Source organism: Aulonocara stuartgranti, assembly GCF_965226115.1.
Source record: "Aulonocara stuartgranti genome assembly, chromosome: 11".
NCBI classification, from domain to species: domain Eukaryota; kingdom Metazoa; phylum Chordata; class Actinopteri; order Cichliformes; family Cichlidae; genus Aulonocara; species Aulonocara stuartgranti.
Window position 1 is genome coordinate 30,474,272 of NC_138947.1, and position 72,089 is coordinate 30,546,360.

The following is a 72,089-nucleotide window of genomic DNA, read 5'->3' on the forward strand; positions in this document are numbered from 1 at the left end:
AAGTAGTGCTTCTTTTTCTTTTTGCTTAGAACCACAACGTTGTTCTGACTGTCACTTCAAATTTCCTAAAAGGTAGCGTAACGCCTACTGTGTGTATTTATAGCTCAGCCTCACAATCACTTCTTGTTCTATTTGCAGTTGTATTTACAAAAGAAGATTTGCAGTGCGCGTGATCTATTCTTCTGTAGCTTTATCTGGCAACATATTTTCTGCCACACTACTCACCACTCCTCCTTTTTTTTTTTTAGCTACAATTTCACACTCACTTAAACTCACACTTCCACCATTGGCAGCTTCCCTAGACTCGCTATCTTTTCCTGATTGGCAGGGTCGCAATTGGAGGGCAGCAAACTTATGGAGATGAGCCAGTTTGTCTCGTTTTGACGCCTCTCCTGCTTCGCGGTTGCTGGATAGTTTATAAAAGTAACTTACTCTCCGACATACACTTATAACAGTCTAATCTTTATCTTATCTGCCACTGCTTTTAATGCACCTCTGTATATTTTTGTCTATAGAGCGGATACATACAGCGTTTATTTGAAATGCATTGGAACAGTATTTAAAGCACTCAAATAAGATCACATAGTGCTTGATATAGTGCAAAAGCTGCATAAATCCAAGACTGTGCCTTGTAACTTGTGTCAAAAGCAGAAGAGAATTACCATTAATAAATCATGTGTTTTTCAAGTTCGTTGATAACGTCTGGCTGGCCACTGAATGACAGCGGAGGTCTGCTGCAGACGTCAGAGACGACCTTTGTGGCTGCTTCTCTTATTGTAAAAAATGTGAAGAGCAGGAAGAGGAGGCGGAGGCCAGCTGAATAACTGAGATTTCAAGGCTGAAGAGCATCATGCCTGTTTTATGTCTGTGTGAGGCACAAAATGATCCATTTTTTTTTATCTTCAGTTCCTCCTCTACTAAGGCAAACAAAGGAGAGAGGAAGGAGAGTAAAGACTGCAAGGCCTATAACTGGATTAGGACTGCTGAAGCCTAGAAATTACTCATCTGCACAAACTTGCAAAATATTAGAGAGAAATTACATAAGGTCTGTGAACGGCCGGTTTTTGCACCCTGTAGTAATGAGCTGAAGCTTTGTGTATAGTACCTCTGTGTTATTACCTTCATCAGGCTTTGCAGGGATTTTCTGACCAAATAGTGCTAAATTTGATTACACAGAAGAAGAAGAAAAAAATTAATCCCATACCTGCAAAAGGCATGAAAACATTTAGTGATGGTTGGATCACCCCGTAGCAGTGCACAATTAAATGTTTAGAAGGGGACATGTTTTCAGTTTAACACAGCTGCATGTGTATGTAGAAAGCTCATACGGAGGTTTTTAGAACTAACCTATAATGTTTCACTTCATTTGAATCTCTTGAGGAGCTTCTCAGCACATTAGGCTTACTGAAAGTAAAAGACAACTTTTTGCCAACCTTTTTTTAAATGGGATATGAAAAGTGTGTGTGTGTGTGTGTGTATATATGGTAGAGCAGACATACTATACTTTTGAGGAGTTGTGTGTTTGTAAGCCGCAGGCGTGTCCACATTGTGCCACACGCACGCGGTCAGGTGGCGATGCGCAGCGGGAGGCTTAATGGAGAGAATCAGCTTTCTTCTTGGATCAGTCAGGATGGTGGGTTTGGGTTGGAGGGGTGGGGATGCATAGACAGTGGATGTTTGTAGGTGAATTTGCTCCCAGAAGTCCCCCATAGGCAGTCAGTGGCGCAGACTGGAGGAAGGCTGCACATAGTGTTCCTAATATCGATCTTTTTAAAGAGACGGCAGTGCTCTGGTATAGAATTTGAATTCACTGAGGTGCGCTTTGTTTTCAGAATCAGAATCAGAATACTTTATTAATCCCGAAGGAAATTCGTTTTCTCCTGAGGAAAGATTTATGTACGAGCCGATTAAAGCGTTCGTACACCAGTGATAATCCGCGCAAATGGTTCTCGCCGTGCGACTCGCATCCCCCCAGTTCAGTGTTGTGGACTGACAATTCTTCTCTCTCCTTCTCTGTCATTTGTGTCGTGCGTGTAACTCTGTGTTCAGAAGCGGGAGGTAAAAAGTTGCGCAGCACTATCCAGAGGAGCACAGAGACAGGCCTGGCGGTGGAGATGAGAAGCAGGATGACTCGGCAGGCCAGCAGGGAGTCCACAGACGGAAGCATGAACAGCTACAGCTCCGAGGGAAAGTAAGGAGACATGCACTTGTGCTCTGCGGACGATCAGAAAACTAATTCAGCAGCTTTTATATACACGAAAAATTCAGAATTTCATTTGGTAACTTATATCAGGTTCTAGTCTAACTATAAACACCTGGTGTTTTTATTTTTTTTTCTTTGTTAATGTTTCAGTCTCATCTTCCCTGGTGTGAGGCTGTCCTCAGATGCCCAGTTCAGTGACTTCCTGGATGGTCTTGGCCCTGCTCAGCTGGTTGGGCGACAGACATTGGCTACTCCCCCTATGGGTGAGGACAGTTATCCTTTTTTTTCCTTTTTTTTTTTTTTACAGAGATTTGTAGCTTGAAATGATGAAAGCTTCACTTCAGACAAGTTAAAATCTTCAGTTTTGTTGGTTGTTTAGGAGACATCCAGATTGGCATGGTGGAGAAGAAAGGTGCACTGGAGGTGGAGGTCATCAGAGCCCGTGGCCTTGTGGGAAAACCAGGTTCCAAGGCACTGCCAGGTAATCAAAGCTACTAAATGTGCTAGTCTATGTCAGGTATTCACAGAGTGAATAAAGGTAAGCATGACTTGGTTGCGGAAAGAGAAAAGGAAACCTTTCAAAAGCTCATCTCTCCTTTACGCTTTCTTGATTTCCAGCACCGTATGTAAAGGTCTACCTTTTGGAAAACGGAGTCTGCATAGCCAAAAAGAAAACTAAAGTAGCAAGAAAAACCTTGGATCCTCTTTATCAGCAGCAACTGCCGTTTGAGGAGAGTCCAGGAGGGAAGGTTTTACAGGTAAGAATGTTATTCCTTTAGACTGCAACAAAGTGTCACAATTAGCATTTCTCCTTGCAGTCTGCTGGCCTCAATGCAAGGTCACACAGCTGATACGGTTCTGCACATCAGATTGGCTTTTTCATATAAAAAGCTATATAAGTTGTATTGGGGTTCATCTGATTGTTGGGGTTTTCTCTGTATTATTGTATGGTCTTTACCTTACAATATAAAGCACCTTGAGGCAATTGTTGTTGTGATTTGGCACTAAATAAATAAAACTGAATTGAATTTTGACCAAGACTGTTGACTTCATTTATCTTTCTAAACTTGCTCCATCCTTTAAAGTTTTTTTCGTTCTTGTTTGCAGGTCATCGTATGGGGTGACTATGGACGTATGGACCATAAATCATTCATGGGAGCAGTTCAGATACTGTTAGATGAGCTGGACCTGTCCAACATGGTGATTGGCTGGTACAAGCTCTTTCCTCCTTCCTCACTGGTGGACCCTACTCTGGCCCCACTGACAAGAAGAGCTTCCCAATCCTCACTGGACAGTTTCTCTCGATCATAGCAGCGTGTGGACTGATAGCGTTGTTGTAGCAGCCAGTGTTGCGATTACAGGTCACGCCCCCCCCGGTTACACTGCATGCTTGATGTTGTGTCTTCTGAGCCTGTTTCTAGGGGTGCAAACGTGATCCTGTGTTTTGAGCAAAAACGTCACGCACACTGTGCATGTGGCGAAGCGTATCGCGAGCGCCTGGTAGCAGGGATTGCCAGGTGTTGTTGTTGTTGTTTGGAGGAAGCCGGAATGAACTCCTTAGCACGAGGAATCCGTCAATTCCAGGTTTTCATCCAATTCGAAGCCATGGGGGTCAACACTGGGAACCTCTGAATGAGTTCTACAGAAGCCCTTTTCGAATGAAAAATCTGTGTGTTGCTTGATTTTATTTTTTTTCCTGTGTCGTTTTCATTTCTTTTATTTACTTTTTTCTTTAAATGTCAGTGTACTTGTCTCTGAAGGGGGTGACAGTGTTTCTAACCAGATGCTTGGTCACGCCACGCCAACAGACCTAGCCGTGTAGATGGAATTTTCGAGACCATCACTTTGGGTGAGGTGTGTCCCAGCTTGTAACCACACTCCCACAGACCCCAAAAAGAAAAAACCCTGCATACTCTACATATATCCCGTTCAACCCATACTGGTAAAGCACTGTAAAAGATTAATCAAATGCCACTTTAAAGTGGCTGCCCTCAACACCCCCTTCCCCCAAAAAATAAATAAATACAGTAACAATCCAAACTCCATGAAAAGATGTACAATCTTACCATATTTCTTTCTCTGTTGATATATTGTATGAAAATTAAATGAGATTTTTCTTTTCCCTTTTTTTAGTTTCTTTGCATGGACACAAATTTAGCTGAATAAAAAAAGAAAGAAGAAAATTATTTTCTTGAGGCTGTAACTTGCAAAAAAAAAAGATGAAAATAAACAGAATCAGCCATTTTCAACAATTTATATTATTTTTAAAGAAAATTTTCACTAGTGCATGGTTTTCAAGGGGAGTGAATGCAACATCGTGACTGAAAAAAAAAGGACATTGTTTATCATTCTTTACACCATTCATGAATCTGCATTTTGCAGACATGCAGAAAAGGGGAACTTAAGAATTATTTAACAGAAAATGTTTATGTGACAAAAAGTGATAATGAAAATAAATGTAAATGATCTATTTCATTGTAAAAGGCTAATGCCTTATAAAGATAAACATAATGTGCAAATTGTACATGTTTCTCTTTTTCTTCCTTTCCCAGGGTACTTCTCATCGTACTATTCATTGCTACCATTGTTCAGTCCCCTGACATCGTCCAGATTTTAGGACTGTTGGTTACTTTACAGTACTGTATCGTTTCACTATGTTTGTTTTCTTCCTTCTTTTGGATTTGGATTTGTTTAACAAGCATGTTGAAAAGGGTCTTTTGCAACATGGCTTGGGCACACCTTACAGTAACTCAGCATGTTTTGATAAAGATGATATTTGGAATTTTTGCAATTTCTTGTACAGTGCATGTCAACTTCATTACTTTTCTCCCTCACCTTAAATTGAGCTCTATGGCAAATTAGTTCTTGGTCTTCCTGGGCCATTTATTGAAGTTTTAACAGAACATTCCACCCCACCCGAAAGTCACATTTTCTTTCAGGTTTTTGAGGAAAAAAAAGAAGAAGAAAAAATATGACAAGGAAAATATTTTATATTTAATGGATGCTGGCGAAACAGTTGTGATTGCAAGTGTATTTTATTTCAGTATTGTTGACGAACATGCAAAAATAATCTGTACTGGTACAGCAAAGAGGTCTATACCGAATCAAGAGACGGCAAACATGCGCGACATGCGTGTTGCCATGGTTCAATTTTACATCACTGTTTGTGAAGATGAGCTAATCACAAGTTGAAATAATAAGGGATATTGCCACAGAATTTTTTTTTCTTGTTTTAATGAAAATGAAATTACTTTACTATATTTTTGTTAGTTTTATTTAAAAGCCAAGACCAGTTTATTTTTTATTTTCTATTTTTAGTAATTAACAATACTTCTCGTGTCTGGGAAGTACATGAATCTTATAGTTGCAGTATGTCTGAATGAAACTGAATTGAGGCATTGTTCCTTTTCCACGTGAAGATAATGCATTTTAATGTCAGAGAAAAACCTTGTCGCTTTAACAAGCTACAGTATATATTTTCATTTTCATTGTACATACCTTTAGATGTCAGAATTTGAGTAAACAAGCTACCACAAGTAGACTGATAGATTCTTTTGGAAGAGGAAAAATGCCTCATGATGACAAAGACATGTTATTTATCCTTTTGAATGCCTTTTCATTTTCTCTTTTTGGTGCAATGTGTTAATGCCAAGGCTATGTCTTGGTTAAGTATGGTTGAGTACAGAGATTTATGTAAGTTATTTTTCAAATTAAAAATAAAAAAAATGATATTACACTGATGTCAAGAGTTGAGTGATGATCAAATTAACGCACACTCACACACACTACATCATCTTTTACATCAATGTGAATAAGTTGCTCTTTTTAGTTGTTTATAGACAGATTCTGATTTCATTTATTGACCTAACTGCACAATGTTGCCAGTTAGGTCACTTTTCTTCATGCAATAATGGTAAAGGAATGGTTCTAAATTTCGGTCCTTAGGATGGCTTGTTTTAGGTTTGTAGGTGTTTCCCCATTCCAAAACACCTGAATGAAGAGCTTGGAGAAGACATGTAAGGTACAAATGACAAATGTGATATCCACCTTTCATTTCTAAAGTTCCACACAGTGTAATGAGAAACATTTAGACACATAGAAACCCATGCAATCACACATGCATGCTATTGCACATAAACCATGCATGAGCACAGACAAAGAAACACAAAAACACAGTTCTTTGTGATTTGTTGCCTGACGGTGGTTGTGGCTCACCTCCTCTACAACAACCCGGAGTAATTCATACAAATCAGTGACTGATTGGAAGGCTGGGGGTTCAATCCCTGGCTGCTCCAGTCTGAAGATCCTCGGGCAAGATACTAAACCCAAATTGCTCCCAGTGTGTTCATCAATGTGTGTGTGAATGTTAGACAGAGGGCACTTAGATGTAGAAGAGGAGTTTGCCCAAATATGTTTGTTAAATGGTGAATGTATTGTATAAAGTGATTTGAGTGCTTAAGTAGAGTAGAAAAACATTAGCCATCCAGCCATCAAGTGGGACTGATTGGAGTCTTTGCCAGGCCGATTTTGGCCCCTGGGCCCTATGTTTGACACCCTAGATTTAAAGGTGTTTTTTGTTTTTTTTAGTTTTGCTTTAAATCCTGTCCTCTCTGGCAGCTTTTGCAGTCAGAATAGCCAAACACACTTTGCTTTTCCAAAAACAGTTATAAAAAAATCTCTGTAGCCTCCTCTTATTCATGTGAATCTTTTATCTGTTCATTTATTCATTTCTATCTGTGTTATTTCAGTTATTGCATTAAAAAAATAAAAAATAAACATACAGCACATGGAATAAAAAATTAGAAAATACACAGACACGTGAATCCACAATCTTCTTGTAGTGTGAGTGTAAATGTGAGAGAGAGAGACTGTCTGTGTATGTGTCTTTGTCACAAACATTTCCTAATCTCTATTCAGAATCTGTAAGCACAGGAGTCTTTACACACTGCTCTTTTGACTTTGCATTTATTCAGTATTCTCGTTCATATGTGTAGTCAGATTATAGAGGTTGACGCCTCAAATCTGTTTTCTCTGCGTTGACTGCAGAATGTTCTTGGTGGTGGAGCGGATGCTGGTCACAAACAGTTCATTTCCTTTCTTTGTGAAATGGACTCCGTCTGGTACAAAGATTGTGTTGTCGAAAAATTTCAAACAGGGATGTTCAATAATCACCCCTCCAAAGCAGTGGGCAGCCTTTCTCATGGTATGGTTGACAATCTCCCTGTCCTTATTTATCTTCCATGGACTTCCATACCTCCACACTTGGCGCTGATTGATGCAGGAATAAGCAATCGTCATTGAGGGGAACTCTTTGTGCAGTTGCATCAATTCCATCTTCATTATACCAGAAAGTTGCTGGGCAGACATGAGTCCTAAATCATTGCCACCAGCGTGGATAATCAATATGTCAGGCGGGCTCCGTGTAGATAACTCTTCATAAAAACGTGGAAGGACGCCGCTCCAGCCCATCCCTCCTTTGCCAAACCATTGGACTTTGGCATTAAGTCCCAAATTCTCTCCAAACTTCTGTCTTGCTCCGAACTCTCCTCTTTTGACGTAGCTTGAGCCAACGATCCAAATGTTTCTAACTTTCTGGTCTTCTGGCCTCTTTTTCTCCATCCCTTTGCTTTCAGAGGATCTGGCATCATTCTGGAAACTCGAGGCCGTATCATTCAATTTCTTGCCTTTGAGTCGGATCATCGTGATAGCGGCACTTTTTTGGATGCTTGGTGGTGTCACAGCTGATTCATTCTTGTCTGTGTCTTTCTTCATCCCTTTTCTTTCTGAAAAGCAGGCCTCAGTGATGCTTCTGCAGTTGGTTGAAATCTGACTGAAATTTCTTTTCAGTACAAATTTCTGTCCACAGATTCTGCGTTTTCCCCTTGCTGGGGAGGAGCTGTCAGCACTTCTGCTGCAATTTTGTGCAGCATCATGCTGGATTCGCTTTCTCTTTAGTGGGAGCTTGACAGGGTTTAAACCCAGCTGATCTTTCTCAGACACTGGCGACAGGTTTTGGCGCTGCATTCTTGTAAAAAGATGCTACACCACTTGGCTGGATCCAATAAATACAGCAACAGTTTTCCTGAAGCTTGTCAGTGTATTCACAATGTTTCTTCCCCAAAAAATTTTCAAAATGCGATATTTAGACACTTAAACAACGAGCTCGGATTTTTGTTGTGCACTCACGAAGGAAGGGCAGTGAAATGACTGAAGCCTCTGCTCTATATGGGTATTTCTGTTCCGTTGTGACGTCATACACCTAGTAACTCTCAGCAGGCAGACTGCAGCTCTTACATTTAACATTTAACAGACAAACATTCTGCACAGTGAAGATGTTTTTATTTGAATTTGTTTGTTTTTGGAGTTTATGGGATGTTTTAGAGAGAATTTTTGCTTTCCCATCAAAACACAAATAAATTCATATGAATACGTTTAAAGTGCACTATACATGTAAACAGTGATTATTTACTCATATTGAGTTAACAGGTTTTTTTCCTCTCAAATATGTGATTATGGATGCTTATTTCATGTAATAACTAGGCCATTTGCAGTGGCAAGTACATACATTTGATTTTATGTGACTGTGACAGAGTCTCATGTTGCAATGAATGAGTCCCAGTCAGTGTGCAGATACAGGGAATCCGTTTAGATGTAAATAAAACCAGTGTTTCTGTGTCAGGGGGCAGGGTCTGTGAGTTTGTTTAGTACTTTTGATTGTTATATTGAAATCATGTAAAGTTCTTGTGTTATTATTTTAGTTAAGGTTTACTTGCGTTTTGATCTAGTTATGTTTCTTCTGTGTCTCCTTGCTTGTGTCTTTTGTGTGCCCCCTGTCTCCCCATGTATTTCATGTCTTCGTGTTGCATGTTCTATTTGTCAAGCTGGTGTTGTCTTGTCTACGTCCCTTTTCTCTTTCCTGTTTTATTGCGAAGAGTCTGGTGTTCCATGTTAAGTGTGTTTAGTTGTACTTCCCCTGTGGCGTTCAGGTTCATTTGTGTCAGCTGTTTTCTCCATTACCCTCCTGTGTATGTAAGTCCTCTTTCTCACTAATTCATTGTCGATTCATCTGTTTTCCTCCCTCCACGTCACGTCAGCTTTCTCATAATCCTGTTCAGGTCCATGTTTCTGGTTTTCTTGCACCTGCTCAGATTTATGTTCATGTTTCTCTTGTCATAGTTTTCATAGGTTTTAGTTTTACTTCTCGCACCTGTTCGCCTTGCTTTGTTTTTGTGTTCATGCTTTTTCAGCCAAATCAACGGCTCGCTTTTTGATTAAACTTCATTTCAGTCTCTCCCTTGTCTGCTTTTCGGGTCCACACCACAAACACACCGGCTGCTCTGTCGACAACTTACTTCGCTTAATGTTTCAATTCAACAGGTCTCTCCTTGACAGGGTTGTGCAAGTTTTTTTTCCCAATTAAACCTAAAAAAAGGCATCTATTGTGTCTACTATGAAGGAAAATACCACAAGATAGACTTTCTGAAGTATTATTTTCTTTGTCTGAAAAATCGAAGCCTGTTCTAAAGGTAATTAGCTAAATACACTCGCTAAGTATTCAGGTCACGCTCACAAATCAGTGAAAATGTTTTCTTTTTATCACCTCTCTCTGAAGCAAACATTCAATGCTAGCCTCAGTGTGTGAATAAAGTACACAGAACTTAATGTGCTGACCAAGACAGTGCTGAAATTCTGATGTTAAGCATTACAACATTGAGGTTTTGCAGATCACATGACCACTAACCACTTAACGTTAAGTTGCCTGGCATTTTGGACATGTGACAAACATGATGACCATATAGGGTCAAATGAATACAGTCACACGGACCTTCTAATTCTATTGAATATTAGGATTCTCTGAAATCACCTACTCCTGTAAAAGGGTATTTTATCATTGTTTCATAATTCAGCCTCTGTTTACTTCTGCTTGTGGTTGAAAAATAGGGATGACTACAAAATGACTAATGACAAAGGCAAGAGTCTTCCTGTTTCTGTCGTATTTAAGGCGACTGCGCTCTACATGAATCAGAAGAGCTGCTGAGCTTTATACATCAGGCTACTACTTCGCCTTTCTGTTCAGCACAAGTGTCTTTTCGGGCACAGTGGTTACTGAATATATTGTATTTGTTAATGATTTTCTTATAACCTGCCATTTCATTCCAATTTTGCTTTTGCTTTTCAACGTCTACTTTAATATCCAGGATGCTTTTCTCATGGATTGCAGTAAAACAAAGCCTTAAAGATGTGGGTTTTCAAGCTGTGGATGTGTTCACCACTGGTAAAAGGGATGGATTCAGAAGAACAATCCTTCTCCTCCTCATCTGTAGCATTTCCAGCCTCCTGCTCAGCTCCCTGCTCCTCCTGTACCTCCTTTTCGCTCAGGACTATGAGCTAGCAGTGGCTGGGGGGATTGCCGCCTGCTTTGGGACACTGCTGACTGTTGCCCTCTTCCTATCAAAGAGAGTAAGGTGTTTAGGGACTCTTTTTGTTATATCCATTTTCATGAAAAAGAGTAGGAACTTGCTGTTAACTGCTGGAACCAGCTTAGTGGTTCTTAAGAACATCCGTAACACTCTGGAGAACCTCTCGCTGCTGGTCAGGAGTATGATTTGCAACCTGAAGGCAAAAAAAGCCTCCATCATTGCTCCATTTACTAACTATGTTCAGATGTTGAAGTGGATCGGAGACATGCTCAAAGGGGTTACAAACCTGGGAGTAGTGAGATTTGACTCCCAGCTCAACGTCTCTCCAAGATTGGAATCAGAAGAATTCAGGCAGAGGCTCGCAGGAGCAGAGCAGAAGCTCAACGAGACTGTTAAATATGCACAGGCCCTGATGAATACAGTGAGCTCAGTGACCGACAGGATGTTTCCTGCCATCAGCTTCCTCGTGCTCATGATGTTTATAGCATTGCACATAAAAAAATACTGCAGAGACATGAAATACAAAAACAGGTTCATCAGCAGCAAGTTTGTTCATTTTGACGAGAAGCAGAAGGCGGAAGGAAAATCCCACGTCCTTCCCCTCACGGCAGAGGAGGAGCAGCTGTACACCTTCATTCCCTCCGCCCGTCCCACAACAAGAGAAGGGAAAGCTATGGTGAAATTTGGAATTCCAGTTGTCTCCCATTTCATAGCTTGGGTCATATTCATAACTGTGGACGCCTTGCTGTACTGTTTTGTTGACATTGTTACAGCAAGGTTATCAGAGCTGGAGCCATTCCACATCCCTTTGTTAATGAGCATCAAAGTAAGTACACCGTAGTAAATATTTATTTATTTTTTAAATATTTTCCTCATCTCAACCACAAAAGACTCACTTGTTTATCCTTGCAGGGAATTGCAACTTTAATTGGAATGTCTCTTGGACAAGAAAATCATGAAAAAGACTTTTCCTACTCTGTGACTCTGTTTGAGAAGCAGTGCCTCCCCAAACCCAAGTTGTTGCTATATAGTTCTGTAATTCCACTGACTGCCATCCTGCTCACTCTGCTTGTTATGGCTCTGATGTCAACCAAAGTCTCCCAGCTAAGGTTGATGGTCTGTGAACAGTTCTTCCCCTCTGCTGCTGAGGAGAGAGTGGAGTACCTCCACGGCAAAATCCTGAGGAAGAGATTCAAAATGAGAAAGGAGAAAAACAACTGCAGCCTCAGGTCACTTATTACCAAGGTGCATGTTAACATATTGCTTGAGAATAACTATTGCAAGGCAAAAAAAAAGGAAAAAAAAGCCAAATCTCTAATTATGTAGTTTTTCTGTTCTTCTTCATCAGCCATATTTCTGGTTTCCGCTACTGTTTCATTCTAAAGAGGATCCACAAAGTATCCTGTGAGGAAAATCTTCTCCACACAGACACTCTAGTGATGGCGGTGCTAGTCCTGGTGCAGACTGACAGATCAACATGGATGGTCCATGGATCTCGCGGAGAGAAATATCAGCCTTATACTTTAGTCTGAATTATTGTCTGAAGGCCAAGAAAAATGCCCAGCAGATTTGTTTTCCCAAGTGGATCCTTACGGCTTTACCATACTGGTCCACTTGACTGATCTTTATTTATTTATTTATTTATTTAAAGTTTTAAGTTATTACAGTCGGAACAGAAATGTCCGGGGGATAAGAAAGGGAAAGACGCAGACAGGAGAAGTTCAAGAAAAGGAGAGGGAAAGATTAACAGAGGGGAAGAGGGACAGTGAGAAAAGACACTACACATCTGTTAAAAGAAGAAAACAAGCAGAACGAGAACAACTTCCCCACCAGCTGAAGAGGCCCCCAGTTCCATCGATGCACCAGAGGCCCCCCGCACCAGGGTTGGGCCTCCGTGCATGCACCCACCCACAACCTCGGTGACACACCAACCAGGACCCAAGCCCCAAAGGCCCAGCCAGAGCCCCAGCCCGGAGGCAGAGCACGCCCAGAACCCCAAGTCCACTCTGGACCCACCCAGAGTTCAGCTAGACTACCAGGTCGGTAACCTTCGTCCGCCAGCACAGACCCTCCTCCAGCCCTGCTGCAGGCAACCACCAGGAAAACACCACCCAAGAGCCACAGATCCCCATTCAGTTCAGTACCACAGCCCCCAGGTTGAGTCCCCCAAGAATCCCCAGACACCCCAAGCCTGTACCTACCCCCACATCAAGCGCAATAATGAAGGCGGGAAGACTAAAATGATCTTTCAGACGGTCTCTATAATGGTTAGAATTAGGATTATTTTTATTTTTCCAGTTCATGAAGACAGTTATCTTGGCAATGCATACGTTGGTGAGAACCATGTGGGCTGTATTCATCTATGTAGTGAGGTCATCCAAGATGCCCAACAAGTGGACTAGAGCGAAGGCTGGAATCAGTGGCGGTCCTAGCCTGTTTGGCGCCCTGGGCGAACACTCCCTCTGGCCGCCCCCCACCACGATGCTGCCCTGGGCAACCGCCCGTGTTGCCCATATTAAAAACCGCTACTGGCTGGAATGTTACATTTCAGATACTTTGATAAGTCTTCACATATCCAGCACCTAACCCTCTGCACTGGTGGAAAGAACCAAACAGCGTAACTGTCAGGTTTATTGCCTTGACAGTGTGAGCAGTTGTTAGAAGACATAAAGCCCATCTTGAATATCCATTGACCTGTATAGTGCACTCTGTGTAGTATTTTGTATTGTATTTTGGTCTAAGATGACTGATAAATCCGCTTCCCATTTTGCAAAAGGATATTGATTCATCTATTTTGGAGAGTGTCCAGTATATTTTAGACAGTAATTTGGGGTTTTAAGATTAAGAAATTGTACCACACATGATTGTGTTTGTAATTCAACTTGATTAGGCTTAAACTTTTTTTATTATAAATTTAATTTGTTGATATTCTAAAAATCTTTTCTTGTTAATCCCATACTGTACAACTAGTCTGTCAAATGGAATAAAGTCCTCCTTCTAATATATATTCCAAATATTTAATTCCTTTACGACTCCAATCTGGGAGGTTAATCATATTATTTTTCTGTAGTATGTCAGTTTTGTTCCAGATAGGTGTACATTCGCATGGGATTAATGAAGACTCAGTCATTTTAAGAAACTCCCATCGTGCTGTCAGAGAAGAGCTGATGTCGACTCTTTTAAAACATACATGTAGTTTGGTGTTTGAGCTGATAAATGGTAGGTCCGAAATCTCTATATTATTGCATAGTGCCTGTTCTACATCTAGCCAGGGTGCATCTAAGAGCGATGTTTTAACCATCCCCAGTGTTGGTAAGGGTACTTTTGAAATGTCTTCCACTACAGATTACAGACTACATGCCCCAAAATGTAGTTTGTAACGTATTCCGTTAAGTTACTCTGAATACTTTGATTACTTACTATATTGTCATGCTTTTTACAACTACATGAATGTACTTTTGCTGTGTGATTTATTAATATTACTGAAGGCTACTCGCCATACCAAAACCACCTAGATTTTTAAATCCTAATATAAAATCAGTGCCAGTAGGGTGGACATTAGGTGAGGCTGCAAATTTTGCAACGATCTCATATAGAAAACTTTCAGTGTATGTTATTTCAAAATACATCATAATACATTTCTCTTCAATTGTTTTATATTATATTTAACATTTAGCAGAATAAATATGTACTCTTTGAGCCCCAGTTCTCACCTGTAATCCACCACCTACTGTGTCATTATTATTCAGAAAACTAGAGCAGTATACTACTATTTATGGCATCACGTGACAGCTCAGTCTACTGGTAACCGTGGCGCAATTAAAGACCATAAGCTAAGAGGTATTACCTTGATTCAACAGAGCTGCAATGAGCTCTCAGCCATAGGAAATACATTACTTACCTATTACATCATGTTCATTATATAACATGAGAGAGGAAGAATTTTATAATGAATCAACCCCAAACTATGATCATTTTGCCACTATCAGTTGTGATGGTTGCAGTCATTCCTGCTATGAATAAACACCTAATTATGTTTGTTACATAAAATATCAAATAAAGAAACCGCAGTTATAACCTCGCTTCTGCATTTTACCTCTGTGCAGAATGTAGAACAGCGATATTTGCTTACATAATCTAAGACAGATGTCATTTGCATGTGCAGAGAGCAGCACTGTGCTCTTCCTACTTATGCACTGTCACCGTTCATTAGCATCATGCAGGTGCTGTTTCTTCACTCAGCATAGGGACAGGTCACAGCCTACTGACTTCATAATGCAGACTGTGACAGGTGAGAAATGCAGTGATGTGTGAATAGGGAAAGGTCAAAACTGCTATTAATGTGTATTCCTCAGGGTAGTGTAGCCCAGGTAAATACTATTAGTTTATTACTGTCTTATTGGTATATACACAGTTTTGAGAAATCCCTTAGGCTGTGTTTGTTCATTATGCATTAATATTTGCAAAAAAAACTTCCTTTATTTAACAGCTTATGACAGATGTTTTAAGTAGTAGAAATCCTATACTATACACTACATGCTCAGTATATTTACTATCATTCTGCGTACTTAAATACTTAGTGGTACACACACGCTACATAGTAGTATGCTCAAATCATATCACTCAGCTGCAGTTGGAGAGGCGTCACCACTGGCTCAGCCTTGTAGAATTGAGGAAAGTCATGATTAATATATTTACTTAATATATAATTCCTGGCAAAGTGAGAACATATGCTTAGCGGCCACTACATTAGGTATACGTTGCAAAGATGCCCTTTTACCTTTAGAAATGCCTTCATTCCTCACGGCACAGACTCAACAAAGTGCTGGAAACATTCCACAGAGATTTTGCTCCATATTAACATGACAGGATCTTGCCGTTGCGTAAGATTTGTCAGCTGCACATCAGTGATGCAAAGCTTCGGTTCCACCACATTCCAAAGGTGCTCTTTTGGCCTGGGATTTGGTGACTATGCAGGTCATTTATGTACAGTGAACTCACTGTCATTTTCAAGACACCAGGTTGAGATTGTTACAGCCTTGTGACATGGCACATATCAGGCTGGAACCAGCCATAAGAATGGTGTTACACTGTTATCCAACCAATAGCCATTTGGTTGTAACGAGTGGTTATTTGAGTAAGTCATTTGAAAGGTCTTTCTTCACTATTCTGATGCTCAGCTTGAAGTTCAGAATACTAGAATAATAGATACTTTGAGTTACTCCCATACTTTGGTTAGTTAAGTATACCTCTTCAACTGCAGGTTAAACATTTTCATTGCTGTTACAGTTAGCAAGACTAATTGATATCACCATGTTTGGCAAAACCTGATTCTTAGAAATACTGTGATCACTTAAAAAATACTTTGGGTTACACTAGTTAAAGTGTAAATATTTAGTATGAATCACTTCCTCTGTGTTTAAAGCTTGAAAACTCAAGTTATAGCCAGGTCACCATTTTAAATAGGCTCACCATTCACTGTACAATACCCCACCATCCCCCAACCATCCTTTGCACCGTTTAAGAAAAGAGGAAAGAAGCATTCTTGCTTGAGGATGAGGGCATTCTGTGACTCACACACTACCTGTCATGATCCTGGGTCTGCTGACCCAGCGTTTTGTGTTTAGTTTATGTAGCCTTCAGGTTTCCTAAGTTTATCATTATCATGCCTAGGTGTTACTAGTTATTTTCCCCTCGTGTTTCCACTATGTTAAGTCTCCCCTGCTTTCATGTATTTTATGTCTGTGGCGTATGTTGTCAGTCCAGGTTGTCATGTTTATATCTCACTGTTTCCTGTCTTATTGTGAAGAGGTCTGGTGTGTCTGTGTTCATCGTGTTCAGTTTTACTCTCCCATTGTCACGTCGTTATGTTCATGTGTGTCAGCTGGTTCCCCATGTGTTGCCACTTCCCTCATTATCCTCCTGTGTCCATTTAGTCTGTGTGCTCTCAGCCATTCTTTGTCAGGTCGTCTGCTCATCCATGTCTCATCTCCAGGTACCCATGTCAGTTCACTATGGTTAAGGTTTTTCATGTTTTGTTATTAGTTCACCCAGTTTAGGTTATTGTTTAGTTTTCAACGATGCCCTATTATTTTGTACCCTCATTACTAGTCTCATTAAACGGCTTGTTTTGTTAATCCACACCACGTTTCGGTCTGCGCTTGAGTCCTCCTCTGCAACACATACGGCCTGCCCCAGCCAGACCGTGACACTACCACTGACCCGTGTGGCAACCTGATAAGCTCACACTATGTCTCAACTGGCCCTGTGGCATAATAACATGCCAGCATGCCCGCCCCAATGGGAAGCTGCCACATGATGCTCGATGACAGCCGCAGACCTTTTTTACCACGAGAAGGAATGAATGCAGTTCATACATGGGCATAGATGGAGTGTATAATGATGTGTGAGCCTGCTGAATATGCAAACACAGAGTCCGTCTGGGTCAGCGGAGTAAATCTTATTACCACATGCATGTCAGTGTATTTTAATGAATATTTCATCAAAGGGAAAGGATGCTTTTGGGTGAGAGACAGTTCTGTTACCAGTGGCAACTGGCATTTTAGAAGATGGGGGTAAAAAATGCAAAAACATGCTGTGAAGAAGAAAACTCAGGCATAATTACACACAACTATAAATGCTGATTTACTATTGTTTTAGAGCACAGAACACAATATACAGTGAAATTGTTTGTTTTTTTTCTATTTAGAGACTTTTCATTTACTAACCAGGAACTCATGCATAAACCCGATTTGCATTTCTTATGGTGAGTTGCTGTTAAGAGAATTTTTATTTTAGTTAAATCATTAAAGTATAATCAAGTAGAAACAAGTATGCCTTATAATCAAGTGTTTATATATTTTCACACGGTAAAGCTTACTGTTGAAAAGAACACAATGTATTCCTTACTTAAGTGTGTGAGATGTTTGACAAAGACAGGATATATACATGCATTCTTTACTTCAGTGTCTGCGATGTCAGATAAGCATGAATACTGCTGTGTCGTTGTTTTTCAGTTTGTGTGCAGAAGTTAGATAGCTAAGACAATGCCTGAGCTCTCCCCTCTTCAGTTGAAAGAGGAAGTATTATGTAACCCATTTTGCCTTATAAATAAAGCGAGTAAACGGTGCTCGGTGTGTTAGTCTGCTCAGAGACTCTCACCCGTGCGCACGTCTTTGAAACTCTGAGTCGGTCTGCCAGTGTCTCATTTCTCTCTTACTGTGTTTGAACAAATTGTCAACCCTTGACATTTAATTGGTCCTTCGTAGCCGGAGAACTGACTGTTATTTTAACGTCTAGTTTTCCACAGACGGTCTCCATCGGATCCTGACGTCGTGACGCCTGCGCTGGAAGAAATCTGATCAGTAAAACGAAAAACCCGGGAACGTGAATTCGATCTCCGGTCAGCGTTCGGCCTTCACGGCTCCAGGACCCGATGAGCACCGGATCTTAAAACGCAGCGCCACAGTAGAGGTGAATATGACACGCATTCCACCAAGCGCTAAAATACGTTGATATTGAGATTTTCCTTTAAGTAGTGTGTAAACCTAGGTACGCCGACAGATCTCAGTGTCCATGCGGGACTAAGAAGACGACAGGCAAGAGCGAAATTCTAGAAAAATCGCTATTAAAAGTTCCGGTCGCTCTGGGAGTGGCTGCAACGGAACAGGTTTCCGGTCACTCAAGAAGAGTGGCTGAAGGTGAAGGTGTTACACAAATAAATAGGCCTACGGAAAATCTCAATAAAAATCATAGAAACGCGCTTTGTTTGTGAGGAGTGAGTTGTTTTTACGACCCAATACGCGGTCGAACCACTTCTCAAACTGTTTTCCTGTGTACACTCACGTATTGGTAAAGGTGGAAAAAAGGGTTGTGCTTCATCACGTAAAATTGATAACCGCTCTCTCAATTAGTGGGAGAGTAGAAGGCTGTTATCGAAAACCCATTCTCACTTTTTCATGCCAAAGAAGGTGTCACAGTTCTGACGTAATTAGTTCAAAATGGGTAACTCTAAAACTAAAGTAAAATTAACAGCAGATGAAGGATGGTTGGAAAAAAACTGTCCAAATGCAGGAAGAGTCAGTGCAAATAGGTGGAGAAATCCACATAAAATTTATTGCCCAGCCTGGCAAGGCAAATGCAATCAAGAATCAATAACTGCTTTAAAGGCTGCTTTACAAAAAGAATTATTTGAGGAAAAGAGCCAAAAGAAAAAAGCAAAACGCTTAGCAGAATGGCACCTTTTCAAGGCGTGGATGGTAGAAAACGATAAACGCATTGCTAAACGTGCCCAAAAGCAGGAAACTAAAGATAAACAGAAAACTGCAGGAGAAGAAAAACAGTACCCCCCTCCTTATGCTCTTCAGCCTGCACAGCCTGCAGCAGCTGCACCTAACCCTACGTCAGCACTTCCTGTAAGCTCTCCTCACAAACCTTTTGTTTCAAATCCCTATATGGAGGCCAGACAACAACTTGATCTTATGACTAAGCATGGTCATTCCAAAAAAACAGAAATTGTAGGTCAGTTTCCAATGGTAGCCTTATCTAACCCCAGGTACGGTCAACCCACTGGTCCCCCAGACGCCCAAGGAGTCATACCAGTAGACGGTGAGCCTTTAATTTATGCATTCCGACCCTGGTCTCATAAAGACAGAGAGAATGTACTAAAAGATGTGCCACCCCTTAAAGAAGGCTTCCGGCCGTGGCGAGATGCAGTGGAATTGATCCGTCAGGGGTGGGGTTTAAATGGTCATGAGATGCATCAAGTTTTTCAAGATTTATTAGGTTTAAGTCTTCCTAGAGCTAGAGGTCAATTTACAGGAAATGATTTAAACGGTGACGTGTTGGGGCCAGACACTCCCCAATTAATACAGGAGCTTAATAACTTGTATGGCAGAATAGAAGTTATTTTAGCCCCAAGGCCAGATTATGGAAAGATAGGAGAGTGCAAACAAAAGGAAGGAGAGACAGCATCAGACTATTTGGATCGCCTACGCCCAGTTTTCAGACAAAACTCAGGGCTAAATTATGATGCCGATCCACTGTCTGCTTTTCAACAACAATTAAAAAATGCCTTCCTAAATGGTCTACTGCCTAAGATAAAAGCACATGTAGACAAACACTGGGTCACTCAAAATACAGGAACCTTGCCTGAAGCCCTACAATATGCTGAGCATGCAGTCAAAATTCAAAAACAAAAAGAAAAAACAGAAGGAGTTTTCATGATTGATCCAGAGACAGGCTTTATAGCCTTCTCAGGACAGCAACACACGGCAGGTTTTAAGCAAAGTAGGGGAAAGCAAAAAGCAGGACAAAGAAGAGATAGAAGAGATATGAGATGTTATAACTGTGGTAAAATCGGGCACTTTGCTCGAAACTGTAGAAATGTAAGCCAAGAACAGGAAGGTGGAGATGACAGGCGCAGACGCCGTGATGAATGACTAGCACAAGAAAAGGGAAGTGAAACAAGTGAAGGGGAAGTTTACAACATTGAACAACTGCTGCTAGGCTCAGAAGCAAAGCCCACCGTTATAGTGCACGTTAACGGGGTCCCAATAAAATTCCTTTGCGACACAGGTGCTTGTAAAACTGTCCTAACAGTAGAAGTCCCAAATTTAACCTCTTCAAAAGATACCTTAATCGTGAAATCAGCCTCAGGACATGTGACAAAACAGCATCTAACCGACCCCCTTTTTATGTCACATAGAGATAGTGGCCGTGCCTGCAAAAATCAGTGCATCTATGATCCATCTTGTCCACTAAATTTGTTAGGAAGAGATGCTTTAACAAAATTAAAAATAGGAGTTTTTCCTGAAGAAAGTGGCATGAAAGCCAGACTCCTACTCTCTGAAAGTCAGAGCCAAACTGAAGACATTTTTGTTTGTGAAGGTTTAGGTGAGCCAAATTATTACTGGGCCTTAGATTTACCAAAACTTGAACCATTAGAGGCCAAAGCTAATATGTACTTACCTGAGCACTCACATAGACAGGACCCAGCAAAATATCACAACACCTTGTGGTATAAATATGTCCCAGGTCCAGACAAAATTTATGATCAACAAGTGCACAGACTAGGACCGCAAAAACTAGTCCTACAACACCTGTATGTGACACAGAGTGGTAATGCAGTATGCTCAGTGTTACAGACAGATGCAGTGCAGCGCTTAAATAAGATGTGCAACCCTCATGTATCTGTTGCACGCAACGACCAAACGCCTTGGTCTGAGTTAGGCACAGTGCTGAGAAATGTAGAAATGGACAGATATGACAAAATAGAGTGTGAGGACTGGCAAAAAGGCCGTAGAACAGGGTGCATGAGGCTAACGCTGTGTTGGCCGGTGACAGCCACACCAGCCACACATTTAGCCACAACAGAGCAAGATGAATGACAAGTATTAACAATTGAAGCACATCCAGAACTAGAGAAGCTGCCACAAACATTATGGTCTCAAGGACCCACGGATGTAGGCCTAATAAAAGGAGCAGATTCAGTAGTGGTGAAAACTACAACCTCATATAGGCCTGTAAAACCACAATATCCCTTGAGTGCAGAGGCAAAAGAAGGTATCAGACCAGTCATAGCAGAGATGCAAAAAGCAGGTATTCTCGTGAAAACTAATGAAGCCACGTGTAATACACCAATTTTTCCAGTAAAAAAGGCTAATACAGGAAAATATCGCTTAGTTCATGATCTAAGAGCAATAAATGAGGTAACAGAGCAAATACCTCCAGTGGTTGCAAATCCACACACAATTCTAAATCAAGTAACACCAAAAGAACGGTGGTTCTCTGTAATAGACTTGTCCAATGCCTTCTTCTCCGTACCTCTGCACCCTGACTCACAGAAGTTATTCGGATTCACCTTTGACAATCAAAAGTATACTTATACAAGGTTGCCTCAGGGATTCCAGAATAGCCCAACTCTGTATGCAGAGGCTTTGAGAAAATCAATGTCATCTTGTACGCTCCCTGCCCCAGGGCAGTTCTTGTTGTATGTAGATGATATATTGATCACAGGCCATACAAAAGATGAGTGCAAAGAAAATACATTAACAGTTTTGCAACATCTCGCAGAGCAAGGCCATAAAGTGTCACAGCATAAACTGCAATTGTGGAGCCAGGAAGTAACATACCTTGGCCACAAATTGACAGGACAAGGCAGGCAGCTGTTAGAGAGCAGAAAGATAGCAGTCCAAAATGCCCCAAAACCAGTAACTAAACAACAAATGATGAGTTTTTTAGGACTGTGCAATTTCTGTAGATGCTGGATTCCAGAATACGCATTACTAGCTCAACCACTACAGAACCTCATTTATGGTAAAGATCTAGCATTAAAAGACAAAGTACAATGGACTCCAGAAGCAGAAAAAGCTTTCGTTGATTTGAAAATAGCACTGCAGACATGTACCGTCTTAGCATTACCAGACTATGGAAAACCTTTCGTTCTCCATGTTGATGGTGCAGGAGGGTATATGAAAGCAGTCTTAACTCAAGCTTTTGGAGAAAAACAACGTCCATTAGCTTTCTACTCATGCAAACTTGACTCTGTAGCTGCTGGATTACCTACCTGTGTTCAGGCATGCGCAGCAGCAGCAGAGGCAGTTAAAAAATGTGCAGACATTGTTCTAGGACATAAATTGATCATCAAAGTCCCACATGCAGTGACCTCTATTTTGCTCCAAGCGAACCTCTCTTTCCTCACGCATGCAAGACAACTTTCTTATGTGGGGATTCTACTTACACAATCACACATAAAAATAGAGAAGTGTGGCCAGCTAAACCCAAGTACACTTTTGCCGACTTCTCTGGACGGAGAACAACACTGTTGCATTCAAAAATTAGAGGAAGATACAAAACCTCGCACTGATATATACAGCTCCCCCCAGAGCAGTTTCAGTAATGTTTTTGTGGACGGCTCAGCGTCAAAAGACATTCACGGTAGAAATTGTGTGGGTTATGCGGTCACAACTGTTGATAAAGTGATAGAAGCAAAAGCTCTCAGCTCCTCAAACTCTGCTCAAAGCGCAGAACTAACCGCAGTCATCAGAGCATGTACTTTATATAAGGGTCAAAGTGTTAATGTTTACACAGACAGTCAATATGTCTATTCAGCAGTTCATCATTTCGCTAAAATATGGCATAACAGAGGAATGACAACTTCCTCAGGCAACACAGTTCAACATGCAAACCTTCTAAAAAAGCTATTAGAAGTAATAACGTTGCCAAAAGAATTAGCACTATGCAAATGTGCAGCTCATCAAAAGGATGACACAGAAATTACGAGAGGAAATAACTTTGCTGACAAAGCAGCAAAAGCAGCTGCAGAAAAACAAATTGATGTTTTAACAACAGAAACCATAGATCTAATACCTTTAGAAATACTAGCAGATGCACAGAAAACAGCATCGCTGAGTGAACAAAAATCTTGGGTGAAAGATGGAGCAGAATTAAAAGACAACCTCATGATGTGTAATGGCAAACCAGTGCTTCCAAAATCTTTGCATAGAACTGCTGCTTTAGTGACACATGGGAAAACTCATGTGTCATCAGGAGGGATGATTAATATTCTTAATAAACAATTCTATACAAAAAATTTTGAAAGTTCAGCACAAGAGTTTATCAGAACATGTATGATTTGCCAAAGACACAACGCACAGGGAAATCTACGTCCAAAGCGAGGGCATTTCCCTATACCACCGCATCCATTTCACACTGTCCACATGGATTTCATAGAATTAAATGAATCACAATCCTCCAAATATGCACTTGTGATAATTGATGTATTTTCCAAGTGGCCAGAAATATACCCAGTGAAAAAAGCAGATGCAATATCAGTAGCAAAATGTCTATGTAATCATTTTATTCCAACGTACGGTATTCCATCTCTGATAAGATCAGACAATGGCACACATTTTGTAAATGAAGTAATAAGTAAAGTTTCTGAAGCTTTAGGCTTCAGCATAAAACATCACTGTTCTTATCATCCACAAAGTGCAGGATTAGTCGAGAGAACTAACGGCACAATTAAACAAAGGTTGAGGAAATGTATGGAAGAGACTAAAAAACCTTGGCCTGAATGTCTAAGCTTGGTTAAATTATGGATGAGAATAACTCAAGGAACAGGTGGTCTAACGCCATTTGAAATCGTACATGGCAGACATTTTCCACTCCCCATAATGAGTGAGCCAATTAATAAATCTATTGCAGAAACAACAATGGCAGAATGGATGACAAAACTATTTGAGAATAAAGAAGTGAGATTAAGCAATCAACTGCCGAGTGACTTTTCTTCAGTTTCTTGCAGGTTGAACCCCGGTGATTGGATTCTGATTAAAGTCCTCCAGCGGAAAAACTGGAGTGCTCCAAAGTGGGAAGGTCCCTTCCAGGTGCTACTTACCACACCCACAGCGTGTAAGATAGCCGAACGAGTTTCGTGGATTCATCAATCCCACGTGAAGAAAGTGTTTGCACCACAATAAGACGCCGGTTCCCCTGACTCTTACGTGAACCCCTGCTGGAGGACAGGGCTGAACGGGTTTCCCGCCCTGTGCTTCCTCGGCAGTGCTACTCACGTGGGAGCTCGGGTGTGCCTGGTCGCCCTGAAGATCAGACTGACCTATCCCACCGAAGAGCAGAACCAATAATAACACCAGGGACGCCTGAATAAAATCTCAACAAGATGACTGAGGAAAACAACCTGATAAATCCAGAAGAAGAACCAGCTTCAGAATCAATGCTAGCACCAGTTCCAGCCCCAAAGCTGTTGTGCTTGGGCGCTTGTGACATCAAACGAAAACTACTCATGTGCTACATATTCTGTCTAATGGCTATCCTCCTGATGACGACACTCTTTTGGTTGATGCCCAGTGGAACCCACAAGACAGTACCAATTATTCTCCGACCTAAGAGGTGGACCCACGACAACTCGCACCTGAAGGAGATAGACAAAGAACATAACCACCCGTGGCTGAACAATGCATGGTACCGGTATGTCCATGACAGAGTGCACAGAGAAGACAATGCCGCAAACTGCTATGTCTGCTCACATATGCCCACGACAGCACTCCATGCCACAGTGTATGGAAAACCCCCAACCAAGGCTGAAGCACTCTGCATATATGACAAAGCCATTACCGGGACCTGCTCAACACCAGGAAAACCTGTGATGGTGATAGGTGGATCCATAAAGGACCAAAACAGCAACACATGCCACAACACTACACAATATATAGTCCCACAGAGTGTAAAGTCTTTAATCTACAACATAACAAACTGCACCCACCAGTACCCAAATATAAACTACACCTGCAATGAAGCCTACTGGGTGCATATAAACGTCAGCCATAGAAAACTGAAATCATTCTCAGTTGTTTTGCCACCTGACATACAACACCCAGTGTGCTTTAACTTCACAGGAGCAACCGGACAAACAGGTACGCCCCAGGGTCTGAAGAAATTAGGACAAAACCGAAACTGCTCCATGATCCTGGCGGCACCAGATTGGGATGGCATCGGCTCATCGACAGGTACATACTGGGTACAGGGCGCAGCTTGGGCGTGTGGCCTGAAAGTCTATTTCATGCTGCCACCGAACAGCACCGGACTCTGTGCCCCTGTTCTGGTATCTGACCACACCTTTAAGATGTCAGTGAACAGCAACACCAGAGCTAAACGTAACACAGGCCTCAAGCCCCATGATCCATATCTTGGTTCTGATGTACCAGATGACTTCAAACTCTGGACCAAGAGCCAGAAGGTAATACACGCTTTGTTTCCATGGATAGGAGTAGGGAAACACGCACTACGGATAGAAACCCTGGACTATCGTTTTGGATTATTTTTAAATGCTTCAACCCGCATTAATCAAGGACAGAATGAAGAAATTGATGCAATTCGCATCACTGTCATGCAGCACCGAGTGGCTTTAGACATCATTCTCGCAGAGAAAGGTGGTCTCTGCGTATTGTTTAACACTACATGTTGTACCTACATACCTGATAACATCCATTCATTAAACATGACAAATGCTTTGAATGTTTTGAAACAACTGAGAGACGCTCAGCAGCAGGACTACGTTACCGATACTCAAGGTTGGTGGGACTGGCTGCTGAGCGGCTCTTGGAAATCTCTACTGATTAAAGGCCTGTTGGCCCTTTTCAGTGTGATGTTACTATTTTGCCTTTTCATTGCTTGTATTATCCCATGTCTGAGAAGCATAATGACAAACATGTTCAAGCGTATGTTAGGAAACCATGTCTTGGCTCAGTCAGTTATGGAGGATCCCTATCGTCAGTATGATATGCTGAGTGTGGGAGAGAGAGAAGAAAATCTCTATGACAATCTTGACAAGCTTGTTGTTTAATTATTTCACTGAATGACGTGCAAGTTGAAAATGTGACTAACAAGTGACTATGCATTGAGTAAAACATGTGAAATATATTAACATCAGGAGGGAATGTTAAGAGAATTTTTATTTTAGTTAAATCATTAAAGTATAATCAAGTAGAAACAAGTATGCCTTATAATCAAGTGTTTATATATTTTCACACGGTAAAGCTTACTGTTGAAAAGAACACAATGTATTCCTTACTTAAGTGTGTGAGATGTTTGACAAAGACAGGATATATACATGCATTCTTTACTTCAGTGTCTGCGATGTCAGATAAGCATGAATACTGCTGTGTCGTTGTTTTTCAGTTTGTGTGCAGAAGTTAGATAGCTAAGACAATGCCTGAGCTCTCCCCTCTTCAGTTGAAAGAGGAAGTATTATGTAACCCATTTTGCCTTATAAATAAAGCGAGTAAACGGTGCTCGGTGTGTTAGTCTGCTCAGAGACTCTCACCCGTGCGCACGTCTTTGAAACTCTGAGTCGGTCTGCCAGTGTCTCATTTCTCTCTTACTGTGTTTGAACAAATTGTCAACCCTTGACAGTTGCGTTATTACATAATGGTGTTAGTAATAAATGTATAGTTTGCAGCAGCAGAGTTGGTTTTTGTGATCTGTGTACTGAACAGAGCTGGCTGCAGATACAGCTGTATGTGACTCAGTTTCCTCTTCCAGCGGAGCATTGACTCAGGCAGAAATTCAACATGTTATAACCCTCATATGCTTGAAATGCAAAAAGCTACTCCAATGAAGGTTGTCTTTGAGAAAACACTTGTTGTTTGTGCAATGGGTAGCTTCTGGGTTGCATTGTTGGAGATTTAAGGTGCCCTTTAAGTTCCCAGGTATGTGTTCAGACAGAAATGACTTTGCCTTCATATGGCTTTCTGGTCACAGCTGTAGGTTTCCTCACCTGCAGGTCAAATACAAAGCAGACAGAAACATTAGGTCATCCTGTGCGTGGTACCTACTCCCAGTCTGGTTGCTTCAAGTTCATAATTCTGAATTAACTATGAAAAGTGTTTTACAGCTAAGCGGTCCTGCCAATGTATGTCCTCTGTGCAATTCATGATCTGCACTTGGAATGGACACAGGAAAATATCAGTTTTAGCAAATATCAGAAGTAGACTGAGTCAAAATCACACCTGAGTCTGTAGTCTGTAGTCTCCTGTATAGTTCATCTTATTGAGATATACTTATTTGCAATATTCTGGGTAATTTAATCCAAATTTATATGCTTACAGCATATATGACGCTACAACCAGCATCCAGTTTGCTTACCTCAACTGACCATAAATAGTAAATAAAAGAGGGAACAGTTAGGCTAAAGGCTTTTACACACCAGATGTGTAAAAATGGTGTGAATATTTTGTGTGTTAAAGATATTTTTCAGACTCACCTATGAAAGCTATCGTGATACAGCCTGAACTCTTGGACCAAACCCTGAAATTCTCCCTGATGCTGCCCTCTCACGAGAACTGGATGAACCCAGAATCTCTGTTTCAGGGCCAGCTAATCATCGCTTGATGTCAACTTGATTTTTTTGAGTGCATTTTTTCAAGAGCAAATTTTTTTTGCAAAATCGCAACACTTTTGTATATGTATGTGTATGCACTACCCATTAAGTTCACATCCAAAAAATGTGGAACTTCAGTGACACTTCTGACGCTAAGACTTTACTAACCTGCTCCCGCTGCTTGATTCTTTTGTAAACAAACTCAGAAAATGGTTTTCTGTGGATGAACTGGCCATGTCCTGGTGACACCTTCAGCTGCCCATCCTCATACACCACTTTGCCTCTGGAGATGGTAATGACAGGTACCCCATGACACTCCATACCCTCAAAGATGTTGTAGTCCACAGCCTGGTGATGAGTCTTGGCAGATATTTTCCTACATAAAGATACATTGGCAGCTTTAAAAACAGTCAGTGGAGGCTTTTTATGAGCTAAACTCATTGGTCACATGTAGCCTGCGTTAGATAATTGCTGGATGCTTTCTGAATACCAAAGAAAAGGATAAATCTATTGTGAAAACTTAATGCAGTCCATCCTCATCTGAAACTGATTGAATCAGGCCAAGATGTACTTGCAGTTGGTTCACTGTGCAGCAGTAATATAATGTATTATTCAAAACTTTTGCTCATGTGAGGCTCTTAAATGCTCACTAAGCACATACACTAAGCTTCTTTCAGACAATAAAAAGGCACCTCAACATTTTCACTGCTGCCTATTACATTATTGTGGCATCTATCCAAAGGCTGCTGCGTGAGCACAGCCACATAATATTGCAGCATAGCCAGTATCCAGATATAAAAAAAGACTGTGCAAGCTGGAACCTGATGGGAAATATGAACAAAGAAACACAAGAGCGGCAACATTTTTCAGTTCTCAGCAAAATAAATTTAGCATAGCTGTGATGGAGTTTAGTAGCAGAAATTATTAAAGTAATTTAAATGGTGTACAATGACAATACTGCTGTTAAATGTACACATGTCGAACTTTGAAACAGATGGCCTACAGCAACAGAAGACCATATTGGGTGCCACACCTGTGAGCTAAGGACAGGAAACTGGGGCTTTAGTTCACACGGGCTTGCCAGGTTTGATTTATAAAGAAATGATAGAATTTCTTCGTTTCTTAGGTTTTAGTTTCTGGATTAAAATGTAAAAAAGGTACACCTGTTCAACCAACAGCTGAACAGGTGTATATGATCAGCCAAACACATGAAAGTCACCCAATGTATTTATGCATGTTGACAAACGTCTGAATTTCTGATGTATACAGCATCAAATTAATGGGAGTTAATGTGAATTTGTGGCTGTATTATCACAGACAGATTCCATATAATTACTAACTCGAGCCCATTCAATCAAAAACTGAAACCAAAGTTGGAATTGACTGGACCAACAAACAAAAATATAAGAGAGAGAGAGGAGTGGGCAATCTGCAGAAAATGACTGATCACAGCAGCTTTAAGTTACAACATGTATATTTGCACAACTACGTGAAGTAAGTTGATTAGGACTGTAGAAAATCTCTTCATAATAAATGTATGAAATGCTCTGCACAGTACAAACTGATGATGTCGAACAAATAAATCACATTTGAGTGAAAGACCAAGTCAGCAGGGAACAGCAAAGTAAGTGTGACTCAGCTGCTTCCATGAAATGCACCGGATGTCTTTCTTTCTTTTTTCATTGACCCCTTTTACTCTCCATTCACAAACATGTTTCCTGTGGATTTGTGAAGCCAGACACCATGCCTAGTGTGCACTGACGAAAACAAGATGTGTCCTCATTATTCAGCTCACCCAATTATGAGAAACAAGTCAACTGAGTGAGCTTCCTAGGGATTTGGGTTTTTTTGTGGGGGGGAGGCGGTTATGCAACTGTTTGTGGCCCCTGGTCCCGGATGTTATGAAGTGACACTTGTGCTGACGGCAAATTAATTACACAGTTTCACAGATGAATTCACTGTGCAGCAATCAAATACAATGCGCTCTCATGCTTGAAAGGCATTATGACTTCCACAGACATGCGCATATGGTAAAGACACAACTTAAATGGACAACAGCTGATGTCCAGGAGTGACAGGTCTGAGAGGAAAGACAAACTGGAAAGCACGTCATAGTAACAACTGTGGAGTTTATTGGTCCTGACATAATCTTTTTTTGTTGTTTTTGTATTATTATCAGTAAATTCATTTACAGAAAATTACACTGGGGTTTATGCTCTTCATCAACTCACATCCACAGTGGGTTAGATCCCTGAGGGACGCAGCCCAGATCCTTCAGCAAACAGAGCGGTGCATTGCTATTTCCAGGTCATATAAGATTGTGCTACAGTACACATGATGCTGGAACGCAAACTGTCTTTGTTTGTGCTTGTGCTTCACACAACAGCTCAAATAATACAACACAATCACATGACCAGTTTTGCGATATTCTGAGCACATTCCTGAAAGCAGCCATAACGCCGTGTATTCTGCACGAAGGAAATTGGTTTAGCTCCCACATGAAATATTCGTCAGTTTCAAAATTCTTACCATGACCCATCAGCATCGTCTCACTCATGCTTTATGTAAGTGTGTTAAAATCTTTTCCTAAAAATATAAAATTACCAAACAGCAATTTAAATTTTTTTTTAATAGAGTGATGAATTTCATTCATATGTAAATTGTGTTATGCTTTAATTTGCAGCTATAGATAAGTGATGACATACACCGACTTTTGGATGGAGCATAGACGTAATCAGCTTATGTGGAGGGTTAGTGAGTGCGTTAGTGTTGACGTGGCACAGGATGAAAGATATAGCTCTTCTCTTTTTAGGTGCCTGTATCTGTCGCCTACATGCTTTACAGCTAAACTTAAAAACCTTATCTTAGTTAGTGAAGTGCCTGGCACACTTAAGACACGCTCTCAAGTGTGCCAAATGGATCAGCATCACCGTGTGATGGAGTTCTGATGGAGACAGTGGCGACGTTACCATTTTTAACATCAGGATTTGCATTCATCATGCACTTTTAAAACTTTACGTACACCAGCTGAAGGCTTTCTTTCACTGCTCGATTTCTAAAGATTTCTTCCAGACTGCTGAATGACCTGAGCTGGAGTTCTCACCTGGTCATCCTTGGGTCCCATATAACCACATCAGCATCCGAGTTCTTGGCGATTCGGCCTTTCTGCGGGTAGAAGTTGAAGATTTTTGCTGCGTTGCTGCTGGTGACAGCCACAAATCGATTCTCGTCCATTTTGCCACTATGCTGAGGGGAGAAGAAAATGCACAAAGCACCCAGTTTGAGTTAGGGGGCCACACTGGATGACAACAATACACAGAATTAGCAGACAAAAGGTCAGTGCAAGCAACTCATTTCAGCCAAAATATCATCTAATGTGTGATTTGTAAGCACTGTTGCACAAAGTAAATCTTTCCAGTGGCCTTGGGGCAGCTGAGCTGATACACAGTCCCCACAACAATGGCCAGAAAATGCAGTGCTTGCAATCGTGCAGCCATCTGCACCTCTGGGAGTTTATTGTGTGTTGCAGGAAAAAAGAAATACGCATATCATCCAAATAATTGTGAGAAAAGTAGAATTATTAATATTTGATAGTAAAAACAGTAACCCAACATTAAACATCATGGCACGCCGTCATGAATGCAAATGGGCCGGTACAGAGTCAAAAATGTGTATTTGCTACTTTTTGTTATGCGAACATTAACCACATGGCATCTTTAAAACTTGTTGTCAAGAAACCGGTGCTTTAAAAAAAGACAACTAAAAAAGTGAGTATATCCTTAGTACTAACCACTCCTTTTTCCCAGATGACAGACATTCTGTCCTCGACACCGTTCACACCGTTAGGGATCTTGGTGAAGTCGTCCTTGCCCAGGGCTTTCTGGCACACAGAGAAGGTGCAGTTGTCCGTCCCTGTCACGCTTAGATCATCACTGGCACAATGAACAGAAGGAAAATGACTGTTATGTCCAAACTGATGATGGAATAACCTAAAAAATGTATCAGTAACCTTGAGGGTCACTTTGGTCAATTCTAAATCCTCACTCCCAAAAAAGTTGCGACAGCATGTCAAATTATCAAATCTTATAAACCTTCATTTTATTCACAATAGAATATAGAAAGCTCATCAAATTTTTAAACTGAGACATTTTTACTATTTCATGGAAAATCTTAGTTCATTTTGAGCTAATTTGGAGCTAACGTATTTTGCAACTAATTAAGTTAATTGACAAAAGTCAATAATGAGACTGGGTATAGAAAGAGCATCTTAGAGAGGCTGAGTTTCTCATTAGTAAAGATGGGCAGAGGTTCACCAATCTGAAAAAAAAAAACTGTACGAATTGTGGAACAATTTGTGAATAATTTTCCTTAACATAACATTGCTAAAGCTTTGAATATTTCATCATCTACAGAAAAAAATATAACTAAAAGATTCTGAGAATCTGGAGAAATCTCAGTGCACAATCGATAAGGCTCAAAATGAATATTAGTTGTCCCTGATCTATAGGCCTTCAGACTGAATGATTTAGTCATAGGAATAGCTGCACAGCCTCAGAAACACTTCCAGAAATCACTGTTGTTAACACAGTCTGTCGTACGATTCAAAATTGCAAGTGAAAGTTCTGTCATGCAAAGATGTCATATGTGAACATGATCCTAAAATGCTAAAATCCCCACCTTCTTTAAATCCAACAGACGTGGTATTCAATGTTTGTGCTGCAAAAATGGCTCTTTGTGCCTCTATCATTTTAAAGATATTAATAAAAGTTTCTCAAAGGTCAATGTGGTTGACCTTGGATGAACAATTTGACCAAACAATGTTTGGGCTATTTTTATCACATGGAACAATGACAGATACAAACTATGTATTTTTCAAGCTGTTTAGGGTTTGGTGCTCCAACCTGAGGCCTGCTGGACCTAACTCGTCAACAGAACCTCTGATTCAGGTCCAACTAATACGCACCAAGTGGCATGCTTTTAAATTACTTCAGAAATGTTCTTTTATTAATATTTTCAAAATGATACCAGCACAAACAAAAACTGTAGCAGCAAAAAACCAGCAAAAACATAGTACAATTGATCCAGATACATTTTGTCTGATTTGGATAAATCTGTATTAGCTGATTCTGCGTGGGATCACATGGGATTCTGAACTTCTAAACTCCCATAGCCTAAAAAAATCTGTAGCTGTAGCCAAAATACAAACCGAATTGAATTTCAATTCAACTCAGTTTCATTTATATAGCACCAAATCCCAACAACAGTTGCTTCAAGGCACTTTATATAAGTAAAGACCCTACAACAATAGAAAAAGAATTCCAACCATCAGACTGTACCCTATGAGAAACCACTTGGTGAAGGTGGGAAGGAAAAACTCCCTTTTAACAGGAATAAACCTCCAGCAAAACCAGGCCCAGGGAGGGGCAGCCATCTGTCACGACTGGTTGGGGGTACGGGGAGAGAGACAGGAAAAAACACACACTGCACTGAATAAAAACCACCAGCAAGCAATATTGCTGGACTTTCAGTTCTACCTACTTAGCTAGTAGGTCCATAAGGTACCCAGGTGTGCTGGGGTCAGGTCTAAGCGGAGGACCCATGACAAAACCAGCAGCATGGGCCCAGTCTTTGTGCCAACAGTGGGTACCATCAGTGCCCAAACCGGCAGCAATTGGCTCCCCAAACACTACACGCCCTGTTCAGAAAGAAAGAAAGAAAAAACCTGTGTCGGATGTTTACTAAAACCGAGTATACTTTATCTGCTCGAGAGCAATCAGAAACCTCATGCTGAGATAAAATTCTCAGTGGCTTTATTTTTTGCCATAGCAACAAAAAACAAAATGTGCAAACACTGTATAACTCAATATTTGACTAAAACATAAAACAAAGAAAACTGAAACCAGTTCTGAAGCTCATCAGCTCTCAGCCTCACCCTCTTTAAACAGCAGGAGGGAGGAGTCCACACTCACCATCTCTGCGTGCGTTAGACACAACCTTGGCGGCAGATTTACTCATGACATGAACCACATAGAGCGGGCAGTTGACAGCATGGGCGATGGTGATAGCTCGCTGGGTGGCTTCGGCCTCCACCTCTTCTGGCCGACACAGTTCATGGCCCTCTGGTCCTGTGATGCCCATGGACAGCATCTTCTTAGCCCCCTGTCAGTTCACAGCAGGGACAACAAGTCAGGATTAAAGGTTAAAGGAGATGGAAGGTTAACACGGCACGGTGGCACTTCAAGGCAGAGACGGACTGACCAGACAGTCAGATTTATACTTGATGAATCTATATTGATTCGATTGAATTAAAATTTGCTACTATGAATAATAACATGTGAGTGCCTTACTGTAGTGCTGGAAAGACATTTAACACACTTCCAAGCAGCAATAATACAGTATTCATGTTGCTCTGAGCAACAACAGATCCACGAGTTGTTGTTGAGTATTTGCTACCCCCTGGTGGTAGTTTTTTGCCATGACACTTGAAAAAATGCTGGAAAATGCACATAAGAAATAACAGATCTTTCTCATAGTGGGGATTTTGACTGTCTGAATGTAGCTGCAGTTCTGTCTAATATTAATAGAAATTACATCGTTAATTTCCAATTCATGTCAATTCAGTGAGCCACCATGACTATTCCTATCCCTCTGAAACTTGAACACCTTAACTGGATATATGCTATTAATTATACCTATGCTTATCCTGACATAACTTGTCAAAATATCTGTGGGGAAGGTTTCTGGTGACAGATAATGACAGATTTCATCTTTTTTCCTTGGCATTGCTCCAACATCGCGTGTCACGAGGCTTTCAACCAACCTTCTTCATCTTCTTCTTTCAGGGGTAACAGCGGACCATCTGCCTCCATCCCAACATATCCCTATCCTCTTCTGTCAAATCAGTCCTCTGAATGCTTCCTTTATTACACCCATAAACCTCCTCTGAGGTCTTCCTCTTTCCCTCCTGCCTGGTAGCTCCACAAAGTTCCAGTATATCCACTATCCCTCCTCAGCGCGTGTCCAAACCATCTCAGACCTGTCTCTCTATCTTTGTCTCCAAACTGCTCAACCTGAGCTGTCCCTCTGATGTACTCGTTTCTAATCTTGTCCTTTCGGGTCACTGCCAATGAAAATCTTCAGCCCTGCACACCTCCGGCTCAACCTCGTGTCTTTTTGTTAGCTTTACCTTCTTCAAACCATAAATCATAGCAGGTCTCACTACCATCTTGTAAACCTTCCCTTTCACTCATGCTTCTGTCCTTCTGTCATAAATTATGACTGACATTAGTCTTAATCCAGCCTCGACTCTCTTCCATACTTCTCATGCCGTTGCTTTGAATCACTGACCATCCATAGACTCATCTTGTCTCCACTACCACTACTCCTTGGATGTTCTCCTTTCCACCTGTCTCCCTCTCATTCACACAAATGTAATGTGTGTTGCTTCAACTAACTTTTAATACTTTTCCAGAACATACCTACTGCATGCTCACTATAGATCACAATGTTGTGTGCAAACATCATAGTCTAGACATAGACTCCTGGCTGACCTCATCTGTCAGTCTATCCATCACCACTGCAAACAAGAAGGGGCTCAGAGCCCATCCCTGACGTAATCCCACTGCCACCTTGAACCCTTCTGTCACTGCGCTTCTCACCACTATTCCCTGTCCTCATACATGTCCTGCACAACTCTCACATGCTTCTCTGCCGCTCCTGTCTTCCTCATTCAGCACCACAGTTCCTCTCTGTTCCTCACAGCCACAGTGTTTGTTATTCTTTGGACACAAAGTGAAGCTTAGCTGCCATCAGGGTGAAACATTAACTTAGCATTCCTTGTGGGCTCTGGTGTGTTTATACTCTGACACTGATTACCTGAGCTGCACTTACAAAACCTTCACTGACAGAAAATCAAAAACAGCATATAGGCTTGTGTTGTTTAGCTTTAGTATCTCACCACGCTTAGGTTGTTTCATTTCTCAAGTTAAACTCTTGATATTTTACAAAAAATAACCATATTGCTTAAGTTTGGAATGTCAAATATCAGATCTACTTTACTATTAGCAACTTTCCCCCCCCTGTACAGTATAGGCAATAAGTAGCTGTAAGAAAAAAACAAAAATTGTAGCTCATTAATACAAGCAACTTCTTTTTCAAAATCTGTTTTCATTTGTTTCGTGTGGTTCACACCAACCTCTGCAATCAAATCTCCATTCTCAGCATGAACCTGAGCTATGGCTCCGACCTCCTTACACTGAGCAAAAGCAGCATATAGCTCAGAATCCTGCAGCATAAACACATCTTTATAGGCCATAAACATCTTGAAGGAATTTACTCCTTTCTCTCTGGCCAGAGTCTCCATCTCTTTCTTGACCTAAAAAAGAAAAATGATTGTAATAAGGGAGACATGTATGGAGCTCTGGGGAAAAGGGGGCAGCAATATTTGGACTGGGCAAACCTACTTGACCTAGTGTCATTAGTTTTAGTGTCTAGACAGTAAATACTAGTAGTCTACTAAAACAAAAGGATTCACTCTCATTCACCTTGTCACTCCACCATGTGACCGCAACGTGCAACGAGTAGTCGCAGCAAACTTTGGGATCAGCCGTCTCACGCCATCGGTCATGAGCCTCCAGAAGAGACTTGCCCTTCTGGGGGATGACAAAGTCCAGGATCATTGTGGTCCCTCCTGCCAGAGCAGCCTGGTGAAATACACACATTACCACAGAGAAGTAAGCAAATGATTAACCTGTGAAGTAGAAAATGCTGGGAAAAAAGTGATTTGAGTGTGGCTACTAGTCCAGATGTTAAAAACAATCATCTTTGTGAATGGTGCCTGAATAAACAATGATTGACAGATTTCTTATTGTCACTCCCATTAAAATAACACCTGATACAAATGTTGAGAAGTCGTGGGCATCAGCTTTACAATGACCTCTGATCTGATTTTGTCCTGCAGATTAATTCTTTGCGGGATCAAGAAGATTTGGAGCCACATAAATGAAACTGAATCAAACTGCATTGAGAAGAAGGCTAACTCTGACAACAGAGTTACCCCCACTGTTAAGAAAAACAATTTCCCAACATCTAACCAACGTCTCGAGGAGGTAGATATATCAGTGTCAAAGAATACAATCAAGAGAGGAATGGAGACATGATGGGAAGAGAAAACTGTGGAGAAGGAGAGAAACAGCTCATGAGCCAAAGCACACCTCACCATCTGCCAAACATGGTGGAGGCAATATTATTGCATAGGTATGTACAGCTGCCAGTGGAACTAGTCAAAGTGTTTATTGATTTGTGTTTTTGTGACTGCTGATAGAAGCAGCAGGATGAATTCTGAAGCGTTCAGGGCTATAATCTCTGATCAGATTCAACCAAATGTTGCAAAATGGATTTGCACTTCCCACTGCTCGAGGTAAAGGAAGGGGATGTTCTTCAGTGGCTAAATCAGTCACCTGATATCAACCCAACAGAGCATACTTTTCAGTTATTAAACACAAAACTGAAGGTAGAGAGAGACACACAAACAACCGAACTTGACTGCAGTAAAGGCCTGGCAGAGCATCTCAAGAGAGGAAACACAGCATTCAGTGATTTCCACAGCTTCTAGACTTCAGGCAGTCACTGACTTAAGGATTTTCATCCAAGTATTCAAAACAACTTAATATATGAAATTATTTTTGTTTGTCCAATTATTTTTGAGCTTCTAAAAGTGTCTGTCTATGTATTTTCCTTCCCAAAAAATTATGCAATATTTTGCTTAAATTCCCTGAATTAAAGCTGTTGTCAAATACTTATGACGCAAAACTGCATACTGATGCTATTTTAAGACAGAGGTGATTCTCAAGTCGCTGTAGTGTTTTATTCATATTTTATCCAATATTCATTTGATTCTACTCTCAAATTCCAAATTCAGCTTTTGATTAAAAAAGAAAAATAGGACTTGCATCCATCGCATGCACTTCCACTTCCACTCATAATAGGTGAAGGTGATTACTCTTACTACCAGCTTTTTTGATTTGCTAAACATAGCCAAACATATCTTGCCAAGCAACATGAAATTAATATGACAGATTCATTTTAAATGAAACTCTACTTTGGTTCCAATATGGAAGTCGTCCACAGCTCTGGTTCCCATGAACGCCAGTTCCATGTGCGTGTGCGTGTCGATGCCACCGGGGATCACCAGTTTATCGGTGGCATCAATGACTCGCACTCTTTTTGGAATCTGAAGATTCAGTCCAACCTCAACTATTTTCCCATTTTCGATGTAAACGTCGCCGATCACGGAGCAGTCCTCGTTCACAACTTTGCCTCCTTTAATCAGGATCCCGCTGGGCTCTTCCATTCCTGCTCCGCGCAACTCAGAGTGTTAGGACTGCGTAAGGACACAATTTGCGCAAACTGAACCGATCTCTGCACTCTGACGCTGAGATCGTCTGTGTGCAGTGGAACCCAGAAGCTGTGCCAAAGAAGCTACGCAGGTCAACTCCAAAGTTCATATGAGATGTCAAAGGACAGAAACGCCCCAGGTCAGTAATCCAAAAAGATTTGGCCTTCCTAATAATGATTTACACTAACTCGGTATGCATAAGAATGTGGAGAATATCATAGAAGTCTTGGATGGACTGACTCACTGTGTGCCAAAACTGAGCCGATGTCTTTAATAACTAATAAATAAGTAACTGTTCCATATGTAAAATATTGAAATGTGTAGCATAAATTTTCTCATAGTGAAAAGCTGAGAAAATCACTAAAACGGTTATTTTTTCTGAATTGTTATTAATCAGTTCAGTTTAATCAATTTTGTGTCAGTAAACGTAATTAAATCATACGTTCAGTTCACAGATTAATTTCCTTTTGCTTGCAGAAATAATGAAACTGTAAGGCACAGTCTCAGGGGCCCTCAGGAAGGAAATCTAGCTGCACTCTGAATATGATATTGTATATCAGTTATTTCCAGTAACGGAATACTGTTGTTGCCTTGCACTCATGAAGACGTCATAAATTGATATAATACTTATCTAAACTCTATATTTGCAGAAAAAGCCCTGCATAGAAACATATGAGATGATTTAGACCATTGTATTTTAACTTTCACAGTCAAAATTTACTGAGTATTTGGGTAGAAATTTGGAATCCGTCACTATGATAGTCCTTTTATATTAGGATTCTATGTATCTATGAAACCTTTTCAGATATTAAACCTAAAGTTTGATTTCGAAAGCCAAAAATCTACTTTATTTCCATCTCCTCACTAATTTATAACTACACTTGATTCAGAAACAGAAAAGGAAAACAGATTCCTGTAGAAGGAACAAATTCTAGAGTAACGTTTCATCAAATCACCAAACACACTGTGGTCACTGACATTATAGTGCTTTAAAAAAATATATGTTTCAAGGTATCATGGGGAAAAGTGTACTTTTTGTGGTTCCATTATCTCAGAGATCAATGCCCTTTACATCGCACACATTACTATTGCCAAAATTTTCCAAGATACTCAAGCAGCTGAATAGAAATATTAGTTACCTCATATTGTAAAAACTGTGAGATGTGTATGAGTGGCGTCTTTTTCTAGAAAGATCCCGTGTAAAGCAACGGCACTGTTTACTTAGACATAGTAGATGTACAATCTCAAGTCTTTGCACTTTACAAAACATTTCTGAATATGAAAATATTATTTTAGTGTTTAGTGTTTGTAGTTTTGTGTTATACTGTACAAGCTTCCTTTAAGCAAACAAAAAGCAAACCCATGAAAACCTAATTAAGGATGTTTGTTTCCCTGACACAATATTCAAGGGAAATGTAGTTTTAAAGCAGTTGTGGACTACAAACATGGAGTTTAAGGATCTGAGAAACATACAGAGAATTCAAAACAAATATACAATAAAAATGTATAAATATTATCATGTCTTATAATACCACAGTTTGTAAATATGAATACATATTTAAAAAAAAATAACACCGCATTACAAAAGATCATATATCAAGAAATGTTGAACAATCCACTGGCAAAAGTTCATTTTTCACTTCCTGCTACCAGAAAAAGAGACTTCAGCTTCAGTATTAAAAGCAAGTATGTCACCTCTGTTTCTAGATAACTGTTTGAAGGCACACATTTTGACTTGTGGAAACAGTGGCAGCAACACATATATTAAATCAGTATTAGTGGAACACCTGAAGAGCATATCCTTTGGAAGAGCGTGGTCATTTGCTAAGAAAGCCTTTGACTTCCACCACCAATAAATAAACACATCTGTTGGAACTGTTTATATTTAATATAAAGGAAAAAAACCCAAACACAGCAGGCTGCTGATAATGCCGTGATATCCCTAGAGCATGCAACTGCCTCTCTTTCATGAAGAGTTGTTAGCCACCGGGAGAGATTAATATTTTACTGCAGTGGATTGGTTGTCTTCGCCGCATCAGTCCAGACAACTTTTTCCCATCCATTAGTGTATTACGAAAACAAGACACATCGGAGAGACAAAGATGCATGCACTGGCGAGATAAGAGCACGCACAAGGCTTAGGAACACCTAACCTTCACAGTTGCAATAAACAATAACATGTGACTTAAGAGGATTTACATAAGATGAGAGGAGTAATCAGAGGGAGTGAAAAAGCAATGAGGCAGCAATGGCATCTCCTCAAAAGTCTCTGTGTTGCTGAATGAGGGAAGTTGCCATTCTGCTGGATTTAGAGCAAGGCTGTTGTTATCATTTTATTTCCTCCACCGGCACTACAAACCAACACAGATGTCACTTTCTTTTATGACTGAATTGAAATTCAGCGAGCGCGGCTTTGAGTGTTGACATGGTAAAAACTCTGGCATTAGAAGGGCATAGCATGCACAAAAAAGTGACATAAGATAATGCTCAGGCAGATTATCAGTGCTCTCCGCTCAGGCAGCGAGAGGCTTGTTTACTGCGTTTGTAGCACAAATCCACATATCACATTGCAGCTACAGCAAATGTGCGTTAAAGATACTGCAGATGTGAGGAAGAAGAAAAGAAGATCACGCAGCGGTTAGACTGGAATTCCTGTAAATGATTTATTGAATTTCTGCTGAATAATCACAGTAGATTTTAATGCAAAGGAAATGAAAATCGTCTCCTTGCTTATCTAAAATCATTTTATTTAAATCTGCCAGACTTTTATTTGTAGTTTTGCTGTTAACTTAAATGCATTTCTAAGAGGTAGTTTGTCAAACAAAATCAGAGTTGCTAAGTGGAGCTACGTGAAAGACCTGCTTTACTGTGCTTCAGTTTTTATTGGGCTTTACCCGGTAGAAACAACCCTCCCAAAGTGGAAGCTTTCAGGTTCATGCGGCCTTCCATGTTTTTAGAGCTTCCATCTTCAGGAAGATGATCATTAAAAATCCCAGCAGAAGAAACAGCACACCGTCTCTTGTTACTGCCACCATGTCCATGCTCCAGTACTGTAACACACCTGCAAAGTAAATAAAGAAAACACAGATAATCAGTGCGCAGCATCCCCACCCATGTCCTGTAATTTATATCACCTCCTCTCTTATATGGGATACGCTGAAATGGATCATGCTAAAGAAGAGGGTGCATCCCACTGATGACTAACCCACTCATCCATCAGCGTGCTACTACAGTTTTTAAACGTAACCACTACTTGGCATTTTTGATTCAACAGAAATGTAGCATAACCATCTGCACACTTTCATTCACAACACAGGCTGTGCATAAGTTTCACCCTCTGCGAGTCCTTTCACGCCTTGCACACAGTAACCAACAACACTCGCGTGCTGCTTGTAATCAATTTATAGCCACAGCATTATTGTTTCAAGTGTTTTTCTCTATAGCCGATACACTGTATTTGTAACAGTTTCATTGGAATACACATTTCAATAATCCTGCTCTTATTTTTAAATTAAATAATGTATTATATTTGAAAATTCATAACCAGTAATTAACACGATTCTGCTTCTGACTCTGGATATTCATGCAAACAAGCAAATGGCCCAGAATTGCATTTCCACTAATTGCAGCCCAGATGGCAGTGTTCTCCTCAGGTTGCAATGAAAACGTGACCTGATGTTCTGACTGCTCAAATCTTTTATGGTACAATTAAAAAAAATGCTCAACACAATTATGTGATATGTTGGAACAAAAATAATATACATTTGCACGCAAAGCAGATATTTATATTATCTGAGAGTAGGCAGTGGTTTAAAGAAAAACATTTATGCAATTCCAGGTGCAGGGACATTTTGGAAATATCTGTCCTTTTTTATTTGCTGCCTCTGTGTAAAAATGTGGATCATGAATGTGCAGCTGAGTTGTGCTGACAATTTTTTTAAAAAAGAAACAAATTTTTTAAAAAAAATAGCAGATGCATTACAAATATTGAATTATACATTTAGTGGTAATTTGGAGCCTTAAATTATTATTATTATTTTTTAAATCCATGTAAGAAGGCTTCAAATGTGACATTAAGTGAAGTCAGATTCCCTGACACGTTGCCTGCAAAGACACTAGGAAGTCTGCAGCTACTTCAAAACATTTGTCAGTCACAATGTTGGAGCTCAAGCATCACAAGGCAGCTGTTAAGCAGACTCTAAAAATGTTAAGCTTCCAACAATGGGAGGCAGAAAATGTGAAGGGAAACAATTAAATTACGCCTTGCATGAAGTTTGCTTTTCATTTTGTGAGGCAAATTTAGTGCCATGGTTAATCACTATGCTGTTGAACACGATTTGCAAAAATATTCAAGAGCTTTATGTGCCTCAGTGCCCCTTCTGTATTGAAAAATAATGGGCCTCTATCCAATTAAAAACTGCATTAAATCTCTAAAGTATTACATGCACTTTACTGGTATCTCTCTGATTAGGCTTTTCTGCATGTGCAGATGCTGACAGCACACTGAGAAAGGGAGCTCTGACTGACTGCTCCCTTTTAAATCTAGTTCAGGAGCCCAGGATTTTTTCTGGATAATGAAGGTGTGTGCATGCATGAAAAATGTGCAATGAAAAAAAAAAGAGATATTTTTGCATCAAAATCACCAATCTGTAAGAAATTCTCTCTGAAGGCTCATCATTTTAAACATAAAACACGTGTACACACACAGAAAAATCACATTAACAGAAAATGAAAATCATTCAATCTCACTGTCAACATTTCATCTTTCTCTATTTAAACTGCGCTGTCAAATTATTCGGTTTTGGGTTTTTGTGGACATTTTACCAAAAACAATATGATATCTGAACAAAAACCTCCATGAATGAGGATGAGGATGAATGCTCCTCATCTCAGTAATATCTTTTGGATTTGTTTGCATTCATCGCAGCCCTTCTGTTTTGATCCTCCCATCGATAGGCAGTGATTCATAGTTTTGCAACGGAGGCACCAGTCCAACACGTGAATGGGTGATTTATGTGGCCATCTGTTTTGTTTCGATCATAATTTGATCATCTCTTTTTGTGGGGATGACTTTCCATGTCAAGACTCATTTTGCTCCGCTCTCAAAACTCACACTTACGCTACGGGCTGCGCATGTGCACGTGTGCACGCCCGCGCACATGCGCAGCAAACTTTGGAATAATTGAGCCACCCCTCAAAGCAACTGCAGCACATTTACACCCTCAGCCTTTAAAAAAAAAAAAAAACTGACCAAATTATGATTACAAGTAACAAGTAGGAGAGTTGTACAACCGACTCACTCCCACTATCTATTTATGTTAATTAAAAGATTTGCAACTACATGTGTCTGCAGATAATCAAAATGTCTTCTGCAGCAGCACTCCCAGATGCATCGGCACTCCAGAGCTCATTTGCTTGCTGCGATCTCATGTTTGTTTAGAATTAATCAATCTACCCACAATTGAGTTAATTAATTAGTGTTTTAATGCTACTCTTTATAATTGCAGTCAGATGAGTCTGCAGACAAAGCAATCACATTAATGCAAATACAACAGATAATTGTTATCCAAACTTCCTCGGCAGCAGCAGCAGCAGTAGCAGCAGCAGTAGCAGGGGGTGAGAGCTCTTACTGTACTGTAGAGCTCATTCTGTTAAAGCACTAGATGGCACCATTGAGCAGAGTTTCTCCTCTGGTCCTCTTGTCACATCCTTGATATTGTTCAATTAGCTGTTCTATACTGTCCTCACTGAGTGGGTGCACATATGCATTGAGGGATAGATGACACGAGGCTACCCGTGATAGCCTCGCTCACAGACGAATGCCTATCAAAGTGCCGCAGCAGCGAAACGAGAGGTCAACCTCTCCAACTCGTGCAAACGCGTGCTGTTTAAAAAAAAAAGAGAGGAGAAAAAAGGGGCATTCTGCATGTATCTAGTGCAAATCACAGGGAACATTTTGTGCATGCCTCCCTGCCCCCTGATAATGTTTCATTTGAGTTTTCACAAGAGGTATCAACAGCATGACCTTAGAGGCTTCTTTCACTAAATGTCAGAGGCTGTGTTCTTTTCAGGAACATTTTCCACAAAGGTTACTCAGTGTGCTGCGAGCACCCATTCCACTGCATCTATATGGGAATGAAGACATTAGCTGCTTCGTGCACACAGGTTTGTATCACTGCTGGACACAGGAGGGTAAAAATAACGGAGTGAATAATGCATGCTGTCAGTGTCTGGTTTGCCTCGTTGAAGTAGCCAGTTTCAAGCGACGGAGGAGAAGTTTCGCTTTTTGTTTGCATTGTTACCCCTCAGAACTTTTCCATCATTCAAATTTTATTCACCGCATCTTCATCATCATTATCGTCGCCATCATCACCATCATTAACCGCAGCTCATTTCTGCATTGCATGGGCTTTGTAGAGTACATTCTTGTTTACCCAGTTCCTGGTGTTTTTCAGGAATATGCTTGTATCATTCGGCAGCCTCTCAGCGAGAGCCATTATTCCCTCATCTCTTTAGTTTATCTCCTCTGATGATCTGCTCAGATAGATATGACAGCTGAATAAATATGCAAACGTTAGTGTGCAGCTCCACACTTCGCCACAGAATTTCTATTATGTTCTCAGATTTTAGAGACGAACACTATATAACAATGGGACTCTTTGGGGGATTTGGATGAATGGGTTATATTTTTTTTTCCTCCTTTATCATCTTCTGATAAACTGCGGCTATCAGCGGAAAAAATCGAGACACTCCTCACTCATTGGCTTTGGACTAATTAAAAATCTCTTTTCACAAATCTGCTGTTGATAATTTCTGAAGAGATCTTTGAATGTCAGAGAATAAAACGGGATTCATAAAATCACACTTTCATTAATTAACTTTCAGTCAGTGGTGTCATGTCTCTCTGCTGTGTCCTTCAAAAAAAAAAGAAAAGAAAAAAGAATCTGCTCCAAAATAAAGACCAAGTGAACGCGTCACTCATGTTTTCATTGCCCTGACCTAATTCCAAGGGAGGTTTTGGAGGAACTGAATGGATTAGTGCCCACTGTCAAATAAGATCATTAGTAAAACGTGACATTCAAAAATAAGAAACAGCATTTCTTTTGAAATTTTATTGCAACTGACCACAGGTTTTATTCCCTCGCTTACGTGTATTTTTTAATACTTTTCAATTTAATCCAAAGAAAAAGAGGGATTTTTTTTTCAATTATAACATAAAAATGTAAAAATATATGTACATTTTCATTCAAAACTCCCTTCAGAAACACAGCCTGCATCGGCGGTGCACTGCTGGACTTGTGGGGCATATGTTGCCTTTTTATAGCATACTGGTGACTGTCTCAGCCCTAATTCTTTGGGCTTTCGCCTGGCCCCCAGCTCCCAGCATGCTTTGAAACATGTAAGTCTCCTTTCAATCAGTTTTTTGAGCATGGCATCGATATTGGCTACATTTGTGGCAGAGGAGGAGGAGGAGGCGCTTTGGCAGCTCTGTTTGAAAAAGAATTGCCATGGGAGGGGTCGACTTGACCCAGCTTTAATGCAAAACTGAAAAAGAGAGAGGAAACAACAACCAGAGAGAGAGAGGGAGAAAAAAAGGCTACTATATTTAACCAAATCTGCAGCTTAGTCGGAAAACACAGGATAATGATATCCTCTTAACACTCCTTGCTGCAGAATTACAGCCCTCACGGTAGCAGGGGCCAAGATTCAAGACTAGAGAGAAGACGCAGTTATTACAGCGCAATCATTATGTTGTGACTGTGTTCCTGGCCTCGTTCACCTTGCTTGGTCAAAAGATCAACACTACAAAATTAGCAATTAACGAAGCAACTGATTCTTTCCTCAGAAAAGGGCGCAGTAGCCTAACATCCTAAATAACCACTTGTAAATGTGATGGTTTTCCTGCTGGGTTGCTTGTTCTAGGAGATTTTTTTTTCTTTTTCTCTTCAGTAGTTTTAACTAAAGTATTAAATGCACTGCTCAATTAGATTTCTTCTAGCTTACTGAAGCAACAGTAACACCGCTCCCTCCACAGGAGCTGTAACTTTGGAGGGAGGTGCCTACACACAGCTGCTCTTTCTTCATATATTATATACTCTAAAAATAGAGACATCCTCCTTGACAGGTTTCTTGTTGTTTTTGCAAAATCTTAATTAGCGATTAGTTAGAATAATTCTCAAACTGCTTGTCCTTTTTTTTCCATCCCCCCTCAGTGGAGGATGGTTTGTTATTTTAATTAAGCAGAGGTCAGATTTATTAACTCAGCAGGAGTGTGTTGAGTGAAACTGTGGAAATCAGCAACAATCTTTTTCTCCACACACCGATGCTCATTTCATGTCTCCTTCCTTTTTCTCCAAACTGCGAAACAAGGCAGGAAGAGGAGAAAGGGGAGTTTTTGTTTTATCTTATGTTGCTCACTGATTCCTTTTGATTACCTTTTTTTGATGCTGCCCCCCCCCCCCCCCCCCCCCCTCTTCCCCTCCACCTCCGTCTGTTCTTCCCAGTGGTTAGATGATGATACAGCTCAAACCAGACCCCTCGGTGGGAGCATCCACTGGGCTTAGAGGTTGGGTGTGGTACAGGAAGGAAAGTTGAAAACGATGAGAAGGAAAGAGATAAAATTGTGTGAAAGAAATGGGGGGGAAAAATAGAAGTGGGCTCTGAAAGAGAAGGGAAAAAAGATAGGATAATTAAAGAAGAGCGAGAGAGGAAGTTTCATGCAGCTCACGCAGAAAAAGAGCTGATCAGACTATAAATCAAAATGTCTCTGTTATATCTCCGTTCAGATCTTTTGACAGTATATTACTTGTTTTCCTCGTGCATCTTGGCAGCTGGCGTCACATCAAGCGGATAGATGTACAGTAAATAAAGATTTTCAATCTTCTCTTATGGTGAAATCTAAAAAAAAAATGTTGCAGAGCCAGTCGATTTCATTCAGTGCTTTGCCCGCAAAAACTTTCACCAAAAGGAGGGCTTTGTTCTTGCAGATGGCTTCATTCTGGGCAAACTCAGATTTAAAAATACGATGCATGGGAGACAGAGTATAAGGAAAAGAGTGGCTTGATTTTTATTTGACTTTTTTAACAGTGACTCAGTTAATATGTAAATACAGAGAGCTGAATGCAAATTTCAAGAGCACAGAACAGGGTTCAATCTTGGGTTTTATTTGTTAGAAATCTCTCCAGGGAAAGATTGCAAAGTGTTGTACATTCTGTCTGTGGCCACAAGGCAATTACTGCCAGAAAGCTTTTGACTCCTCTTGATTATGTGATGCCTTTCAAAAAATTACACAGATTTCAAATCACATGCTGAGCATACCTCGGCTGTAGTTGGGAGCCTCAGAAGAAAATCCTGACATTCATGCGCGCTACCCCCGAGCCCCCTGTATCTAATGCAGGCTTTATATTGTCTGTGGGGGTGATGAAAGAAAAATCGAAGGGGGTGCTACTTCCACTCCCTGGTCAGCACTGCAAAAAATGTCCTACTCAACATGCCATTTAGTGTAGTTATGATTTCAATGTACATTTTAAACAGAAAATTCCATATGTTACTTACATGGTAAATTATTCCACAGCTTATTTACAGTTTGTGTACATTCGTTCATTTTTATGCACTAAGGGGCTAAAATAATCACTCCTGGCAAAAATACCACAATTAAAGTTTCCTGAAAAAAAATAACTAGATTAGAGAATGAAAAAGTAGTCTATTGTTGGTCACTTGTTCACAGAGTGGCTAAAAAATATGGTGTCTTTGTTAGTCCACAGGCTACAAACACTACTGTTTATTTCAGCTGTGGATTTTTTTTAAAGAAATTATGTCGTGAATATGATTGAGAGACAGCACTTAAGTGTTTAATAGGTCTTACTCATTCACTTTAATTTAAAAAAAGAAAAATAATTTTATTTGCAGCTGGCGTAGTCCTGTCAAAAGTTTTGTCAATTTTTTTAAATGGTGGTTTATGTACGTAAATATTATTTTTTAATTGTTTTGTTTTTTTATATCAATACTGTGAGTGACTTAGGACAAAATTGTAGCAAGGCTGATCTGTAGCCTTGTATCCGAGCTGAATAGCTTTTAAAAACTTCATGAAAGACATTGCTACAAACGCCAAATTAAATAATTAATTTTAATAACTTACCTCTGGTTAAGACAGCGATCTAGTAAGTTGTTTGTATTTATGAACAAAGTAAGTTATGATAACCTCAAAGGGATAGAACAGAAAAATGGTACTATGCCACCTGTTAACCACTTGAGTGATTTGATGCATAAAATTTGTTCAAAATATTTTTGAAAAAATGAGAAAAAAAACATTTACATACTGGTAAATTTCATAAAAATGGCTGCCTTTTTTCGGCTAATAAGGTGATTTTTATTCATAGACACAATTCACAATACAGTTTTTTTAATGAAAAAAAAGAAAGCTAATACCCATGAGGTCCTTGACAGTCAATTTAACTAGAGGGTTAAGCTTATCTAGCTTCTTTTTTTTTTTTTTTTTGCACAATTGATATCAGTTATCTGGCCCAACTAGCCAAGCTAATCTGTATACACAATCCAATAACTCGCTCACATTACACAGAGAACTTACATAAAATACATAAAGCAAATGCAAACTAACCAACTAATTATGGTTGAAATAACAACTAATCTACTGCAATAAAAATGTCAAGCACTGGTTTGTGTACAACCCTTTTAAATAATATACTGCATGGTTTGGGGACCTTGGCATCCTGGTCATAGCCAGCTAATGTAGCACTGGCTGGCTAGCTAGGTGATGTGGAACCATAATTTGCAGCAGAATGTAAGGTATATTTAACCTAAAAATAAAAAATTTAAAAAAAGCACACACATAACATGGCTATTTACCCCAGGTAGATGTGTTTCAGGTGGAGGTAAGTACAGCTTTTTAAACTAATATATTATTTTTTAATCCTGCAGTTGCCTCTTGATTCAGGTATTTGTTTAGCTTGGCAATAGACAAGGCTAAACAACTAATCAGATAAGAGATAATTCTCTGTATAGCATTTAAATTTGACACGTGTTAATGAGCTAAAATAAGGCTTCCTCTTGGTTGTTGCAGGACATTCTTTCAAGGTGTAACACTTCTTATGAGGGCTTTAAAGAAATATTCTGTTTGCGCTAAAGCTAGCAGGGACGGTTTTAAAAGGGATAAAACTGATTCAGAATTCAGTGTAAAGACAAAATATTAAAAATAGTGACCGGTGAAGTTAAAGTCCACAGACTAAGTAGAATGAGCCTCTAAGAAGGCATTAGGTTTAGCCATTAGCTCCTTAACCTGTATTCCCTCCATACTGAGCTGTTAATCTTAAACTTACATAAAGTAGGCTTGTGGATGCACTAAAATGTGATGTCAGCTGATCGAGACACATGTAGTGAACTATAAAATAATATAATAAAATTTTATGTTGAAACTAATTTAAAACACAAGACTGGAACCTGCTAAAATACCTCGCACATCATTTAGTAAAGAGAGAATTACTATTATTATTACTTTCATAGCTTTCTAATAAATGTCAGTAAGGGTTGCAGAAACCACTGATTGCCCCATATTCCAAATGCTGACGTGTAGTAAAGATCATACAGACCTAATCTGAGTTTACCCACATTTTACTTTATCACTATAATAGCCTCACTTACTTGTGTGCTGATATATATATATATATATATATATATATATATATATATATATATATATATATATATATATATATATATATACACATCTCATATCCACAAAATTCACTGTGCAGTTGGATACTTTGGTGTCACGGTTAGATATTTTTTCGATACAAAAAAATGTTCATGCCTTTTTAATTTGTCATTTATTAAAATTATAAATATATATTTTAACTCAAAAGTACAGTTTTTAAATTTAATGTTGCTGAAACAACAAAATAATAATAATTTAAAAAATCCATCTGATTGAGAAATCACTCATCTTTGGAAAAATAGTTTATTACAGAGAAATGTCTCTTTCCAAAATAAAAGCTATACTACTCTTCTTCTGGGCTATATTCTCAGCAGCATATTAAACATATCAGGTCCCCATAAGGAGAATCATGTGCTAACGGCTGTCTAAATGACTTGGGTAAAGTTTGTAGCATGCATGCTTGTTGTTTTTGTCTGCTTCCACTTGTCTTTGCACTAGGATGATGTCGGTGTAAATGTGCAGTCATATTCGTTGTGTTCCCGCTAGTGCTATCAGCGTTAATCTCGTTAAAATGACATTAACGCCATAACGCGGCAAATCTCCGTTAACGAGTTACCACGGATTGCCCCGTGCGTGGGGCTGGAAGGCGTTAACAAGCTAACTGCGCTAACGCACTAGTTCCCACCAATTGAGCATTGCGTGGCACATCCGACATACTGTTTTACTTTTGTCCATGAAGCGCTTACCATCAGGGTCATGCTTCACATGAACACCAAGATAGTTCCAAATGCCAGAGCTGAATGAGGGTGGGAGAGGTTCAATTTCGGGTAGCGTTCAGGCAGTTGCCATGTTGCAACGAGCTTAGCTTCTGTCTTGCTAGCTTGCACTGCGCCCAGTGGATCTGCACTCGACAGTGCAGCCTAGGCGGAGTAGTCGAACGCAGATCCACTGAGCGCTCAACACAGACAGCATCGTCAGAAGAAAAGTTGATAAAGTAAATAAAATTTTTTGTATGGTTCGATACATATGCGTACTAAACTGAAAGCACTGTATTGAACGGTTCAATATCGATAGGATTATTGTTGCACCCCTAATATATATATATATATATATCAGAATCAGAATCAGAATACTTTATTGATCCCTGGGGGAAATTATTTTTTGTTACAGTGCTCCATTTTAAACCAACATTAAGACAAGACAGACAATACACTAACTAAGAATAGTACAATATATACATATATATACATACATACATACATAAGTCACTCATAAATAAATAGTTGGAAAAGAAACATGTGTAGTTGTAGCACCCCTAATATATATATATATATATACACACATAAGGTGACTATATTAAGAATTGAGACACTGACAGTGATGATTTGTTTAAGCAACAAAGTACAAACACGCTGAAAAAATATAGCAGACAAGTACAAGAAAGACCAACAACAACAGGATGGCAGAAACACACTGTCAAAATCCACTCTTCTCTTGAACTGTACATTTAGCAGAACTTATAATATGATCAAAGGCTTTTGCATCTATTGCTGAGAAGCAAATCGACGCTTTCTGTCAAAATGCTCAAACAAATGTTTTTGAGTCAGAAAAAAAACTTTCTGTGGCCTGAAATGTATAATGTGAAAATCTGGAAGCATAAAACCATTTGCATCTCAGATTTATACTTCACAATGGGTGATAACATCATACAGATATGTTTCATGGTTTGAAAAAAAATCTCAGAACAAGTAAAAACCACTTTAATTTCTCACCCCTTTTTCCTTAAAGGACACTGTTATCAGCTCTTCTGCAAGCCTCCAGTGCTGGACTAAGCTGGATATTTCTTGCAGTGTGCCCCGAGAAGCGTTCCGGTTGCACCCAGCGTCAGTCAGGGGCCTCAGCACTGACTGACACTCTGTGGATGATAGCGAAATCTAGCAGGTGCATTTGGCTTGCATACCTCTGATCAGTACACCACTGCGCTTGTCTTCTTAGCTTGCTCTGTAATAAGCTCCTTCAAAGATCAGTATGTACACCCGCACCCCCTCCTCCCACCTTCCCACTGATAAGATCTGGAGTATGTAGTTCTCTCTTTCCCTTTATTCCCAACTCTTTTCGTTTTCTTAAGAAAATGTCAGTTTAATCATATCTTAATGCTTTGATAATGGGGTTCTTTTACACGGGCGAAGAACAGTCACTTCAGTGTCTTAAAAGCCCAGGATGTGGAGGGAAGGAGAGAATGTCTCTAAATTAAATTTGTTCGGGCCCTGCCTCAGTGCTGTGTATTTGTGTGTGTGTGTGTGTGTGTGGGTGGGTGTATAACAGCAGGGACTGAGGCTCTTTTTCACCCCTCTTGACAATCACACAAAACATGTAATTGTTTCATGTGCGTAAGTGAAGTCTATTAATATTCAAATGTCAGCTTGCTTGATTTAAATAATTGCAAAAGTTAAAGTGGAGACTAAACTGGTGAGTCAGTTTGGGCCAAAAACCTGCCTTTTCAAATCTGCGTTAGCGTGCTTTATCTTTACTTCTCAACTTTCGCTCCCACTGAAGTGCACAGACAAGTTGCCTGTCATGTGAGACTTTGTCAGTGTTTTTCTTCTGTATATTTCCATCGCTGTTGTTTTGAATATAAATTATTTCAACAACAAATTGCCAGAAGGAAACCGAAAGAAAAACAAGCGCGAAACAAATAAATTATTTGTAAAGTGTCTCTGCTTGCTAACAAAGAAGGAGGGAACGCGATGGTCCCCAATGGAAGTGCGTGTGCGACTGTGCAGGTGTGACGCCAGCTGCTGGGCTCCCGAACACCCCCCCACTTCTCCTGTCACTCATGGTGACAGGCAGGTAAGGCTGCGAGCGCACACACACACACACACACACACACACACACACACACACACACACACACACACACAGAGACACATACACACACACATCAACTACAGGTGCGCAACTGTTAAGGTGTGTGTTACTCAAAGACTCAACTTATGCTACTTGCAGTGTTGGGGGAGAAAAAAAAAGTTGCTCACATTAAGGTAAAGGCTCTGCTACTCAAACAAACCCTGAAATTGGTTTACATTGTGAAGGAAGAAATCTTAGAAGAAAACGTAGCAGCAGCGCCACCCGCTTTCAGCCATTCGGATGGGCGCGAGACGGAAAGACCAGAGGGCGTATTTAAACAGCCCTGTGGCTCTTTGATGTCGCTGTCAGTCCACTTGGAGGCCAAGACACTGCCGGGTTGCGGTGCTAGCCTGACCTACTTGTGACTCGTTATTGCGCTGAATTTAAGAGGGATGGTTGACAAAAACAGCTCAACAAAGAGAAGAGAAGCGGTGTGGAAGGGGGTTGGGGGGCAAAACAGCTTAAGAACAAATAGCCATTTCTGTTGGAGTTTTGAGTTCTAATCAGTGAAGCAGAAGCCAGTGCAGAGCAGGGGAGTCTGCGTGCAAAAAACATTATCTGCGTCTCAAGATGGATCCCTGACTAATCCCGCTGTCTGAGCTCAATGCTCCCAAGATGCTCTGAGAGGAGAGAAGGAAGACTGGATGAGAGAGGAGGTGGTGAGAGGAGGAAAGGCACCATAGATTCAAAAGGGGGGAGTGGGGGAAGTCAGTTTTCCCACAGGCCAGTGTCAGTTCAGGGACAGCATTTCTTTGTCCTAATTGCACTCTCTCCACTTAGAGCAGGTTACTGCTGGGAACCCTGCAAATCGGAAGCATTAGTTGCTCGAGATCCTTATTAGCTCATTTTGGCCGAGCATTCAGCACTCCCCGTGTTACCATTCGACGCAAAAAGAGGCATCATCAAAACTGCAAGGAAGACGTCCCCCTTTCATCTTTTAATTAGTTAGTTTGCATTGGCTGCTACTGTAAGCAGTGGATTTGTTATTTATTTGCTGAAACACAGGCTTGCCACATTATTGTGTAGCTCCACGCAGGCTGCTGTCCTCTTTGATTCAGGCTAATGGAGTCCCACCAAGCTACATAATATGTGCTGTATGAAAAGCCTCTAATTCCAAAATCATCTTAAAGGAGCGATGCGTACAGCCAGAGACAGAATGTCTTCACAATGACACACAGACGCAGAAAAAGAGGAAAGAAAAGAAAAGGAGGGGAAAGAAAAGAGAACACAAAAACTCCATGTGATTTTTGCTTGGACATGAAACCAATTTGTTCCCAGGATCATTTTTTGCTGCCATTCACAGTAAATGATTAAAAGGGCGCTACTTCACATTGATCTCTGGCGCAGAGCTCAATAAGCAAACAAGAAAATGAAAAGGGGAGGAAAAAAAAGATTTTGCATTCATAGCAACAATCGTAGTAGAGTACAGTTTATTGAACTCACAGATGCATAAAATTGTGATATTGTACCCACCATTGTATGTATTTAGAGCTGAAAATGCATGTTCAGTGCAATTTATGCTCTTTAATTGTGCTCCAATTTCCAAGTAGAGGAAAAAGATTTCTAAGAGGAGAGACCACTGATGCGGTGAACAGTGTTTAAGCTGCTGCCGACTGCTTCTGCTGCTGCTGCTTAACAGGACTCTGTCACTGGCACTCTGCAAAACTGTCAGGGTTACCATTGAGATGAATCTAAAACTGGCCACAGGGTTATTTTTAGACTTGGCTGCAGGATAAAAAGTTTCTGAACCCCATAAGTAGGTCAGCTCAAGTGGTGTTCACATTGCTGTTATGTACAATTTACTAGAAAAGTAGCATCTCCGGTCCAAGAGCAACTTTTAATCCACACTGCACAGTGAATGAGCAAGTCAACTTTCTCCCCGACCAGCTTCCTGAATCTTTCCTAATCCGCATGCAGTTTGTTCTACAAGTCAGTTTTGTTGACGTACCTGACGTGAGAGGTTTATTAAGAAAAAAGAAACAAACCCAAAAAACCCCCCCAGCTGCTGTAAATTTGCTCTGTAGCTTCAGCTTTTGTCACCAGCTGAGGATAAATTTCATACAATCGATGTAATAGTTTCCTGCAGCTACTGCATGTGCGTGTTTAGGCAGAGCGAGCTTTACATTGGCTGTCTAAACATCCTCGTTCAACCTCTGTTTTTTTTCCTCCTTGTTTTTCAGTAATAGATGTGTTACAAAGACAGAGCCATAAACAGGGTTAATTTGAATTACAAGCTATATTTCACTTTCAAGTATGCAGGGTTTCTTTTTAAAGGCTGTTGTATTTTCCGTTTACCGCTGACCCACGGTCACAGCAGCAAATATCACACAATCTTGAGTGCTTTTATCTTGCCGGTTCAAACCTTTTACAGTACTTTCATGAGGTTCAAAGCCATTTCCATACGGGTCCAGTATAGCATATTGGCAGAGTGTGCGCGGTCAAATAAACCCCCCTGCTGTGAGAAGACGCTATATCACAACTGTGTATTCAATTGCATTAATTGAATAACAGGAGGAGAGAAGGTGACAGTGCTGGAGTGAAAATGATGAGCGACCATTAGTGGCGCGGCCTCCATTCCAACTTTGACAGGTAAACAATCTAATTGATTTTCCATGGCGTCTTGCCGGACTGTTCAATGCCATATTTCCAGTTTAAACGCCGACCATTCTCGGTGTTTGCAGAACAGACAAGCCCGTCATCTGTAGCACCGAAAACATGTCAAGTTAGAACGAGTAATTTGTGGTGATGAATGACAAGTGCAGGCTCCTGTTCAGTAGTCTGAGCGCTCATTAGAAAACACATTTTCAGATGTCACCAGGCTTCTGTGTTTTTGTACTTTTTGGGGAGAATAAACAAATATCGCTTGAATACTGCAGTGTCACAGAAACGAGCAGAAGGAACTTAAACCTCAATTGACATGTCTCACGCAGCCGACTTTTTTGAACGTTGACAGCCATCTGTGTGGATTCCTTTCACTCTCCACTAATGAGCTGTGGGTTGAGGAGACCCAATCTACACAGCCCTGTCCCTGGGGCCCCGTGCAGCTGCCGGGCACACACACACTCATGTGCATGCATGCCCCCCCCCGTCCACCACCACCTCCACCACAGACACACACACACACAAACACAAACACATGCAGCCACCAGCATCCCTCTGCGCTTGAAAGCACACTTTTGGCTAACTAAGATCTGAAGTTGTGCAACTTCACGTGGAGTATCTGTTATTTTTCTTGCACCACACACATTCCCATGTGCCAGCGAGGGAGAGTAAAAGAGCCAACACCAGAGTAAAAGAGAAAGGGGGGAGGAAGAAGAGTATCCAAACAAAATGCGAATGCTGCACATTATGCTTTGGTTGTGGCAGGAGTGTAATACAACTGTTGACTGCCTTTTTTTCCCTTTTTTTTGCAGAGATAAATTATTTAATCTTGTACCTTCTGTTTCTGTGTGCCTTGGTATATGATTATGGGCATGTGTTTTCATGTTTCTCAGCAGTAATGATGTGTGCACGAGAGAGAGCGATCCAGGCAAACAGATTCAGGATCTTCATGTGCAGAAATAGAAGCAAGCCCAAGAACAGTATTAAGGCAAAGTTTCCGCTGCTGTTCACGTTTTCCCTCCTTCACATAGCCATACCTGTGCGAAGATCTATTTGATCCCTATCGTGCACAAACGCAGATGAGCGGGAATGCCACTGATACAGAGTATGAATGGGAAATGACAGGAAGAGCCTAATCAACGTCCTCCAGGACTGGCAACCGGCTTGCCTTTGTTTCTTTTTGTAAATACAAGCCTCTTTAACATCACAATATAAGCCATTATCTCGCCTGGCAAGGTAAATTTTGGGGGGAGCCGCACACAAAAACATATATTTTCCCTCAGCTTGGAGCAGATCAGTCAGGTGAGATCTAAAGTCATGCAAATGTTACAGCAGAAAAATACTGGCAAAACTCGGTCTAATTATTCCATATCAGCACATTTCCATGGAATGAATTATTTTTTAAGAAGGGAAGAGTTTATGATCAGTGGAGCTTGTGCATAGGGGCTGTTTAGGAATTCACAGCATTTTGATCTAATCACAAAATCAAAATATTCATGAAACACAATGATATCTCCCTGAAGCAGGCGGCTAGCCATTAATTTTCAAATTCAGGTAATTTATTAACACTTATCAGAGGCTGAAAAAGCCTTGCTCTGTGTTTGTAAAGTGGGCGAGAGGGAGAGAGGAGTTTGAGAAAACTGATTCCAGATGATTTATAACAGTGTGCTGGGTGCATTTTCAACCAGGTATTCAATTAGAATGTATGTCCAATTTTCTATTCTAGATCTACAGTTAAAAACTCTATTAAAGCACCATTTTCCTAAGCATACATATCTATTATCAGCGTTCACAGCAAATTTGATAACTTTGGCTGTGGCTATGTCATTGCGCTCTTTTTATGCCTGCTGCTCTCTTTCTCACACTAATTGGAAAAGGTTTGACTGCAGGCTACAAGATGCTGCTTGAACATATTTTTTCCAGCCTGTTAACAACTTGCCGTTAATATTTGTTCCTTTTAATAAAGCCATCATTATAGCATAAAAATCACAGCTGAAATCAATATCTCTCTAGCTATTGTTGACCACTGTCTAAGCCTTATCCTCCGTAGTTACATCTGCATGACTTTCTGCTCTCAAACAGTATGGAAGCAGTTTATCTTTAAAATGGTTCTTGATTTCAAACAGATTCATGGCTGTCTGTTAATTCAAACCTATGAAGTGGACCTCTCATCTACAGCTACAATGTTTGTGTTATAAGCTTCCTAACCATGCCTGCTAGAATTACTTGATAACTTACCACTCCATCCTCTCATCCAGATATGATCACCTCTGGATTCTGAGCCCCAAACCAGTGGGTAATGTTGGTAATGTAGCTATGTAGTGGGTAATGTAGCCATGTCATTCTCTATATACAGTTAGTCCCTACAGTTGCTTCTGTGGGAAATGCCCAAGTAAACTAAAGCCCAGTAAAAAAATCTCATGGTCAGTAGCTGTTTCTCACGTTCTGTCCACTCCACCTTCTTATCCAAACAGGGTCACTTCAGGCCATCAACAACAATAAGGTCACAAAGCACTGGACCTCTCTTTTTTTTTTCAAGCCGAAAGTGAAAATAGCTGTGAGTCAATATGTGATGCTCCAGATAGCTTTTACTTTGAAAAGACTCCACGGGACACTGGCGTTATTGCTCACCCTGCAGTGCCTCTGATTGGTTTGTGTATATACGGTTAGTTTGACACATGCCACATGAGAAATGATAGTTAGCTTTAGGCACTATCCCTCTCGTACTGTTTTCATTTCAAGTAAAGGAATAATTCTGTATGTTGTCTTATTCCATTGTTTTATATGCATGATAATCATCTTCACAGCAGTCACCTTCTATATTTCTATTTGCTTCTGGAAATGAGTCAAGCCGTACAAACTAAAGATATCGCTACTGTCAGTGTTAGCGCAATCAAACCCACTGATTTTTTTCTTTGATATTGACAATCATGACTGTAAGCTACTGTACATGAGAAACAACAAAACATTCACTGATGCAGTACAGGGCTCAGATTTTACAAGTAGAAGATAAATCCAGTAAGGTGAACTGAGCAACAGCTTTCAACAGAACAGCCTGACAACTCAGGCCATCTGGGTGTATGTGAATCCATCTGGGTGCGTGTCTCCTGAGGCAGGGAGTCAACTTCTCTCAGCTCTAGCCTATGTTATAATGCTATACTTCAAAGCAAATCAGTGCTTTTTTGCTCTACTTTCTGTTTTAATTGAGACTGCATGTTTAAACGGGTAAAGTGTCCAAATATCAATCAGCATCTTCATTAATACACGCTCTAAAGCTGCATCTATTATGGGAATATTATAATATAGATGAAAAACACTTGATTAAGTTATTGTGAATCATATCTTCCCAGAAGTAAATAAATGCATCTTTGCATGTTCACAATGACTGTAGAGACTCTCTTGCATCACTGGAAAATCATCAGGGGGATTGTGTGGGTGTTTTCTTAATCATGCTGCTCCAGTGTGCCAAGATTTTATCTCATACCTCCCATTGTATATTTAGTCATCGCAGAGAAACAGCCAGTTACACATCTTCCCGCTGTTCCACAGACAAAGTGGTCTGGGGAGAAGGATGGTCCAAGGACAGGGTTAAAAAAACAGAAGGGCTAGATCTCTTTGTCTTCTAGTAATATTGTGAGGTGGATTCAAACAGCCCCTGAAGCTGAGCTGAGCCAAGCCCTGAGCTGTGATCGCAGTGTGATAACAACCAGATGGATCAATACAAGTGTTGTAAAGGTTAAATGATGTTATGTTGTTCGTTGTTATTGGACATGGCATCTCACACTACATGATACTGACACCGTTTTTTTCCCTGCCCTTCCTGGAGTTGAAGACCCTGCAGTGATCCCAAGGAGAGGGTCAAGTGTTGAAAGCTTCACCCATTCAGCCAGTGAACCGTCCCAGCTGACCACAAGCCTGAAGCTCCAATAAGGTACATTTTATCTACCTTAATATCAAAATGATCATCATAGATCTGGATGAATTAGTTACCAAACCCACTACACTTTCTAGCTAAACAAAAGCTCATCCAACTAAATGTTGTTTTCTACTTTTTGTACATTTTTATTAAGGACAAAATTAGCATATGCCAGCAATGCAGTATTTTATACACTACAACTGTTTATGCGCTGATCACAATGCCTTGCATGTAACTGAGTGATATCATAGGCAGCCATGCATATAAAAACTGGATGCCAGCCACTAGTTCGGGGCCTCAATCCTGGCCATTGCCATTTTAGTTTTGTGGGGCCCGAGCTGATCGTATTTAGTTAAAAGTATAGAGTACCAGCTCAGCTCACGCTTTCACAATGCATCCACTGAATACATAGCAGACAAAGCTATCAGTAATAAAATGCTAGAATTTTACTCACCAACTCGAGCCCAGACTTCTTGAACAGTCTGGTCAGTAACCTGCACAGAAAGATGCACGAGTTATGAAATAACCGCTAGAACAGGTGCCACAAGCACCAACATGGTTGAAAGGCCTACTTCTGTGATTTGAAATCAATTTTGTGAAAACACCCACTGGTCAGCAGAAGCAGCCACACCTCTCATATTTCATCATTTCAAACCATAATGAAATTAAAATAAGTGATTTATTTATTACACTTCTGTGTTGGCCAAAATTTTACATTTCAGCATCGTGAAGGCAACTATGTGCTGCGTTAGAAATTTCAGTTCAGTGCCACCAAGTGGTTACGCTAAAATATATGCTGAGATGCAGACATGCAGGCAGTCCTTTAAAACAGCGGTCCCCAACCTTTTTTGCGCCACGGACCAGTTTATGCCCGACAATATTTTCACGGACCGGCGTTTAAGGTGTCGCGGATAAATACAACAAAATAAAACTAGTGCCGGTACCGAAAAAAAGAAGATTTATTCATAACACACGTGAAAAGACCCAGGACAACAGAGTTAACAATAAAAACGATAACAAAATAACACTGAAAACCGATATAAACCCTGAAAACTATACATTTCACACCTGAGCCTCAACTCCCGCGGCCCGGTACCAAACGACTCACGGACCGGTACCGGGTTTGGGGACCGCTGCTTTAAAAGAATGCCAGGGATTTTCACTGATTTGCAAAAAACAAATAAACAAAAACATTACACACACACACACACACACACAAAGGTCAGGTTAAGATTTGAATAAGATATATGGGTAGGTATGCCTGTTTGATTTGCACGTCTTCCCTCAGATCCCACATCCATCCCAGCACCTTGTTAAGTGTATTCACCTAGTGCCCCAGCTGTACATCACTCACTGATTAGCAGGCCGGAAACACAACCAGCAGCTCTGGGCACAGCAGACCAGGCTCAAATAGCACTGGGTTAAAGTTCACTGCTATTTATTTGAAAGCCCTGACAACCCGAAAGGGTGCTTTGAATTCTGGGTCATTAGGTGCTCATGTTGAAAGTGGGTCGAGCTAAAGTTTGATCAAGATATTGGACATAATGTGGTTGAATTCAGCCTGTTTATCAGAGAAGATTTGATAAACATTTATATTTATATATGTTATATATGTGTGTGTGTGTGTGTGTGTGTGTGTGTGTGTGTGTGTGTGTGTGTGTGTGTGTGTGTGTGTGTGTGTGTGTGTATTTATAGCAAAGCAAAGGATGAACATTTAAAAATTCAAATTTTAGTTACAAGGTTAAAGCAAGATTAGCTAACTTTTGATCACTTAGGGGAGCAAAGCAAGTTAGTGCACATCCAATATATTATTACTTTATAAAACAGGAGTAGCTAACACATTAGATTAACTCAAAATGCCTGGTTTGAGACCAGGAGGAGGCACAAACCCCTGGGAGAGATGCAGTAAAATAAGTGTCAGTCTAATATGTGGATCCATCTACGGTGGTGACCCATTGTGAATAAGGGGACGGCCGAAAGAAGAAGTGCAGTGAACATTTTAACAAACAGTTGTTTATTTAAATATCAGACAAGCACAGAGAAGCATTAGCAGGGATTTGTAGTGAGTTGGCCCTCTGGCTATTAGACTAATCGAAGTTCAGTAGTCATTCTTCTTTTGGCTCATCTTTTTGTCTCTGTCTTCTCCAGCTAGTAGCTTTGTCTCTTTGCTGCTAAGTGCCTGGTAAAGTGAATTTATCAAAGCTTTTTCATCTGCTTGCTGCTGTGAGAGTGGTGCTGTGAGACTACAGAATCACAAATGTTAAAAAAGCATAATAGAACTTGGGAGAAGTGCATCGTATTAGAGCATTTATCTATTGTTGGAATCATTGGAAAAATTGGGAGTGGTCTGTAAATATTCAAGTTAAACATTTGCGCTGTCCCTGGAATATGCAAATGTACAATTAATCATTTGAGCCACTGTTAATATAAAATATTAACTGTGCAGCTTCAAATTTCATTTAGGTACCAATGGAAAAAAAAAACCTCATCTTTATCATTACATGCTTATTGACCCTCTGATAACAGATGATCAGCTTTGTTGCACACATTAGCATTTCATTGCTTTCAAATTCAGAATGTATTAGCCAACACCTAAGCAGGTGTCAAAACATTTCACCAGTTAGCAGTCTACCACAGTGTTTACCCATAATACCACAGAGGACTGTAGCTTACATTACCAGTCACATTACCACACCCAGCAATTAGCAGCTTAGTCTGTACTTGGCTGCATGTTGACGACTCAGACTCTTGTTTCTGAGGTGCGCAACTTGGCAGTCCTGGAGGATTATCAGTGCTCCAAATTACATAACTGAACTAATGAGATACATACTCACACAGTTTCAACCCCTATTCCCACTGGGTGCCTCACTGGCGGAGTGAAATATTCCACAGCTCCCTGTGGACTCCCCGCACATCCCTGCCTGTCTGGGGAAAGGAGAGCAGAGGAGGCGAGCGAGCAGTGGGAGAAAATGTTGAGAGGAAATAAATGGAGATGTATCGTCTCCAAAAGGTCTGACTGACAAGTAGCTAATATGCTGTAATTGTTTAGCGGGCGGATTGGAGGTTCTCTCCACAGTGAACCAAGGTGAAAATGACTTCCGAGGCTAAGCGTTTGTTCCTCTGCAGATTCTTTTCTGCTGCTGGTGCCTCATTAAATAAAGGCTAAAGCATGCTCAGACTGCTCTGTGTATGTTGGAGATGTATTTCTATCAATAAACCACATTGCAGGGAGAAATGGGTTATAATAGTCGCCTGTGGACAGGGACCCTGAATATTATTTCTACAAATCCAATGCTAAGCAGTGTGATTGTTGACTCTGTGATAGGAGTGAAAGTGAGACCAAACAAGCACTTTGGGATGGAACGGCACTTAAACCATTGGTTTCCTCCACTCTCACACGGTGCAGAAAATTGAGGTCATGCTGTCATTTGTATTCATGGTAATATGGCACTGCAAATAATAGTCGGGTTTGTTTAAAGTTCCGTGCTCGGATGTATATTTATGCCTCTCAACCTGGCACCCAATTCATTTTGCACCAGCGAACACTCTGCTTGTAAATCTTGCCTAAAACCACAACCTACTGATTTATACCAGATAAGCAGAACAAAGCTAACATCTTGTTTTGGTGCTATTTCTCCTTGACTATGGCTCATGTGACATTAGTTCAAACAGAAATGCTGCTAGTCACACCAAATATGTGAAATAGTGGTCATGCGTATGCACTGTTGTCTGAGTTATTACTTGTTATATTTATCCCATGTGACACTGTGATCAAGGGGAGACCCAAACAAGGACTTCACACGACTGCTTTTATCAAGGAGTGGCATTTAGAACAGACACATATCTTAACAACGGATGCCTTAAAAGCTATCATAGTACCTGCTATTTGCGTTCAGACTTTACCACACTGACAAAAATAAGCAACTTTTTTTTCTCAGCTGCTACAGCACAAGATGTGGAATTAAAGTCCACCCTAATAAAAGGAGGAGGCAACCTAACTGGAGGGGACAGATTCGCAGCATTATTTATCATGTTACAATGAGCTTATCCCATAATTACCGCATGGTAATTCCCTTATGGATGTCAACTGTGTTTTTTCCCCCAGTTCTGTCCCCATCCAAATTAAAATCTACGCTGCCTTCTTTATCATTCTAACTACTGTATATTACCTCTAGTACTAATAATGAGGCTTTTAAAAGACACTTACCTCAAAAAGCTAATTGTTTTTGTTTGATTTTGGTGACACTTTATCAAGACTGGCTGTTAATTAATAGCAATTATACATTAACTATTAAAGGAGGCACCTTATTAATTAATGGCCTCAGATGCAATTAAATTACAGATGCACACAGCAATTTAGCAACCAACTTTCCTTAATCCTGCCTAATTTCAAAGGGATTTCAGAAAGGGGGAAACGATTCTATTATTATGGTTGCAGTAGGTGTTAATTAAGAACTAGCGGGTGCATCTAATATGGATGCTGTGTGTGTGTGTGTGTGTGTGTGTGTGTGTGTGTGTGTGTGTGTGTGTGTGTGTGTGTGTGTGTGGGCAAGGATGGGTTCAGGCTGGGTTTGTGGGATGCTGGGGTATTTATGCAATAGAGACAAATCATGAGAAATTCACCCTTTGCACCAAGGCCGCGCTTCTGTTCCACTAGCAAGCATTTTCACTGACAGAACTGCACCGACTTATGCTGTTGTTTGAGTTGTGTTTCTATCTGCACTGTTCCTCTTGCTTTATCTTCTTGCTCCTGTTGAATCCGTGTCTTTGAGGCAGAGTTTCCACTGGGCTTCAGGCAGTAAGAATCAGTGTCCTCATGCTGAATCGCAGTTGCTGAGGCCCCTTGTTCATGGCTGAATGCTTTTCTTACCAGTGCAATAAGGTGGTAGATTTTTTTTCATGCAGTCAAGGCTACAAATTAAAAGGTGACTATTACTTTTAAATAAGGAAAATGCCAAGATGTGCAAGTCTATTACTAAATATCTATTGTACGGATGTTATATAAATTAAAAGAGGTTTGTCTCTGATGCTAGAGGTGATCACAACCCAGCTGTAGTAATTTCCCTTTGACACATTTCTTAGAGAAATGTTTTCACTTTAAGCCCTTGTATGGAACCTCCTCCAATAGTGGGCCTAAAGTTAGAGAGACAAAGAGCAGCTCAAGGGACCTGGGTGTACATTCACCATCTTCTTCCGTTAAGGTTTAGAAGAGCAGTGCAGCTCACAGGGGAATATCCAAGTCAACATGCACGCTGTCCGATTATGTTAATAGTAAATCCAATTATGCACTTCTAGCATAATGCTTGAGAAGTAAACTAGGCTTGTTGCCCATGGGGTCCCTGAGAAGTGGGACCAGAGTGTTTTTCATTTCCAGAAGGGGTGGAATCAATCGTTTGTTTCTTTTTTTGTGTTCAAGACACATTAAATGCTCACAGTCATCACCTGAATGTTTTTGTTTGCTGTATCAAAGTCATACCTCTTACCTTCATTTCATTTCATTCATTTCATTTATTTATTCATTTTCAGGCACAACAAATACCTATATTGAACATAAAATACACAAAACAAAAAACAAAACTTGCCTGAAAAAGGAGTGGGACGAAGAAAACTTATTAAATCCCACCCCTATACTCACTCATCAACAAAAAAAAAAACAATAAACTTCCCGCAGCTACGCCCATCATTGCATACAGACCCATCAACAGCCCCGGGCAGATACAAGCATCTAAGCGGCAGCTCGCAACCAACAATTAGAGCCCTCATAACTGAATACAGAATATATAAATTATAAATTGCATTACCACAGGTAACAGGCAGTAATAACTACAAGTAACAGACACACATACATATACATACATATATATCTACACACACAAGTACATATATGTACATACATACGCACACTTTATTTTTTATTTTTTATTTTGGAATCCATACCAGCAATGGTAATTCAACTAATTAGAATGACAGGACAAAAATCTGCACGAGTCATAACAGATAACAGTTGACTGAATTAGTTAATTAACTGACCAAAATATGACTAGCAAGTTCTTAATATTTAAATCTAGCCTTTTTTTGTAAAAAAAAAAAAAAAAAAAAAAAAAAGAGATAATTTTGGTTGTTTTGTTTTTTACATATTTGCAAGTCTAAATATCATTCACTTCTCTTATTAAACTGAATAACTTTTAATTTCTTTTAATTTTTTTTTAGAATAAAACATAAAGACGGTATCGTGTTTCTGGTTGAATGTCATGCACATTTTTATTTTACATTTTTGAGGAACAAAATAGAGATTTTACCTATTTGCAAGGTGCATAGAGAAGAACAAGGGTCTAAAGAGGTCGAAGCTCCAGCAACACCTGCAGCATGAAGAACAGTCTGTAGTCTTCATCAGTGTCATCAAAAATGATATTGCAGCCGACACTTTAAGTAGGATACGTGTTAGAGTAAAGAAACGTTTCTGATTGGAAAAACGTAAAACAACCAATTATATGTGTTCAAGTCAATTCAATTTTATTTATACTCTTATAACAGTTGCCTCAAGGCATTTTATATTGTAAGGTTAACACCCAAGCACGGGGGGGACTCCATTTTAGAAGGAAGGAATCTCTGGCATGAGGTTTCACAGGGCTCAGGGAGGCAGCAATCTGCTGCAAGTGGTTGGGGGTGAGGGGAAAATATATATATCCACCAATCCACTCACATGTGACCAAGTAAAATTATTATTATTTCAATTTAAAAACACAGTTGTCTAATGCATTCGCCAGTGGAACAACAGCAAATATTGGTTGGGCATATGGTCACCTGACTGGTTCTGCTGGAGACTCCTTCCTGTTAAAAGGGAGTTTTTCTTTCCCACGTTCACCAAGTGCTTGCTCATTGGCGATTGTCTGATTGTTAGAATTTTCTGTTTTCTCTGCATTATCATAGAGTCTGTACCTTGTAATATCAAACACCTTGAGGCAACTGTTGCTGTGATTTGGAATTATATATTTGAATTGAATGCAACGAGTGTCTGGGGAGTGACGAGTGTCGAACCTTGGTATGTTTTGTACCTAAACAGGAATAACTATGCAAATTCTACATTGCATAAATATAATCACAACCCTCAGCACCAATTTATTGTGGCACTACAGATTATTCTGACCCACACCTGCTCTGCCTTCATAGTCCCTGAGTCTTATTCGAACAGATCTTGCTTCAACATTATGGTCCACAGTCTGTCTGCCTTGTTTATATTTCTTCATTAGAAATATGCACATTCACTTCTAGCATACCCGATCCATGTGATTTAGACATTTGTTGTTTATGCTGTACATGAAACGCCCTCTAAAACACCCAACTGTCTGAGTCCACACTAATTAATGTTTACTAAACTTGAAAGACTGTATAGGCTACACTGGGAACCATAATTACAAATGTGCCTTCAACAGCAATTTGTTTCTTGGGTGACAGAGAACATTAAAAGTCTGACTTAAATGAGAGTACAAAGCTAACAAACACATGTATTTAAACTATTTCAAGCCCATTTTGATCCCCGAAGACATCGTATCAGTGACAAGTCCCTGATCGGAGAAGAAACTCCACAACACAGTCAAACCAGCAATTAGTGCAAATTAACAGACATTTTCAAAAACGTCTTTGCTTAGAAAATGGCTGCTTTGTAGTTCAAAAAATTCCCACTTTGGCCTTAGAGTGGGAGTGTTTCCAGCAAATGCTTAAATCCTAAAATAAGTACTGCAATCTTCTGGCACAGACACACTGTAATGCTTTAAAAACAATTTAGCAACTGTCATCGCTGTAATTACAGTAACTAATTACCATCCTCAGCAAACAAATAGCTTAACATAATACGCAGGCCCAATCAATTCTGAAGAAATGCAAATTCCGAAAGCAAAAAAAAGGACATTTTGGCAAACCTGAAAGAATTACAGGGAAATAATACACTTTGTTTTATCCACACATAATTCCCAGGGAATATCATATCATAAATATTTGCATTCAGTTCTTATCAGGACATTTGCATTTGCCTCTTATCAGTCGGCAAGCCAGGCACTGGCAGATAGGGAGAGCTGCCTCCACGCCATACACACATTTCTAATGAGTCACGTCGCAGGCTGATATCATATTTTGGCTAGAACTTTATCACCAAAACGAGGAGGTCATTTTCTCCTGGAGTTGGCTCATCTTGGAACTGTCTTTGAGTTTTTTTCCCTCTGATGTGATTCAACTGAGATTCATTTTTTAAAGCCCACAAAAAGGATTATTTCCTCTCCTCCCCCAACCGAAACAGCCCCATATCAGTGGCACGTATGCTTGCAATGATTATCATTCTGTCATAAAATATTTCAGTTTTATCAGAGTATTATTTTATTTGCCACTGCATCCCTCGGAACAGAGACTCTGGGGAAGGGAAGAAGAAGGGGGGGAAAAGAGCTCATCTGCATGAACAGCAGTGGATGACAGGCAGGAGACTCTGCACCACCATCTCATTTTAGGTAGACATGTGCAACAGTTTCCAGGGGGAAAAAATTAAAGTAATTGTTTGATAACATTTTCAAAAAGGTATTCCACAATAACAATTTCATGGTGCATTGCAGAGTATAATTATAAATCAGTCTTTTTTTTCTTGGACAGCCAAGGAACACTGGGGGTCAAGTAAAGTATCCTAGTCAAATTCTCCTCTCATTAGTGCAATCGCTTCTCTCTGCTAATTATTTCCTCCCTCTCTCTCACTCTGCCTCCCTCACACTGGATTATCCTGAACAACACACAGCATTAGTCCGAATGATGATTTAATATGTTTACATATATGTATGCATATATATATATATATATATATATTTATATATATATATGTTGTTGTTTTTTTTGCATTTAAATTCTTGGTCTTGCAAATATGTCTGTGTTCATTACAGCCTGATGCGACAAAATGTTAACCATTCTTTTGATGTAACGTAATCGTAATTTATATGCATGTTCTGCAATTTTGGTGCAATTGGCTGGTTAACATTTTTTTTCAGGTTTGTTTTTTTTTATATGCAATTAAAAGGCAAAATGCATTTTGGTTGTGGGAGAGAAGGAGATGAGGAATAATTGGGAAAAAAATTCAAACACAGTAATCATTAAAATGTTGCTGTAAGGAACGGATGCGACGCATAAATCATTTGCAACTATTTCACGTGTAAATTTAAAAAAACTGAAAATGCCAGTGAAATGACAATGACAACAGCACTGGCTATTCTGAAACAAAACCGAGGGAAACGACTGCAAAGGAGTGTGACAAAACTAAAACAGAGTCATCCTTCCACTTCTCATCTCTCTTTGGCTGTCTTTTTTTTCTTGAAGAGGGAATAAGCTGCAAGGAAATGAGAGAGGGAATGTTTTCATCTGCTGCCCTGCCTTCTGGAGGTGGGTCTTTGAGCCTTTCTCCTCAGTCTTCATTATGGCTCTATGCCTGCTGCAGCTTGGAGGAGGGCAGCTGGATCACCTTAAGGATTCTCCTTAAATCTTATCTCAGGCTTTGTTTAAACAGAGGAGGGGAGACATTCCACTAGGCCCAGCTCTGAAGATCCAGTGAGCAGCATTCATATAATCAGCAGCCTCGCTTTCAAACCGAAGATGAGGAAATTTGGATCGCTGATGATGAAAAAATAAAAAATCTACATCTTCTATCTTTTTAAATAGGTTTAAGGACTGATTCTGAAATTTAGAACAGGGCACCAAATCTGTGACTATAAATCAGGAAGGACTTTTGATTTTCTGTGAACAGCAGCACATGTTGTGTCAAACTGTGCTGCTATCAACACATCATGAACATATTTGATCAAAACGAACACAATATGTGGTGTTAAAAAAAAAAAAAGAAGCTTATCTGGCAGGTGTGAACTTGTTTATGGCTATAGCAGAAGTAACGTACATACACATTACTGCAGACATTGTCTTCACCACAGCTCATGTTTCAATTTGCCCAACCTCAGGCACACAGCCCTGAAAGCTGCCTGGATGGTAGTGGCCTCCAATCTCTCCACGGGGCCTGACAGAGCCAGTCCAGAGCTGTTAACTAGCTGTAAACACGATGATCTACTGTCTTCTGCTCTGCTTTGGCCCACACTGTGCTCAGCCATTGACTGTTTGTCCAGCCAGTGAACTCTAAAATCTCTCTTTGTTTCACTTCATGTTACTGGAACCATAAACCCACTTTATTTTTTGTAATCATATGTTTCTTTAAACGTTTTTTAAAATTGCGCACACACACAAAACGTATTACAAAAAGCATGTGCAATGACTTCTGCAGTGTGTTCAACTTCTGATTTCTACCAATACACAGTGATTCTAGTTGCTACCCTTGCACGTAGCCTCATACTCATCTATTCATTTTACTTTAACTTAAATAGTTTCGGGCACTGAATATGTCATTTGTAAGTACAGCCTAAATACACATCTTAACTATTATCAGTCAAAGTAACAAAAGTATTATGAGCTTTTAAAAATTCAAGGAAGGATCATTTTAATCTTAAATGGAAAGAGAAATGTGTTTTTGTTTTCTTGTGTTTTTCAATTTTCTTGTCTACTTGCGGGCAGCACGGTGTTCCAGTTGTTAACATTGTCACTTCACAGCAAAAAGGTTCTGGGTTTGAACCTCTTCACTGACTCATGCCTTTAAGTGTGGGGTTTGCATATTTCCTTGTGTCTTCCATACATGCATGCACTGATCAGGCGTAACACTGTGACTGACATCATGGCACATGTTAATGGGTGGGATATATTAGGGAGAGAACATTTTGTCCTCAAATCTGATGTGTTAGAAGCAGAAGAAATGGATAAGAATTAAAGCAAGTTTAATAAGGTTCAGATTGAGATGTCTAAACGCCTGGGTCTGAGCATCTCCATAAACTGCAGCTCTTGTGGGGTGTTACTGGTCTGCAGTGGTCAGTATCAAAAGTGGCCCAAGGAAGAAACAATGGGGAACCAGCAACAGGGTCATGGGTGGATGAGGCTCATTGATGCACGTGATGAGCGAAGGTTTGCCCATGTGGTCCCATCCAACAGAGTTACTATAGCTGAAATAGGTCCCAGAATACACAGTGCTTCTCAGTTTGTTGAATATGGGGCTGCATAGTTGCAGATCAGTCAGGTTGCCCATGCTGACCCCTACCTGTATAACAACATTATACCAATTAGTATAGAGATTCAATAAAGAGTATACTGACAGTGTAGGGATGGAAATCATCCAGAACAACTGCGTACATCTTGCTGAATTTGTTTGAATCCGTTTTCTCTGCTCATGTTCTACATAGCTGATTCAAGCTAAGTACATTTATTAGAGTTAAAAAATTAGACTGATATAAAGTTTGTATTTCAATTTATTAATATGATTTTGCTGATTTTACCTGGTAGAAACATCCTCAGAAGAGTTACTTTTTACTTTTACTTACTTTGAGTGCATATCAGAGCGTCTACTCTTTCCTTTTATTTGAGTAAAGAAGTTGAATCAATACTTCAGCTTTTACCAGAGAATTTGTAACACAGTTATCTATATTTCTAATTAAGTAAAAAATGTCTGTACTTTTGCAACCTCTTGTGTGTATTGCTTACTCGGGGAACATCTGGCACCAGGATGCATTATGGGAAGAAGGCAAGCCGGCAGAGACAGTGTAATGCTTTGGGCAATGTTCTGTTGAGAAATCATGGTATTCAGCGGTATTCCCTGATGGCTGTCGCCTCTTTCAGCTGGATAATGTGCCCTGCCACTAAGCAGAAATGGTTCAGGAATGGTTTGAGGAACACAACAACAAGTTTGAGGTGTTGACTTGATGGTAATAGTTTTATGCTTGATCTTTCTATACTGACATACACACTGTTGAAGATAGTATGAAATAACCAAAATCGATAGCATAACCTGAACTAAAAAGCTTGTCAGAACAGACAGCCTTTGACCATTTTCAGAGCATATATTTCATGAGCTTTTTCCATATATGCATTCTATGACAAACCATTTAAGCACTTTGTGCTATAATGAACCTCAAGTGTTTCTTGTAGCACCTAATAAAGTTTTATGGTACAAGCATAATGAACCATTTCCCATTTTGATATGAAATTCCTATTCGTCTGTGTGTGTGTTATTTCTGTAAGAGGCTGTTAAGCTTTAGTGTTTGGTTTATGTTGCCACAAGCTCTGTAAGTTCACACTGTTGAATTAGATATTTTTATGTTTATATATTTAAGCAGGCCAGTGTGTTTTATCATTACACTGGTTAGAGAATGAGACCAATGACTGATGCAGATGAACCTGCCCCTTTGTTAGATCTAAGTCTTCCAAGAAAACCAGACTGGACATCTTTCCCTGGTTCATAGACTGGTGAGTAAGTTGAATTTTATCAAACAAAACAATATTCAGAACTGTGATGACATCAGCAGGGTGTTTTTTTTATCCAGTGCTATTCTCTGTCATCAAGTTTAAGGTCGGCTCAAAACAGGAACACATTTTCATACAAAGAAATGAGAGAGTAGTTCTGAAAGTGATTTGATTTCATGAAAGAATGCAGGTATCAGCGATGGATGACTGCAGATGTCGCCTTAACTTCCATTCTGGTGCCATGTTTACACGGGTTTTCAACATTTGTGCAGCCTGTGGCGTTATTATCTTTTCAAAATGCTTGTCAAGCAGCATTACTGGAGCCTGGTCCTGCAACGCCGACAGGGCCTCGCCTGGTACATGTGAGGTCGGCACATTAGAGGCCAAGTTACCAGCCACTCTCAGAGGGGGGCCACTGTCCAGGCCGACTTTTACAACTGGTGAGCTGCCATCAGACCAAAGCCCTGCTAATCGCAAACTCATGAATAGCTAAAGGCCTCACAAATGAGCGCAGAGATGGTGTTATGGTGTTTGCGGAGCGTGGCAGCCATGTGCCCGTCCAAATCAGGAGGAGTTTCAGGCCAGTCTTTGTCTGAGGATCTCAGTTTGGCCAGCGGTCTGGCCCCAGCAGGGACGGGGATCTAGAGGATTTGAGTAGAGCTTCGGCAGCTTTTAGAAATAAGCTTGTTGGGGGAGACGATGCTGTACAGTACAGCGGTAG

At 40.2% G+C, this 72,089-nt stretch overlaps 3 protein-coding genes across 34 annotated transcripts in view; 2 read left to right on the forward strand and 1 right to left on the reverse strand.

Annotated features, from left to right (window-relative positions):
* The window catches only part of rims2a (regulating synaptic membrane exocytosis 2a), a 159,153-nt gene extending 153,210 nt beyond the window's left edge, over positions 1–5,943 (forward strand). For all 32 annotated transcript variants that reach the window (XM_082552311.1, XM_082552312.1, XM_082552306.1 and 29 more), the window contains 5 exons: positions 2,050–2,191; positions 2,354–2,466; positions 2,583–2,684; positions 2,822–2,961; positions 3,311–5,943. In XM_082552311.1, coding sequence (XP_082408437.1) covers positions 2,050–2,191; positions 2,354–2,466; positions 2,583–2,684; positions 2,822–2,961; positions 3,311–3,514 — 701 coding nt within the window. In that variant the 3' untranslated portion in view covers positions 3,515–5,943. The remainder of the gene's footprint in view (positions 1–2,049; positions 2,192–2,353; positions 2,467–2,582; positions 2,685–2,821; positions 2,962–3,310) is intronic.
* A 4,453-nt stretch (positions 5,944–10,396) lies between these two features.
* Positions 10,397–12,047, forward strand: dcstamp (dendrocyte expressed seven transmembrane protein). The gene is made up of 3 exons (XM_082550884.1): positions 10,397–11,449; positions 11,536–11,868; positions 11,972–12,047. Exons 1-3 carry the CDS (start codon positions 10,403–10,405, stop codon positions 12,029–12,031), a joined length of 1,440 nt encoding a protein of 479 aa, XP_082407010.1. The 5' UTR covers positions 10,397–10,402; the 3' UTR covers positions 12,032–12,047.
* Positions 12,048–26,557: 14,510 nt separating this feature from the next.
* dpys (dihydropyrimidinase) lies at positions 26,558–37,975 on the reverse strand. The gene is made up of 9 exons (XM_082551467.1): positions 37,620–37,975; positions 36,064–36,222; positions 35,715–35,894; positions 33,490–33,679; positions 33,059–33,215; positions 31,311–31,452; positions 30,624–30,766; positions 27,689–27,896; positions 26,558–26,917 (listed from the first exon to the last, which is right to left on the reverse strand). Exons 1-9 carry the CDS (start codon positions 37,869–37,871, stop codon positions 26,858–26,860), a joined length of 1,491 nt encoding a protein of 496 aa, XP_082407593.1. The 5' UTR covers positions 37,872–37,975; the 3' UTR covers positions 26,558–26,857.
* Positions 37,976–72,089: the final 34,114 nt, after the last annotated feature.

Excerpts from the sequence above, each read along its gene's own strand:
- dcstamp (XM_082550884.1), top strand. The coding sequence starts at position 10,403 with ATGCTTTTCTCATGGATTGCAGTAAAACAAAGCCTTAAAGATGTGGGT. Across the intron at positions 11,450-11,535 it reads CTTTGTTAATGAGCATCAAA|GGAATTGCAACTTTAATTGG; the intron begins GTAAGTACACCG and ends TTATCCTTGCAG. Across the intron at positions 11,869-11,971 it reads TCAGGTCACTTATTACCAAG|CCATATTTCTGGTTTCCGCT; the intron begins GTGCATGTTAAC and ends CTTCTTCATCAG.
- dpys (XM_082551467.1), bottom strand. The coding sequence starts at position 37,871 with ATGGAAGAGCCCAGCGGGATCCTGATTAAAGGAGGCAAAGTTGTGAAC. Across the intron at positions 31,453-33,058 it reads CTTATGGACCTACTAGCTAA|TGATGATCTAAGCGTGACAG; the intron begins GTAGGTAGAACT and ends TCATTGTGCCAG. Across the intron at positions 26,918-27,688 it reads GAATCAAGCAGCGGGAGCAG|GTGAGGAAACCTACAGCTGT; the intron begins GTTAGTAAAGTC and ends TTTGACCTGCAG.